Source organism: Galleria mellonella, unplaced genomic scaffold, assembly GCF_026898425.1.
Source record: "Galleria mellonella isolate WM207_F2 unplaced genomic scaffold, CSIRO_AGI_GalMel_v1 utg65, whole genome shotgun sequence".
NCBI lineage: Eukaryota > Metazoa > Arthropoda > Insecta > Lepidoptera > Pyralidae > Galleria > Galleria mellonella.
Genome location: NW_026442138.1, coordinates 6,935,619 through 6,994,150, shown reverse-complemented (window position 1 = coordinate 6,994,150; position 58,532 = coordinate 6,935,619). Strand labels below are relative to the sequence as shown.

General features: G+C 30.2%; 1 protein-coding gene across 1 annotated transcript; it reads right to left on the bottom strand.

Annotated features, from left to right (window-relative positions):
- Positions 1–4,331: 4,331 nt before the first annotated feature.
- LOC113519738 (zinc transporter ZIP1-like) lies at positions 4,332–48,599 on the bottom strand. Its single transcript, XM_026904920.3, has 5 exons — positions 48,122–48,599; positions 6,752–7,005; positions 6,066–6,244; positions 5,470–5,804; positions 4,332–4,839 (listed from the first exon to the last, which is right to left on the bottom strand). The coding sequence occupies exons 1-5, from the start codon at positions 48,420–48,422 to the stop codon at positions 4,772–4,774; spliced, it is 1,137 nt and encodes a 378-aa protein (XP_026760721.2). The 5' UTR covers positions 48,423–48,599; the 3' UTR covers positions 4,332–4,771.
- Positions 48,600–58,532: the final 9,933 nt, after the last annotated feature.

The following is a 58,532-nucleotide window of genomic DNA, read 5'->3' as shown; positions in this document are numbered from 1 at the left end:
AATAGTAAGGCACTGATTATCAATAATTCGAGTCGCCCGTCTTTAAATGCGGTTCAGTAGAAGAAGCTAATACTGTAGCGCTCCTGTCCATAGATGAGAACAGTATTCACTTAGATTATATATATAGATAGTGTCTCCATACAAATGCTTCAGGAAAAGTGGATCAAATTTTTCATACAATTTTGCTTGATAAATAATTATGAGTGATTCCTTTATAACTTCTATATTTATTTTGTCTTATATGTTCTGGGCCTTTTTAATGCGCAAAAAATTGGTTTTATTTATGAAATAATTAAATATAAATAGGTCAAGATACATTGTGTGCGTAAGTGTATAGAAATTTAATAAAAAAAAACGAGTTAGCTAAATTGACAATTAGCTGACTAAAAGTTGACTCGTCTTTGAGTCTCGATGCTCTATCTATGTATATAATCTAAAAGTGTTTCATTCCAACTGATATTTATATACACATCAATTAAAGCTTTTAAAAGTAATTTTAACGTACTTGTATAGGGGTAAAAACTCTTTTATATCTTAAAATATAATTTAATTGGCGGAATCAGGAAGGGTAGATACTACTCTTTTTTTACACAGCTTAGAATGGCAAACAAACTGACGGCCCACCTGATGGAAAGTGGTAACCGTCGCTTATAGACATGAGCAGTACCATGGACATAACAGAGTATACTGTTTCGCCCATGATACCCCTCATGCGTTGCCATTCCTGAGGACTCAGGTGTTATTCCTCTGTACCCAGTAAATTCACGCCATATCCAACCCTTCAAACCGAAACACAGCCATGCAAACACAAGTGCTTCACCGTTGAAACACGAATGGGACAGAGGTGCCCAAGCAATCGACTTTTGTACAAAGTCTCCCTCCTCTCCCTCTTTTGTAATTCTTCTTTCATTCATCCTCTCCAAATGGCCAAACCAACGCAAAATTTCCTTTTCGATTTTTGTCACTACTTGTTTTATTTCTTACAAGGACAAAAACTATCAAGATCGAATAAGCAATAGATTTGTAAAAATCATTAAAATCGGTTGATTGTTTTTGAAGGGTCGCATTAACGAACCTTAAAAATGATTATAGTTATTAAGATAATCTCTAATGGTAGTAACTATAAGTAATCTTTAATAAATTATACACATTTAGTTAAATAGGTAGTATAACCGTTTATTTACAATAAAATTATTACAAACATGAATATTATTATTATATTTTTATAGATAAGTCACATAAAATAGGTAATATCCCATATTTTTAAGGTTATTGCCCAAATAGAAAAGTACTATGGAAAAAATGTATATGGTATGCATATATTACAATTATTATCAAATCAAATAACTTCATATTTTTTTTGTCTTATACTATCTTCACATTAGTATCTAAATAAGTAAGTAATTATTAAAAAAAATTGCAACAATTTTGTACTTTTCAGCAATCATCGCATTACTTATATACCTAAACATTAGATACATTTTTTTTATATATTATCACAGACAATAACACTATAAGTCGATTTAATCTTAAAAGAATAGTTTCTTATATTTACATGTGGTGTTTAAAAACGCATATTATTCCAAATACTGGTATGTCTTACTGTATGTAACTAATAGAAATATTATTAATTACTTAAATTCTTATTGCAAAGTCCAAATTCATTAGCATTCCTTACGTATGTAAACGTAAAATCTTACTTAATGGACAAAGCTGCTGGTATCAAAAATATAATTAAGCTGTTTGCGAGTTTTCGGAGTGTGTTGTTCGGGTGATATATATTTTTAACGAATAAGTATCTTTGATATATATTTTTTTGTAAATATAAAAGTTTAAAGTAAAATAGTTTTCGTAATATACCTAAAGATTTTCCTAATATCCCGAGAAAATAATAAAAGTATATTTTTAAACACCTTATTTAGAACAAGTTAAATTAATGTATTTACATAACAAAATTTTATTTAACACTATAAAATGTTAGAATTTATCGTATATGCATTACAGCACGTGTACTATTTACATAGTATTAAGTACCTATAATTTTTTTTTGCTAAAAATGCCCCGTGGATTTATAGTAAAATACTTTTTTTACAGGCTGAAATTGAAGTTATCTAGTTACCAGTATGTAAAAAAAATATATGGTACGCCTTAAAAATATATACATTAAGATCAAATTTATGTCAAATCAATACACAAGTATAGATAAAGTTAAAAAAAAAGAAATAACATCTTAATGTATTCTATAAAGACGCGTACATGTTCAGTTTTGAAGCCACAGCTTACAGCTAATAACATCAATTTCATCCTGTATTTAAATAAAAAGTTAGAAAAATACTTAGTAAATAGTAGGTAAATAATCACACAATATACGTGCAACGGAACGCAAATTCGAAATACTTAAGTAGTATTTATAAAATTGAACAACTAAGAAATCAAGGAATACAGATTAATGGAAAATAATTTTGAAATTTTTTTGCTAATCACTTAATATCACGTGATTAATTTAGTATCTAGATATAAAATATTTTTTTATATATATATTAACCTATGTTCCTGGAAAAAGTTATAAAGTTGGTCGACTTGTTACACTTATATATAGATACCCGTTTCATTACACACTTAAATCAAAAATCTATATACACTACACAGGTGCATTTGTTTTTTTTTTCTACCATTAATTAGATATAACAATTACATATATAGTATGTTTAATGTAATATTTTATATATTATTGTCAATTCTCACCTACTATTTACTCTTAAAATGGATGACTAGATTGTTACAATCTTCATCTTCAACAGAGTAAAATAATTTCTTATAAAATAATGTCAATATACAACGAAAACAACAAGTAGAATCTAAGTAGGCTAGAACTTGAATTTATGTAGATGATGTTATAAAAATAGTTTTTTCTCAAACATGCTTGGAAATGTGAGCATTATTTTGACAATCTTCTTTGAGATAAAACAAAATTGCCGTACTGGCTAGATACATGCGGGCAGCGGCCGCCAAAAGTTGTATGAAAATCCATATTTGTCGTATTTTGCGGCCAGATAAATTACTATGTAAACTCATATCTGTCCTGTAATTTAAAAATAGAATGACCTTTTATTTCGAAACATGGCTACCAAGGATGTAACTAATACAAGGTTTTAATTAAATTTCGAACTAGCTTGCAAATAGAAAGCTGTTTATTGAAAAAAAAGGAACATTATGGCGCGTGAAAAATTATTATTGTTCGTTATTCGTCATTGAACTTAAAAAGTAAAATTGTGTTTTTGATTTCCGCGCATTGTTTGAGAAAAGTACTATACAAGCCTTGGCCACAACTAGGCATTGATGGACTCACGTATGTGTGCCTCGGCGACGCCTCGGCCCACATTTGCACGTTCGTCTATCAATGCCTCAGTTGCTGGCCACTGCAGTAATGTACTATAATTAATGTTACATAATTAGATATGTTAGAATTACAGGGTGAAATTGAGGATGAAGAAGTTATTTAATTTAGAATACCATAAACAATTTAGTATATTATCGGTCTGTAATATCTATGATATTATTAATGTTTATGGCTATTTGTTGTTTTCTGTTAATTGTAACATTTAAAAAAATATATTTATAGCAAATAATAGATACCGATTTCACTTTCTGTGGACTGAACCATCAACTTTTTTATCACTTGCAATTTTAACTACTTACTAATAAAAACTTCTACGCCCCCAGGTCAATGTGCTGAAAGCGCATTGACTTTGCGATTGTGACTTATGACCTTGAACTTGTAAATAATAGACGCTAGACGGTTTTCACCCTGAAATCATAATATCTATACGTATAAAAGTAAATTCCTTTTCGTTAGTCTCGCTAAAACTCAAAACTTGACCTGGCTTGACCGATTTGTTTTTTTTTTTTGTTTCATTCGCTATAATACAGGGGTGGTTTGAAAGAAAAAAAGTTGAAAAACTCCTAAAGTTTAGCTCAAAAGTTAAAAATAGGTAATTTTATATGGAAATCTCTACTTGGATTATTTTTAATAGATGGTGTTGTAATACTTAGGTTCTTTTGAAAGGGCGAAAAGAAAGAAACTTTAATTTTCATAATACTCACTCTTTGAGCTTGAACTCGGTTTTCCATTATAACCAGTCTATGACGTATCTATACGTATGTTATACTCCTAATATACTCCTAGTATGTTAGACTCCTTTATTGTATTATTTCCACTTTTTAAGCGACATGTATTATTGTGTGTTAAGCGATATTTTGGCCAATTCTAAAACGACTTTAATAATGCTTTTTGTATTAGACAGAAGTCTACTAATTAATTTTAAAAAGGAAAAATTTACGAATGTCTAGGTATGTGCATAAGGAATGCACCTACTTGTAAATAAGTAGGTACCTCTTTTGTTCTGTTCTCAATCAATATCGCTTTTGAAAATATGGCACGCTTATTCTTTTTATGCTGACGCATTTGGGTCGCCTATCTTATATATGCCTTTCTATTATTAATTGTGAATTCAAGTGGCTTAATATTACACTATGGTAATTAAATATCACAAGGTACTTAATTATAATTTGGTCTTTATATAAAAAAATATAAATTTAATGTACACGAGTGAAATCGCAATTCTCAGTATTATTTTGTCATTTCTGACCCGTCTTTCTTTGTGTAAAATGTTCAATTTCAGTAGTAGAACACTCCCTTAAATAATAATCATTTCGATTTCACTCTGTAAATTTTTTATAAAATTTAGGTCGAGAAAATATCCTCAAAATTTCATTTATCGTGAGAATGTCCATGATGATGGTCGTCTTCTCCATGCGAATGACTGTGGGAGTGGCCCGCTGTGGAAATAAATAAAAAATAAACATTAAGTACCTTTTTTATTATCAAAAATTTGGTTAACGGGTTAACGTTAAAGCCCGTACAAATTGTTTATTGAAGTCAAGTTTCCATTATCGTACTCTTAAGATAGATAAAATTATATATAATATTTCGTTTTCTATTGTTTAGGCTTAGGTTTGTACTGAAATATTCTTAGTATTTTGTCATGATGATGGATGGCATACCATGGAAGTAAAAACGACTATAGACTAATATATCTATTTTTTTTTATTCCTGTTTATTAATATTTCATCAATTAAGTCGTTATGTATATATAATTTTTTTAGCAATGCTTTTTACTGTATAAAGTACTTAAGTACAACATGTTTTCTTTATATAATTTATAATTTAACATTGTTTGCCAATTGTTTTAACCATGCTGTGTGTACACCTGTTTGGGTCTCAATCTAGTTCAAACTATTATCTTTATATAAATGTTTATAATGTTATTGATTGTAACCTGTTGTGTATACCTTTTAATAAATTAAAAAAAAAAAAAAACAAATATGAAATGTCTGTAAAATGTTCCTATGGTTAATACTAAGTAGATACAATACGAATATTGAATATATTGAAGCAAAAATACTCACTTAATAACATTAGTCCGAACATGAGGAAAAATCCAACAATAGATGCAATGTACTGGAGTATGCCGGTTCTGTCTCCTTTCCATATCTCGAAGAATATCACATAGAGAAGGGTGCCCGAAGCTAGCCCCTGTAGTACGACTGAGTAGACCCCAGCAGCAGTGGCTCCCTCTCCTCCGACCAGAACCAAACCAATGCCAATACCCAGGGGTGAAACCACGGCGAAAGTAGTTATGTACACTACTGCCAACCAGGTCTTGGTACCAGTGGCAATGAGTTCCACACCAATACAAAAAGCTATCACAAGTTTATGCGCGGAAACTGCGCCCAGCATGTACCTGTAAATAATCAAATAAAATATTTTTATTATTGTTTGAATCAGAAGTTAAAATATATTTAAAACATTTTTTTTTTTAATAATTATGTGAAATTGCTTATGAAATTTACCCTTCAATAAATTGCCATCTATTATTAAATATTTGCGCTGATGTTGACAGAATTTATTTCACACTATCTAATAAGAAAAAATTTTGATAGTTTTACTACTCAATAACAGATGGCGTATTTTACATTTACATAGAAAAACAGCTAGAGCGTACCAAACATGCGAAGTGCTAGATTCTAAGCCAACAGCTAGGCCTTCAAAAAGCTCATGAATGGAAAGGGCCAATACTATGAGCAAGCCACGTAGAGCTGACGTCACATCGTCGCCATCGACGACAGGAGCATGACTGTGGTGGTGATGTGAATGATCGTGCCGAATGTTTACTTCTGGATCCTGTAATATAAAATCAAATTATTAAATTTATTTATAATCTAATACTTGGCACTTATTATTTGCAAATTGTTACAGATATTGTTATTATTATAAATATAAAAGTAAGTTTGTTCGATTGTACCTACTACATGGTATCTTAATGGCTCTACCAATGGTCATGGTATTTGGAATAATACGCGTAGTATTTGGGAAATAAGCTACTTTTTATTCCTATACCGACACAGTCACGTGGACGAAGTCGCGGATAAAAAGTAATATGTACTATTAAAATTAAAAAATGACATTTTATTAGTACACAAGTAGGTGATGAAATTGAGAAAAATTTTAGGATACCAAGGCGAAGTGGCTTTTATTTTCTGATCGGACAAATGTTCTTTTCCGAGTTTCCCGGCAATTGTTACAATCTAGCCGATCTCAAATGATACGCTTACCAACGAAACAATTTGATTTGTCTAGATTACGATTAGATTAATATATAGGAAGACGATAATTTTGATGTATTATTACCTTATGTCGCTTTAATGATTCGGGTTCAATTAGATCAGCGGTGGAATTAGTGACGCTCTTCTCGCCATTCCCAGTAGGGGACGGTACACTTCTTCGTAAACTTAAGTTGCGGACTAGTTTCTGGTTACCGTTGTTCCTTTCTCGGTGATGTATGTATACATGTACCAGTTCCTCCACCAGGTACATAATGAAGAAACCGCAACACGTCAGAAATGGCGTCAGTGAGAAACTCAACTCCTTCAATCGGCCAGTATCTGAAAAAATAAATTATATTTTTCATTGCGCTTGAAAAAAAAAACATACAGCAATTGTTGAATGTGGAGGAAGCGAAAGAGGTCTATATGAATCGAAACATTTTGAAATCCATTGTTTTAGCCGACCCTAATAAGAGACAGGCGTGACAGATGTATATTTATGTACAATTCAAGATTTTTTTTTAATGGGTGATAATGGAATAGTTATCCCGCCTGTGCTATCGGTATATACTAGCGAGGTACTAGTGATGGATGATAAATGAGGATGAAGAAGGTCAGTTAGCCTATCGTGACGAATTCTACAAGAATTGTTCACGATGGTTTCCAGGGGGAACCACGTGGAGGTCGACTTAATAGGGCATAGTAATATGCCCTATTAAGTCGACCTCCAGCAATGGGGCTGTCAAACTCCATTGCTAACAATCCCTTTCCCCCACAATTCAAGATCAAGACAGTCTGTTTTGGGTAGATAAAATTTTAGTTTAAAAAACGAGTTAACTTCTGTTATAGTCATTTTATTTGTTCTCGGAACTAACAATATTGGATAATATATATATATACAATTCTTAATTTATTTATTCATGAATTCCTAAGAGCACGAATAAGTATTATTTAAAAATGTGAAACCGTCGAGTTGATTTTTAATAATTACAACATCATATCAATACGAACCGCCTTGGCAGGCAACAATATAAATTACAAGTGACATTCAGAATTATAGGTGTGTGTAGTAATCAATATATTGTATGTGTACTGTGAAGTAATCACAGATGCTGTGACTTCACATTGACCGGCGCGACATGTCGAAATCACTATCATTATCAGCCACTTTACATGCATGTAAGCTGTATAGGTATCATTAAATGCTTACACTTTAAATTAGACCTCTAAATTTTAATGGACAATATTATAAACAAATGAGTAGATTTTGCTTCGAAAATAAAACAGCGACTTCAATAATGCCGGAACTAGTATGAGAATAAGAATTGCAAAAAAATATTATCAAAATCGATTCAACTTTGACGTAAATATTGTGTATTGCACACAGAATATGTAGACGAATTAAGAATATTTAGGATAATGCGACAAAGTAAAGCTTTGACACTTGATTCTCTCTGTTTACCCCGCAAGACACTTGACGTGAAAGAAGGAAGGTAATTATGCAAATATATTGCCTATATATATATATATATATATATATATATATATATATATAAAAATAAATATAAATAAATTACCAGACTTTGTACAAAAGTCGATTGCTTGGGTACCTCTGTCCCATTCGTGTTTCTACCGTGAACCAGTTGCATGGCTGTGTTTCGATTTGAAGTCCTGAGTCCTCAGGAATAGTAGTAGAAACGCATAGGGGGTATCATGCGCGATACAGTATACTTTGTCATGTCCATGCTACTGCTCATGTCTATAGGCGACGGTTACCACTTTCCATCAGGTGGGCCGTCAGTCTGTTTGCCATTCTAAGTTGTATAAAAAAAATATGTCTGTATATTAATTTTATGAAATGACTATGTTTGTTATTTCCGAAAATTGTTTTCCGACAAATTACCCGTTATACATATATAGATATCATTAAAAAATTAACATATGTTAACAAAATAAATAAATAAAAATAGTACGTAAACACAAATAAAATAGTTAAGTAATTTATATACGTGACCTTAAAATCGAACCATAAATGTTATTTCCAACTAAAGGGCACGGTGACTAAGGAAAAGAGCAACGTTTATTTATAGAGAAAGCTTGCACTTGTAAAGTTATACTTCAACTACGTGCATTGAATTTATATTTGTTTATTATTTTTCATTAGACTAGCACAGTCACTACTTTTTTGTGAGACTTCTATGTGCTGCCGTCTTATTTATTTTTGCAGTTTAACATTAATGCCAGCGTTGTATAGGTAATTCCCAAGTTCAGTTCCCAAGGTTATACAGGAAACTATTGTAAAGAGTTCGCATCAAAAAAAAAATTTTTTTTGCCAAACAGAATATGTGTGGGTCAAAGTTTTTTACAAAATTAAGATGTTAGTGTTAGTGATCAACTATCTAGATATAGTTTAACATTGTAGAGAAAGACATGATGAGCAAATAATAGGCAATTTTCCACAAGTTAAATTTTTTCGGAAAAGCTGATTTTTCAACCGACTTCTAAAAAAGGAGAATCTGAATTCGGCGGTATATTTTTTGTGTTTGTTACCAAGTATCTCCCGTCAGATATAAACCTATTTTGAAAATTTTTTTTTCATCTGAAAAGATGTACTTTCAGACTGGTCTTAATCGATACAGTAGTTTAGTTTTTAAATCATAATAACTGGTTTTTGTTACAATTGAAATTGGTTTTCATTCTGGAAAACTATTTTAATTATTTTCGTATAAATAATTAAGGCAATACATATTGTATTGCTTTAATTCTTCTGTTAAGTATAATAATACACCGTATATCCAAACTAAACTAAAGACTAACAAAACTTAATAAATAACCAAAAATGAATCATAATTAAATTTTTTTTTTGAGGTTGTAGGTCTCTTAATATTCCTAGGAGATAAAGAACCTTGTTTCTGGATAACATCAAATTATTCCTATTTTATTCCTGAGAGAAATTAAAAGCAAAATCTGAAATTAGACAAGTATTATATTGAATATTGTTGCTCGCGTTTTTAACGCGTGGTGACGTGATTTCTCTTTTCAAAAATGTTTTCTTAATGAATGCTTCTGTTATAAAATCAATCTATGTTCCAAAATTTAACTATCTATACTTAGTAATTTTGACTGGACATTAATTGATGATTTTATAAGTATAAATAAAAATTGCAGTACGACGACTTAAAAATATAATAAATATCATCGCTGAAAGACCATCAGATATAGACAAAAATTACTGTAATATCCAAATATCACACTTTTTTTACATCTTCATATAAATCCAGTTTCTGTCATCGAATTGACCTACATATCTATCTAATATAATTATCATTATTAAACATGTAAAACAGCACAGTTCCTAAACACGCACATGCAAATTTTCGAAACAGCCTCTTTGTTTATTGAGCTGACGTTTGCTATTGCTGATATCCTCACGTGAGTCATGAATGCAATATTTCATTCACATTTATCTTGGTTTATAAATAAAACACGTTTTTTTTTGTGATTTACTGAAATAGATTTAATGGATCACATTTATGTTTGGAATGCCATAATCACAAAATAAAGTCACGTATGGAATATAAAATGCCAAAGGTGTAATCTTAGTAGTATACGATGGTCTGAGAAAACCTATACATTATCTATGAATAGCTACTAGACTTCATACAGATACAGATGCAGTTATGTATCTAATCAAGGAGAAAATAGTTTTACTGAGGGATTTCAATTTAATTAGTAGCATGGCCGTACTTAAGGGGGAGCATTGAGAGATAATAAAAGGTCTTACCTTAAAAGGCCTAATGCCCTACCTTAAAATAAAAGACCCCAAGAAATTTTGACATTCGCTTTTTCGAAGTCACTTAATTATTATTTCTGTCCTACCAAAATTTCTTTTGTCCTACCTTAAACTTGGGTCTAGTTACGAGCTTGGTTAGCAGGTACTATGAACACAGATAATATAATATTAGATCCGAGTAATATCATAAATGTGAAAGTGAGTTTGTTTGTTTATTACCTCTTGGGGCATTAAAGGCTTTGCTATTTATATTTGTTATACACGTATTATATGGGATGGAGTAGGACACAGATTTTTATCTCGGTCAGTGAACATATCCCGGTTACACGGATGGAGTCACAGGTATAAGCTAGTTATATTATAATTAGGTATCTGCGGTAAAGACAAAAATGCGGAGGCTTTATTTACTCAAATTTTGAACATATTTTGTGGTTATATCAGATGATATAATAATCTAAGTAAGTACCAAGATCTCGAAAGCGTCTATTACATGCTCTAACAAACAGAATAAATTGTCGACACCTCAAAGTGAGAACTGTGGTAAAGGTAAAACAATTCTATTTTTCTTTTTTACACTTTACAGAGTAAAAAAATTAACTGAGTGACATAATCATTATTTTTCTCGAAAAATATGGTCATAACCAAAACGACACGCCGTGGGCGTCTACGAACATAAATTTTCTAATTATATTAAAACATACTTAAACTTTACACAGATTTTTTATTATAATATGAATAATAATTCAATTTAATTTATGAACATTTTCACAAAAAATATGTATGCACAACGAAAGTGAATTAAAATGTTCGGACTGACCTATCATCATAAACTATACGATTCATGAATTAAATTCCTGACCTTGGAGTCCGATTATAAATATATATATATATATATATATATATATATATATATATATATATATATATATATATATATATATATATATATATATATATATATTATGTTTATAATTACTCTTTTCCATCCAAAGGTTGCCTGAAAGAGATCGTTCTTAGCGGTAAGGCCGCCCATTGTTTTCTTAGTGTAATATTTTCTTGTAATTGTTTGTATTTATAATAAGTTTACTATTGTAATCTTATGGAGGAAACAATAAAGAGTATCCATCTATTTATCTATAAAGCCACGACTTTTACTTGTTCTAATATTTGGTTTTATAGAAATCCTAGAAAAAAATCTTTATCACGTACCTAAGGTGGATAATATAAGTTTTTGTTGTGGGTTTTGCTACAGTGTAGACAAAGAACTGTCTAAAGATGATGGCCATTATGAAAAAATCTGCGGTTTTGCAATATGCGGTATCGCGTAGATCACGATTTATTTGTCCTAAAATGTTAAAAATTCTTTGGAAATACCCAGGCACATTTTTAATTAGTAGATATCACAGATAAAAAGCCAATAGATATAAATACCTAACAACACCTTTAGGTACGTACTTACTTCCTGATTCGATTAAAGCGGTGATAATGTAATCATCAAGGCGAGTTACTCTAAATTCTTTTAATAGAAGAAATAATTATGTAATGTTATTAAATTATTCGTACCTTAAAAATAAGTAAACAAAATATAATGTTTATATTTTTTTTGTCAAACGTTGAATTTAGGTACAGTATTATTGAAGTTAGATACATGGCACATTTTTAGAAAAAAGTTTGTGATGATACGATCAACCAATTATGACAAATCCTTAAGTAAAAATCGTGTAAAATTTTAATTGTTCTCCTTAGTCTTTGCAGTTTACTTTGCTATTTAAAAAAATAAGATAACTTTATTCATAATCGACAGAACAAACAAACTTAAACATTAAAATAACCGTTTAATAAAATCTAATAATCTGTGACACTTTTGTTAGCCATTATTTTCTTTATTTTAGTATCGATATACCGAACCATAGACAAAACAATATTCTGTTTATTTTTTTTTTTCTATGACCAGACCTTCAGAGCACTAGTCCGGCTAGAACTTAGCCGGTTTTTTTCCGCGGTTGTTATTTCACTTCCATTCATTATTTTGCAATAGTTCATTGACGTGTATGCAACGCCTCGTGTCAAACGAAAAAGCTGTACTAATGCAAACATTTTTCACGGATATTTCCTGTGGATTTTATTGTTTTTCTAAAGCATAAATATCTTGAATTAATACCTGCAGTTAAATATAAAGATATAAATCATCTGTATAAATATGTTGAGCTGGTTTAAAAACAATGCTTAAAACTACTTATTTATGATGGTATTATCCATATATGCAAATAAAGCATGTTTGCGATAATAAAATATAATGTGCCTTGCGCACTGAATACGGTAATTAATTACAATTCTTTGTTATCATTGTAACGTCTCATAATACGTATAGAAACAAAGCACAAATGCTAGTTTACACAGAAAGTTTACTTTTAATATTATCGAAAGAAGACTATTTGGCTACTTGAATATATACCTATTATTATAAAATATGGTAATACTAACTGTAACCTGTGTATTCAATTGCGTATACATTAAAAGGTATTATATTTTATTTTAATTTATTACAATTACTACGAGTATGTATAAAATTTTGCTCAAGTCCGTTTAAGAGTGACAAAGTAGTAAATATTGATAAGATAATGAATAATAATTTCTTTCTATTTTTGTCTATCTCTACACCTGTGTATAATATATCGTTAATCCTGTTAAATTTGCATAAAAATGAGATACAGTGTTTGCTGTAATTAAATCTCTTTCTGTTTAATTTTTAACCGTCTTCAAAACGAAGACGTTCTCAAATTGGTTGTTCCTTTTTACGTTTTTTACCTCATAACTCCGTCAGTTGTTAACAGATTTGAAAAATTCTTATTTATCTGAAAGTAAATACTTATAAATTGGTTTCACAGAAATTTTATTAAAATTGGTACAGTACTTTAGTTTTTAAACAATTGAAATCAGTTCATTTGTAGAACACAATCTTAATTATATAAAATGAGTGTGAAGACAAATATTATCCCTTTATTTAAATTATTTTCTTATGGTTTTATAAATACTATAATTTCCAATATTATGCCGGTAGTATGTCAATGTCTGCGAGTTTATAACGAAATTATTCTTTAAGTGTTTTAGGGTTTGTAAATGCTACTTGGGTAAAATCTGATATAACTCCTGGTTAATATCCAATTATTTTTTTTTCTTTTATTATAAGTATTACAATAATAATTTATAATAATAATTAAATATTAAAAATATTTAATTATTATCATCTATCTAATTATTTATTTTCACGCCAAGTCTTTACAGGGTAGGGAAAGAAAATCGAGTGCCAAAGTCTTTTATCCTTACACTCTCTGCTCTTTCAAAACTCGTCGTATGTAAGTACGACGATTCCAAATACTCAACAATTCTTTTAGATTTTTTTATACTACTTAGAATGGCTATAATGGAACAAGCTGACGGCCCACCTGATAGAAAGTGGTAACCATCGCCTATAGACATGAGCAGTACCATAGACTAACAGAGTATACTCTTTCGTCCATGATACCCCCAATGCGTTGCTATTACTGAAGACTCAGGTGTTATTGCTCTGTACCCTGTAAATTCACTGCTATATCGCACCATTCAAACCGAAACATATTATTATATTATAATAGGTTAGGTCGTTTACTTCGGTGCCGATTTATATCAAACCACTTTCCCAATGTAACTATATTGTATACCTATAGATGATATGCTCAAGCGAAATTTGAGCGGATTTAAGAACCATGACAGTTGATAAAATACCTCTGATTGCCACATTTGTGATGACAGTTACGAACATAAGAGCACGAATATAATATACAAAGTGTAGAGAACCTCCAAATAAAAAATTGGCACACTCCAATATATAGGTACATACTTATACAAAACGACATTGCCCTACTTGGGCCGACCAACAAGATACAGACGCCGGACGGATGGCCTTGAGATATCAGCACGCTATTTGGTGGTCTCCATGGCTACATATATAATTACAACCTTGGCAAACACATGAATCCGTCTCGGCTTTATTGTTTTGTATTTTTTTTAAGAGGGAAATTGTGAATGAGGAATGTATAGAGGTCACCGTAACTGGAGTGTGAACTTAAAATAAATTTAACTTTAACAAAGACATCATATCAAATAGGGAGTAAGATATCCTTTGATATTTGGTCTATTTTATTATGATTATAAACAACTTGAAGTTTATAAACGAACTTACTATGCTATCTCTCTATGTCGTAAATAACAAATACACAAATATTACTCTGATCTTCCACCTTGCGTTTTTTAAGGCACTTTCTTCCACGCACAACCATTCTTTGGAATCAATCTCTAGCAGCAGTATTTCCGAACCGATACGACAACATAACCTTCAAGAAAAGAGTATATTCCTTTTTAAAAGGCTGGCAGCACACCTGCTATGCCGCTGGTGTTGTGCGTGATCATGGGCGGCGGTACTCACTTACAGGTGAGCCGCATGCTCGTTTGCCCCCTGTGTTGTAAAAAAAAAAAAAAGGTTGGGGAAGTTTATAATCTGCTTTGGAATACATGAAAGTCAGTGATGTAGCTTATCAGTTGACAGTTCAAATAGATTTCAAAAAATAAGAGACAGTATTTTTTACAATTCTCTAAAAACTAATTAGACAAACTCATAAGATTTGGCCTAGAAATTAGTAGTTCCATCAACTAAGCTAGTTAACGCTGTTTGTAGTCGTAAGAAATTCGTAACTAAACGTGAAATAAGAGAAAAATCCAGGATTCACTTCGCATTAAAATTTACTATATGTGTTATATATGTATGGTGCAATAAAGTGTAAATAAAGAAACATTATTAAAAATGAACATACGTTATGGTACAATTATAAGAAAGAGGAATCTTAGTTCTTATGCTACAATCTCACAACATTACGAAAATACTAATCGCGGGAGAAGTCGAGAACACTCGCTCAGCTGTCGTGCATCAACGGATTTATTGTCGCAGTAGAATATTCACGATGATACAAACTCATTTCTAATGCAGATGGAGAAACACATTCGCCGTTCGCCAGAGCTGAGATAGACAACGCACGAATTCCTTCGAGATTGTGATTAGTAAGGCTGCAGTATTAGATATAGATAGAATCAAAGCATTCTATAGGAAATTTCGTGTTTATCTGTTCATACAAGATTATAACAATTTCTAATGACACTTCATAATGAAGACTTTTATGTGCAGAAATCCATTGATGAAATAAGTACATGTATGTGATGTTTCTTCTTCCTTTCCCATAAGTGTCATAAGAGTAACTAAGGGAACTTAATGGTCAAGGGATGGCCATATCAGCGTTCCTCTTAATACATCACCAAAGCCTACCTGCGTTTACCAACTCGCCTGCCGAGCGTGGCAATGATTGGCAAAATCCCCTCTTATGGGGGAGGACTATATTCAGCAGTAGAGAGTTAACTGTTCATATGATGATGATTAGATTTTTCACATTTTTAATTATTTTGATTTTTGATTCTCGTAAGCGTTGTGTCTGTGTAGATTTTTTTATTGTGTATATTTTAAGATTTATTCATGTCCTCCATTCCCTAATTGTTTTTTCCATAACATAGATAAGTATATTTTTATTGGTTGTTGAGAATTAAATAATTAACATTCTGTTCAATACCGACACACAATCAAAGGACCAACTATAGAATTTTAAGATGCAGACAGCTTCATTTCTATGTCTAACTCGTACGTGTATTTACCTAAGCGACACATCATTACATAACCCCATAATATTTCCTCTGTTTGTGGCATATAAATTTAAGGCACCGTGAAGAAAAGACTAGAAACCTGTTATTAGATGTATATAAACGTTATATAGTGAACACGAGTAAGATGTGAGAGGTGCGTGACACCGCGGAAGTGGGTCACAGCAATTGCTCAATCGAATATTAGGAAATAATTGAATATCGATCAACAAACAAAAACTGAACGAAACGGAAGTATGTACGTAATTTATTTATAATGAGATGAACATATAAAAACATTTTTGGTGCAGAACTTAACGATTTTGTTTGTATTGAATTAGATGATAACTACGAAAAGTTTTTGATGACTTTAAACAAGAGGTCGATTCTAAGATGCCATTTCTCTAAATTTTAAATTGATAATTTCGCAAAATTATTGTTTTATGGAAACTAAAATTATAATAATTTGACTTACTTTCTATTAGAAAATTAGTTCATATTGGTCCTTACGATAAATATTATGCTGTAATACTAAATCGAAATTTTAACTTCCGAGATAGGTTCAGAGACATGACGCCTCAGAATTGATTCCAATATCCCTGCTAATGTTCATCAAAATCGATGCTTCAATTTAACTACGCAAATATTAAAGTCAGGCTGAGTTACATATATGTAATATTGCAAATTAGAGAGAATGGGTAGCCAGTAATAGCGATCATAATTCCCACTATTAGCAAAACATACTCTGTCAGGTCAACCGCTACGCGGATCTTCCTAATATTTTTTTCGGAATGAATCTTCCATAATGGACCGAATTACCTAACTTTGTCTTTAGAATGGAGGGTGGGGGGGGGGAGGATTGTTAGTAATGCAGTCTACCAGTCCCATTTCTAGCAATATGCACTGGTTGACCACGTTGTCCCTCCCGAAAAGCATCATACTGAATGTGATGGGCTAACTGTCCCGCTTTTTCATTCTTATCTATCATCCCTCACTTGAACCCCGCCAGCATAGGCCGTTAGCGCAGATGGGGCTAGTATTCCATTCCCATCACCCATTAAAAAAACTTCATCTTCATCATTTCATACTGTATTGGTAGTCCGATATTTATATAATTAGTATCATTATCATTAGCTACACATATATACGAGTACCTACAGTATTTAATAAAAAAAATGGCAGTAAAAAATTCACATACGCTAGACAGTGTTTGTTGTAATTCTGTGTCATCGCTAGACTCGCATAAATTTTGTAAGATCTGTTAAAAAGGTCGACGAACGACATAATTATCAGTAGATTAGTGGATCTGTTTTCATATTATATAACAAAGTGACCAACTTGTTTATTGACATGCCAATTTGTAAGGTAGGCCTACTGATAGACTATATCGAATTGTATAATTCGCTCGTTTAGGAAAATTTGTAAAGATGTTCGTAATTAAATTACGCTTAAAAGGCTGAACAGTTTTAAATTAAATTTGATATACGGGTAGAATTTGTTCTAACCAAACATAAACTTGGTTGAAAAGGGATTGTTTATAATGGGGAATAACAAACTTATTACTAGCAATATACCTTATCAGGTAGATTCTCGTTATTTCCCCTAAAAACTATCGTGATTGATTTATTGGTAAATTTGTCACGATGGGCGAACTGGCTGATACTTAATATTACAGTTATAAAATTGATTTACGGCGCTATAAATAGGCGCGATTGAAGAAGATTCCTATTTTAATATTAATATCCGCCTAATTGCCTGTGTCAATTTAAAAAATAATTTAATACTTAGTTTATTTTATATTCCTCCACGTAATTACATTGACGTTTTTACTCTTGATAACATGAGTTGCCATTAGAAATGCCAGATTGCGTGTTCCGCAATTTTGAGTAAAGATTTTTAAATCACGAAATATTGGAAAAATTAAATTCTTTTAGGAATTTTTGTAGAAAAGTAAAATAGGCTTGCGAAAATTGGGTAATTTTTTGGCAGTTATTTTTACTTGTAAACCGTATAGTGGTATATAAATTTTATGAATGAACGTATCAAAACGGACAAGGAAGCTAAAAGTAGAAACATACAGAAAGGCGGTTTTTGTTTTCGTCGCTTGCTTTGTGATTCATAGCAATATGTAGTGAAAATCGGTAAGTTTGAGATTGGGTAAAAATAGAAAAAAAAAACATCTAGTAAACTTAGCTGGCAACCCTGTGAATCTGGAGAGTAAGGGATTATTTGTAATGGAGATTAAGGGCTCGTGATCCACCCTGGAAATTATGGTGCTGAAGGTATTGTGTGGTGTATTTACCACGATGGGCTAACTAACCTGCTTTCATTCCCATCCATCATCCCTCACTGGTGCCCCGCTGGCGTATACTATTAGCGTGGACAGGGTTACCATTTCACTGTCATCCATTAAAAAACCCTATAAATCTCACATCATAAAAAGGTTTCGTAGTTGCATCTGTACCTGCCAATTATAAATAATACAATATTTCCGTATTCCATTCTCTTAAGTTTTTTGTGAATGTAATCGATGTGGACTAGTTTTTTATATTTGTTTACATAAATTTTGTTGCAATTCCAGTATGCAAATTCATACTATAGTGCTCGTATTATATTTTTTTTAATTTTTGTATGAACTTATGTCGTGCAATTTAAATTATTGATTTTTTCCAATTTAAGTATATTAAGTATTTATTTATGATTTCGTTATTATACTTGTAGCTCACTATTATAGGTTTTGGTATTTAATTTCAGATTTAAGTGAAATAGATTTAAGAGTCATATCTGTGACTTCCTATTTTCTTCTATATGTAATGACATTATTTTTCGATCTCAATTTCAGAAAACTGTATGTATATATATATATATATATATATATATATATATATATATATATATATATATATATATATATATATATATATATAAATTATACATAGGTAAGACCTATGTATAAAATTTTTAGCTTCAGTATTCTCGTAAAATTGTAGTGGATATATTTAGTAAATATTTAAAATATGTTAGACGGTTATTAATGGTTACGATATTTTTCATTATAAATAACGATAATATTAATTTACTTAGTATGTTTTTACTTGATTTGTCTCGTCTACGCTTTTAACACTGCTTATGTTATATTATAAAACATTCATTTGCTTACATAATTCAATCGTGACTGAATCATTGCAATGCCTACCTATTATTTCCTTAAAAATATCTTTTTTTTACTAAACATCAAGAGGACTAGTTGTTTTTCGCACTGAGGTACATAATATATTATTTCAATTTATTTTCGAGTTACACTATACTATTTTGGGTAAACAGTACAAATACAATAATAACAAAATTTGTTTGATTCTATTTATTTTTAATCGCATCATGTTAAGTTCCAGTAATAAATGTATATACATAAATTAAATAGTAAATTGCGATATTTTAAAATTAACGATTTTAATTTTACCTATAACTGGTAATCTTTCTATTGGATTATTAATTCTTATTGCGTTCCTTGTAATTAGTATTGTTACTGAGTGGGCAGTTGTTGAAAGAAAAATATTGTAATATTTACTTACAGACGATCATTACGGTAGAATAACTTCATACAATCAATTGATTATAAAATTTATATAGTAGATAAACCACTTGTATTCATTTTGAAGTGTTATAATTAAAAATATTATTTTTTTATTGTTAGGGAGGCAAACGAGCACACGGTCTACCTGATGAAAAGCAACTACCATTGCCCATGTACACCTACAACACGAAAGGAGTTGCTTGTGCGTTGCCGATCTTTTACATATGGCATACATATGAGGAAATGCAAAACATTTCAACCGATACTTGTAGAGCGGTCATGGAAAATTTCCGGTCTAGGTTGCATCAGAGCCAAAGTGAACAAAGATGTAATTTTCAAAAAATAAAACCCTATTTCATTTACTTTCATAATAAATAAACAGTTTTATAAACACGTGGCTATTTGTTTTTTATTGATCATTTCAAATATTAAGAGACTTATGATCCACTCTGTATTTTGTTGTTAAGCTACAATATGTTCTTATAGTCATATATTATCATTATAATAGATACTTAAACTTGGTGAATAAATGAAAGTTTATTATGAACTGCTATTTTTATTACAAATAAGTGTGTGAAAAGACCTCAACAACCATTAAAACTTTTTTCCCTTTTCTTCGTTTGCATTTTAATGGCGTGCGAAAATTCCTTAAAAAAACTTCTTTAAACTTTTGTAACGTTTTCCGACTTTGGTTTTTATAAAATTTTCATCACATTTTCAGGGTAACTTATTTTATTTGGCATTTCTGGTCCTGTAAAGACAAATATTTTTAGCAAATATGGGAACTATGGGAACCTTAAATAATAGGATTATCATACGTAACTTTTACTTCGAAAGTAATGTCGGACTAGCTTACTCATTCATTATTCCATGTTCATTAATACAAAAATAATTAATACTGACTAGTTACTTGAAGTAAAATTAATCTGGCTTTACTTTATGTTTATTAATAAGAGTTTTATTCAGAGTCAGGGTTTTATTTTTTAAGCAAACAAGTGCAAGCCTTGCTTGGTGACAAATGATTAGTCCTTAAATTATAGAGTGTCTCCATAGAAATGTTTAAAGAAAAACGGGTTAACTATTTAATATAATTTTGCGTGATAAATATATATGAGTGCTTCCTTTTGACAATTAGCTGCCAAAAATTTACCCGTTTTTGAGGCTCGAGGCTCTAAAAAGACTATTCCTTAGATTGTAGATAGGTACAATGTAAGGATTAGCCTTTTTTTGATATACTAGGAATTTATTCTATAAATATCGTTGTAAGATAAATAGATTCTTTTGTAATGTACCTAATATTTAAATAGTTTCCTCAACTTGACATAGGTATTAATGAAGTAAAAAACTTAAGATATAATAAGACATAAAAAAAGACTTTTCCTCTTATTAAATATTCAAGGAAAACCAGAAATAACTGAAAGAAAAAAAAATATCATAGGGTCTAACAGTCCCATTGCTAGCAATATAACCTATCAAGCTGACCTCCATGTGATTCCACTTTTAATGCTTATGTAATTCGTCACGATGGGCTAACTCACCTACTTTCAGTCTCAGCTATCACCTCTCACTGGTGATCTGCCGGTGCATACCAATAGCGCGGACGGTATTACCATTCCATTTTCATTCATGAAAAAAATCAGATGCACCTATCTGTATCTATGTGGTTTTAATCATGATTAACTAATTGCCATAGCTATCATATAACATATATCTCAAAACACAAATATGCAATTGAATCAACTATCTCTTCGCTTCTGAAGTCGAAAACCCATTTTGCAACTAATTTCAGAATTTTTTTAAACACCAAAATGAGGTTGTAATGTTAATGATAAAATAACTCAATTTTTTTTTAAGAATCTACTAATCTATGGTAATTGATGTATATATAAATTCATATAATAATCATATTGCTAATTTTTATATATGTATACCTGATTTGTGAGATTGCTCAATAATGGAAACTACTAATATACATATCAGTATAAAAACATCAATTTTTTTTTATTATTTTAATTGTACTGAATATCTCTTTCGGTATACAGCTTAAATTTTTCCTCAAGGAATTATCTTAATGATGTAGTTTACTATATTATTTTATTTATGTGGTTTACCGCAATATTTTATCGCGGTTTCATCAAGTAATTTCGAGTTGTAGGCAAATAGAGAGACGAACGTGGTCGTAATTTTGTTTTTAAGCGTCACGCGTCACCGCAAGAAAGGAGTGTTGTTTCAAATCTTTGTATGAATATCTGTGACATCATATCAGATGTTAACAGCCCACTGTTGAATATAGGCTTCCCCCTTGGGGGGTTTTGCTAGTTGTTGCCACGTTTGGCAGGCGGGTTGGCAACCGCAGATCGGCTTTGGTGATGTTTTAAGAGGGACACTGCTGCCCATCCCTTAACCGTTAAATTCCTTTAATCGCCTCTTACGACAACCACGGAAAAGGCAGGGAAGACTCATTCTATGCCTGTGTTTCGTTGTCCACACAGTGTCTGTGACAACGAAACTTTTTAATAGATGGACTCATTCCAACACTTTTTAGGGTTCTATACCAAAATGGTAAAACATTATGGTAAGACTTAGTAACATCAGTCGAAAAAAATATTAAGGTCACTTGAAAATTTTGTACTTTCATACATAAGTAGGTACCTACTATGAGTTCTAGGGAGGAAAGGGATTGTTAGTAATGGAAACTGAGAATCCCATTGTTAGCAATATACCCAACCAGGTCGACCTCCACGCGGTTCCCTCTGGAAACTATCATGGTTAATTCCTGATGAAATCATCATGATGGGCTAACTAACCTGTTTTCATTCTCATCTATCACCCTTCACGGGTGCTCCGCCAGCGTATCTCGTTAGCCTGCGCTAACCATACCATTTTCGCCCATAAAAAAAAAACTATGAGTTCTATAGACTGCGCAATTACTATTTAAAAATCGGATATTAAAATCGCATTTTCACTAATTATTTAAATATAAAATGTCAAATGCTATCCTTTCTATATTATAAATGTGAAAGTAAGTTTGTATTGTATATATTATAAATTTGTTCAAACTTTAACAGCATACGTATATTATATTATATATTAAAAGTTAATAAAAATATAAAATTAATAAAACTTATAATTAAAACTCTTATTACCTCTACACGTGTAGGTTACTGAAACCAAAGATAAATCTGTGTAAATGACTTACTGTCCTAGTTTTATATCTCTATATCTCAATCGATAATATTGCATTGTGGTTGACATTACTTAGAAAGTGATTGTATATAAGTAATTAGTATACTGCAATATATAATTAAAAATTGACGTAACAACAAAACATAAAATTTGCACATAAATTATTATTATTTTATTCTCTATCTGAATTTCTAAAGTTATTATACAATAAATAGTTTTAAAATATTAATATACTAGCTTTTACTAGAGACTGTCCACGTGACTGGATATGTTAATTAACAAGTTTTTTTTAATAATGGATGATAATGGGACAGTAACCTCGCCTGCGCTAATGGTATAAGCTGGCGGGGCACTACTAAGGGATGATAGGTGAGGATGAAAAGGCAGGTCAGTTAATCCATCGTGATGAATACACTTGGAATTCAGCATGATGGTTTCCAGGGGGACCTGTTAGGGTATATTGTTAGCAATGGGATTGATAATCCGCATTACTAACAATCCCGTTCCTCCCTGATTAACAGGTTATCCCTATCTTATCTCTTATTATTTATATAGTAGCGTATGTTCTTCTGTCATATAGTACGTATGTAAAACAAACAAAATCAATTTCATATTTATAATATAAGTAAGGATTATACTAAATGCATAATATATTAGTCACGAATATTTTACCAAGTATTTTTGCCTATGCAATTACATAGCGTTGCCACAGATAATATAATATGGCGTTGCTAAATCAGTTTTTATTTTTGTCCAAATACGAGTACCAAACCTGTCAAAAATATTACTCAAATTTATCTATATTAAATTATTTTACAAAAACTTTTTACTTTAAATTACGAAAACATACCCTATCTGCCAATGAAAATACTATGTCATAGCAAAGAGTACGTGTAAAGGGTATCGTATAGTGTATCCGCGATATCCATGGTGCTGTTCATGTTTATAGGCAACGGTTACCAGTTCCTATCAGGAGAGCTGTTAGTTTGTTGAGTATTCTAAGTGTCAAAATTAATCATTCTTTGAAGGGAACAATGAAGAGTTCATTCATTCATTCATTAAAAAAAATCAGAAAAGAAGTTTATCTGAAAATGTTTGTTATATTGTGTTTTAACTAAATTATGCGATAACATAGCCAATCCTAATCTGGTTTTGATAATATTTTTTGCAATCGATAGAGTTTCTTTTAGTCTGATATTATGATAATTAAAGTCGTCATTTTATTTTGTTGCTAAACCAGATTATTGGAATGCAAAATTAACTTAAAAACTACTTGACGCTTTAAATTAAAATAGTTTAACGTAATGTATGTACGAAACATTTTATCATGCATAGGTGTGTTTTATTACAATAAACAAGTGGCTTTTTTGCGAAGCAAAATGTATGAGACCGCAATACACTATTTATCTATATTTAGAAAATCATTTGTCCCGGCAGACTAACAACGTAACATATTTGGAACATAAGTTGGGGAATTGTGATCTTTGTCCAACTTCGGTGGACGTTTGATTTGTATTTTCTGCTTTTAGTCCTCAGAAAAGTCGATGATCCGAAATATAGAAGGAATCATTTCATAAATTACTTTCTAGGGGCATCAACTTAAAATCTCAGAATATCTCAGAGTTTTAGATCTCAGAAGATTTGAAACCAAAAATAGACAGATTGCTGAAAATTACCCATTTTATTTTGTAAACGACAATACCGTTTATTAAAGTAATATCTTATGAGGTGATATGAGCGACACAGTATGAGTACTACTATCATTTTCGTAGTGCTATTGATATTTACTTATTACGATCAAAATAGTAATAAAAAAAATCTTGCACAGCACGACACGTCACGACACGGCACGGATTTATAGTTACGACAATAAAATTATACCGTGCCGTGCTATCATAAAGGCGTTCATTAAAGATCGCATTTTTTATTTGCATACTTAAAGTACGATGAATATAATTCAAGGCCGTTCTTTGTGGCAAACTATTTGGGCCATCAATAGCTGCGAAGCGCCTAATACTATTATGTTAATGCTATTTAAAATACAATGGTATAACGTATAAAAAGTTAATGCAATCAATTTTCCAAGGTTCAACAAATTAAAACAACAAAGTTTACATTAAAATTAATACATTATATGCATTGATTGATCTGAACTGGATGTTCTACTATACTCTATACTAGTTTATTTATTGTCGTTATAATCTTTTTTTAGCACTTTTATAAAATTATATTTGGATGTACTTAAAATTATTTTCTTCAATAGGTTCATTTTTCCGATGATTCGATCGATCGCAGCTATAATTAACGTATCCTATATCCTCCATCATAGAGACAGCCTATCTCTTCCCCTAAACTCCATTAAAAAAAACTTTTAAACCCACTCAAAAATCCTTCCAATAATTACAGCCACCAACCTGCTTGCCCAGCGTGATTTCTTATGGACATAAACTCCCCGATTAAAAGGACCAATAATATGTGGCTCTCACTGCGAAAAGCAGAGGATAGCATAAATTGAAATTAATTGGGGAAAGCCTATATCCAACAGTGGATAGATACGGGCTGAAATGATGATAATGCTGACGAAAATTAAGTTATATCTAAGTTACAAATTCGTAAAATGTGAAGTGACTTTGCTCGTTGATAACCTTTTGAGAACTTCACAAATAATTCCGCATTCTGCACACCGATTCCGGAAATTCTTGACTTTCCCCTCAGACAAACTATAATTAATTTTATCAACTTTGAACTCTAATTTTAATCTATTAACAATGATAACAGAACTATTTAAATTATTAACAATATAATACTGTAATAAGGTTTATGATAGTAATAGTTTATAATATTTTGTTCAACGGTATTAATAGAAATGATAGGTAGAGTGATTAGATTATAATTGATTTCCTCCGTATTTGTCCAATGATAAAATATATTTTATTTTTGTTTATTGTAATATTTCTAACTAATGGAATTTTCCATTGTATATTAATTATATAAGAAGCAAATAGTAATAAATTGATACAATAATAGATTCCTTATGTCAGAAAGATTTTGTTGTCACGTACTCGTATTATATTTATGGTGGATTAATTATTACTGCGGCCTCGTTTGCACATAACCTAATTTTAGGGAAAATTCTTAAATATAAAGATCCCTGTTTAGTTCCTGCTTGCGTTATATAAGACACTAGCTCCAAATTTCATGAGTCTAGATCTAGCAGTTACCGTAGTACCTTAATCTAATAGACATTTTCTTCTTTTATATACATTTACATAGATTATTTATTTATTTCTCGTTATGAGAATTATAATATACTTATTACACGTATATAAAGAACCTGTTTATAAATATAATTAGTTATCACAATGTTGATAAAATTTCTTCAGTTTTCATTAGTTACAGACTGAAAATTATTACAAAATATTGGAATTGTTTTTAAATGTTATTTTTTATAATAATTAAAGACATTTCTCGGGTGCAAAACAAGTGTCTACCATATGTAAATAACTTTTGTACAAAGTTTTCCTCAAACAGAAAAAAATATTAATTTTGAATACTCATATGATTTTGGGCATTCGAATATCTTCAAAGCTCAAATAAACCTTTGATGCATTCAACGATTTCTGTAAATACAAATACGGAACGTATATATATGTACGTAATATGCTTAATAAAAAGTATGGAGACAATAATATAGTTAAGTAGCTTTCTAAAAAAATATGAATAAGTACACAAACTCATTTTGATTAAGCAAAGTAACAATTTATTGTTTGCTCACGACTACGAATTATAATATCCCGTATACACGGAAACAATGATCATTTGTTGTTGATTTTTTTACATTTTTTATTCATTCTATTGTTGTAAGAGAAACGATTATATCTATATGATATTACCATTTAAATTGGACTCCATTTTTCAAACAGCCTTCCATTTGGGTCGTTGTACTTAGGTATACTTATACACAAGTATCATTAAATATCTTATTAATACAATATAACTATAACTAGGCCACGTTTGTACAAGAAGAATTTAATAAATGTAATATAAGTCAAAACAATAATTAAAAAAAAAATGTTTTATCTTGATACGCCATCTATTTTTTAATATTTATATTAAATCCCAAGCAGAAAGTTACAAGTATGTAAAAAATGAAAATTCAATCCTTAATACTTCTGGTGCACATTGTGTTTAAAGTTCGTAATTGATTCTTATTTATAGACTTTCGTATGCGCCGAAATAGTACAAAGGAGCCCCTATGCAACAATTTTATTTGTCTGTCCGTCTATTATAGTACTATATCTCAGCGAGTACATAATGAATCGATTTGAAATTTATATTATTTTAGATATTCTTTAAAATAAAGATAAAGAAATAAAAATAGTTAACTATGATCGCTATGTCAATGTGTAATAAGTATTTTAATCATATTTAAACTGTAACATTTAGCACGCGATCTAAAATTCAATAGGTCATTTAGTGCAATAATTATCAAATGCAGATTCATAAGAAAACTAGCTTTTTGTCTCAATTTCAATGCAGCTGTATAATTACAAAATTTCATCACGCAAAACCTTGACTTCGCGGTTTCACTAAGACAGGTCTTCTATGACATTATTAGTATTAAGGTAGTTTATTGTGATCTAAGTTGGCCTCTAAAAAGTTGAACTTATAGAAATAGTTAATTTTTATTCAAATAGACTTGTTTACAAGCTCTTCTAAATCTTAATTTTTTTAAGATTATACTGCTGAGTTTAAATTGTTACTGAGAAAGATCCGCAAGAAATTGAATAGTTATTCTTTTCAATTCGTTTATGTACAAGACACTTTTATATTTGTATAAAAATAGAATAAAATAGTTAAATTTTCTTTAGCTTAGTCATATTTCGTCGTTTACTGGTGTGTCTTTTCAATTGAAGTAGCTGAAGTACAGGTATATCCAAAGATGATGTTTTATGTATGTATATGTATGTGAATGAGAATATGCGAACTATTCTGTCACCATTAGAGAAAACTGTAAAAAGTTTTTTATGTGCTAACATAGTAAAAATACAATTATGTCACCTATTCTTTTGATCTTGAAAGTGTTATGAGTCGATTTCTTTTTTCATTATTTTTTTATTATAAAATAATAACTATCGTGAAACATAATGTACAATACTATAATTATTTAAATTTATTTATGATTAATGGCAATTTCATTATTAATTTAATTTTTTTGTACGTATATTGTTGACTTATACAATAAATTCACATAATTTGTTTATTTTTAAACACGTTCAATAAAGGATAAAGCCCATATATTCAGTCGATCATTTTTCTACTGAGAAATAATGTATTAATTTTTTTATTACATAAATTATAAAAATATAGTATGTAAACTCTCCAAATGACAGCGTGATTTTAAATACCGTGTCTAATCATATCCCATAATAATTAAAGCGTAAATTCAAACAACTTTGTTATTTTAAACACAGTGCTTCTTGCAAGTACCATATTACCTACATCGCACATCGTCTTAGTAATTAATTTTAATAACAGTTTTTGAGTGTTCAATAGTTATTATTTATTATGTAGACCTGTAAACAGGAAACAAAAACAAAAAAAAAAGAAACAAAGAAACACCAATTATTATAATAAAATTAAAATAATTATACGTGATGTAATTTATTATTTAAAAATCAAGCTAATCGACAATGTAATCATGCTAATCCATATCCCCATGATGAAAATTTATTTCTTTTTTATGCCACAAAGGTGGTAAACAAAGGCTATCAATGCGCGTTGCCGACCCTGAAGTAACAAACATATTACAGGTTTGATCTATTGGTCTAAGGGGCTAATGAGAAATACATTGGGAACTCGTGAACTAGCAAGTGGAGTTCGTTTTATTTTTCTTGCCTTTGGTATATCATAAAGTATTTTGTATACTACTTATAATAAATATATATATTACTGCATAAAAGTTGTTGTGGTTTCGTAGCGGATACGTCGAACCATTTTGGAATAAAATTGAGTTAAGATCCATTACTCCCCATTACCACTACTCATCCTCTTCCTCCGTTCATATCTTGTAAGCTTAGAAATCAGTTAACCACTTTTAATTTTTATGAATTTTTAATCAGAACTTTAAAATAAAATTTTGTATACCTAAATGCACGTCAAATCACAGTCAATTTCCCCACTACTATATCCATCCATCCTGTGGAGTTATCCTAATGATTGTTTATAGTGAATGCATTTTTAAAGTATAATAAAGAGTAAATACACTGAATAAATAATTAGATATTATTTTGGTCCTATATTTTGATAGCACAGGTATTACGTTCTTAAGATATGGGCATGGTCACAATATATGACGTCATTAGAAATATAGTATTGCAGATGAAGTATTGCGTAATAAGACATCACTGATGCATACAAATTAGAATTCATTGAATTGTTTATTATTATTGGGTATTTTTTATTGTTTGCGAAAAAAAAAATGTTATAAGAGCATGTTCTCACCAATGTAGTATTTGTATATTTTAAATTAAGTGAAACCTTTACTAGTGGGTAACTGGGCGATTGAGGGAAATGCCTACATTTTTTTTTCAGTAGGTACATACACATTTCATATAAATATTTTATTAAGTAGCCAAATATCGAAAAAAGAACATTAATTTCCTACCATCTTCGCCTAATTTTTTTTTATTATTATATAATAATTAGTTTTTTTTGTCAACTCATTAAATAAAAATAAAACAAGTAGATACATTATGCATACATAAACACTGAAACATAGTTCTATATTATATGTATCTATTGTAAACTGTATACTTTAAAGTTTTCTTTGCTAATAATGACTAGACAATGTTCATAAATTGTCATGCATTTTTCATTTGTTGGTACTAGACACCCATTGTTCCAGGACCTAGACGTAGTGATGCATAACCAATTACAGGTAATTGCATTTTGGTTACTTGCCATTGCGATTGTCTTTTTATTGTACCTATAGATACCATATATTTTCTATATAAATAAGGCTGCTATACTGTAATGAGAGTGTTGGAGTTTTTTGGTTTATAACTTTTTTGTTGTTACCTTTAAAATGAAATTATGAATAAATAAAAAGAATAAAAATTCAAAAAGAGAACTCGCTGCTTTTTCGATGCAACTGAGAATATCTTTCTCTAGTACTAAACTGTAATGTATAATAAAATATACAAGATATTTAATTCCTTGATACAATTTAGAACCTCATTTGTAGAAAAAAAAAAAATAAAGGCAATCAATTTTGTATTAAATTAGATTTAATTAAATTTTATTATATTTATTCAAAAACATTGACCCATTCACAGAAAAGGTGAGATAAACAATTTATTGAAGATAAGAATCTTCAAACAGCATTGGCCAGTTTGTATGAATACATAATCTTCGTCTGTTTTTATATAGATTCGACGTAATATGTTTTTCTCTTCTATTAATCTCTATTATAATCATTCAGTCATTTTACACACAATCATTCCATCTTCTTCAGGTCTCCCTCTATACTTACGACTGTCCACAATTATACACTTACAACATTATATATATCTATATGCTTCATATGCATATGATATGCATCACATTCTGCATACATGCTTCTATAATTGGATTGATGAAATATACCTATATTTTTCATTAGAAATAATATAGTTTTTCATCACAGAATGGAACACGCTTCAAACTCTATCAACTGCTTAGAGGTAAAAAAAAGTTTGATTAACTGCTCGAAATAAATATAAAAGTAATATAATAGTAATAATATGTAAAAGTGTCTAATGTTAGTGTTTGCTACCGCATTATAAATCTTAAGTAGCTTTTAAAATATAAAAATAGCTACACAACAATTTTATGCCTGTTTTACATGTTCTCGATTTTTTTGTTTTTGGCACATATGCGCAGTTTCCTTGCGAAGGCTGTTTGACTTGCAAAAAAAAACATAGTAATAAAATAAAATGTACTAACAGTTCTAAAAAAATATATTTATTTTTAGGCTTTATACTGCCTGATTTTCGACATAGTCGTCCACATTTATATACAATTTTATTTGAAAAGTACTTTACAAACCTTTACGGCATGTTTTATAGCCACAAGAAAGTACAGTTCCGTTAAACGTCCCAATAATATATATACATACAAACGTGCGTCAGAAATATACGTGTCATAAGTACATGGTAAGTGTACGCGAGCCGCATCACTAAACTATAACTATAGAGTCAACCCTATCCTTACTAATACTAGCTAAGTACGGTACTATTACATATTCTATACTAATACTGAAGAGTATTACGAGTATATCCTATTTCATATTATAAATGCGAAAGTTTGTAAGGAAGGATGGATGAGTGTTTGTTATTCTTTCACGCAAAAACTACTCAACGGATTTAAATAAAATTTGTGTATGGTGTATGGGTAGATTTTATCCTACCTTAGAATATAGGGTACTTACTGTATTGGTTCCCGCGGGAAATGCCGCAAGATACAGATAATTAATTAATAAAACATAATACTCTAAATTATGATTTTTTTAATAAGAAACTAAATAGAAATCTTCTACCTATATCCCCATACGAAACCGGGACGGGTCTCTAGTTGTATTTTTTTTATACAACTTAGAATGGCAAACAAGCTGATGGTCCACCTGATGGAAAGTGGTAACCGTCGCCTGTAGACATGAGCAGTACCATGGACATAACAGAGGATACTGTTTCACCCATGGTACCCCCCAGGCGTTGTCATTCCTGAGGACTCAGGTGTTATTCCTCTGTACCCTGTAAATTCACGCCATATCCCACCCTTCAAACCGAAACACAGCCATGCAAACACAGCTGCTTAACGGTTGAAACACGAATAGGACAGAGGTACCCAAGCAATCGACTTTTGTACAAAGTCTCCCTCTGGTAAAATCCCTCTGTCTATAATCAACTAACTAAAGCTAGTAGTTGTAACTAAAAGCATAAAAAAATAACGACGATATAATAACAGTATCTGGGTAGTAATTCTCCAATAGTAAGGTTCTGTAAAATTATAAATAGCTGCAGTGACCAGGTCGATATTAATTTTGATACTCCAATTGTTTTTGTACGAAATATCTATAAATATATAAAATGAGTCGTGCTGCTGGATCTGCTTATGGATATGGTGGCTTTAGTTATTAGTTGTTAAGCATTTAATAATAGTTGTAAGCTATATATATTTCTCCGTGCTATTAGCTATATTAGCTATATATATTTATTGTTATACATGTATCAATATATGTTGTTTGCCTATAAAAAAAAATTTACACTTAGTTCTAAGCTCCATAATTGTATATATATTTACATTATTTTGTGGAAACAATTGTTGGTAAACCTAAATAAATATATGCTCAATTTCCATATTGAGCATATATACTCCATATGAACATATCTCAAACAATACGTAATTAATTTTATCAATTGCTCGATGTAGCTAATTGAATTAGCAATCATTATTACGTTCCAAGCGTGACTATAAAATCCGTAATAGAAAGGGTTCACGTAACGTAAGAACTTTCCACAAAATAGGTCAAAGGTCGGAGATTAAACTGGATTGATCTTTTATACAAACTGTTAAGTCATGGCGTGACTTATTTAATGTGAAAGGCTCGAATATTATTTTTCATTTATATTTCAACCCATTTTCCGTAACAAAAGTTATTCAGTTTTCCTTAACAGTTGGAAGCAACCGCAGTGAAGATTTATTGGAAAAATACACAATTTCTCAAAGTGTTTTCTTTAGATAAATATTCAGTCACACATTATTTAGAATAGATACAAGTTACGTAAGTTACATTTAGATTTTAAAAAAGAAAGTGAATTTGACAAAACAAGCTAAATACTTTAAAACTAAAGATTGGATAAACATAGGCTACGTGATATCCCTAGTATTGCAGGCGTCCACAGGCTACAGTGCCCATTTATCATCAGACGGGCTGTATGCTTGTTTGCCATCTTTGTGGTATAAAAAAAAAACATTATTTTTTTCCTTTAAATTATTTTACAGCCAGTTTTATAATAAACGTGAATGTTTATAAACATGTTTGGATATTTGTTATTTTTAAAGGGCTGAATAAATTTAAATGGATAATGGATTTAATTTTAATGAATTAATAAATAATAAAGACAGAACATATTCTAGCTTAAAATAGTATGCTTTTTTATTTTAATTCGCGTAGGTAAAGCCACGGGTTGCTATTAGTTCTAAATAATAACAAATATTATTATTCCAGTAGCAGCGTAAATAAAGTATTCGGGGCACGCATTGTAAGTCAAGTTGCATTATATATTTTCTATATTCATCGTTCTAAGCTATAAACGGGCATTGAACTGCATTTATGGAGTAAGTACTTCTCTATTGTAAATAGTTATTTATCTATTATGTTTTTATAGAATTAATTGTATCTAGTTATCTGTAAAAAGTCTATTATATATATAATTATTTGGTAATGTAATGTGGTTGTTCTTTGAATAATAAGCTCCAATTATAATATCTGCTCATAAACAATTCGCAATTATTGTTTTCATAATTAATCTTATTTTAATTATTATTCCGAATGTTTTTACATTTGTAATTGACTAAAACAAATACCAAGTTTATATGCTGACGTGACGTATTTCAGGAAAACATAAAGGTATTCTACGTAATTCTCCACTATGGTTTATATTACTTTGCAATTCACTAATCGCTTTGATGCTATATTTATTAATATTTATTATAACAATGAAAAGTAAAATACAATGTCAAATTTTAAAACAATATAGCTAGTAGTTAATTAACACATTTCTAAGTTAATTTAAACAAAGCTTGCAACTGACGGGCTATTAACAATATCACTGACTGCACCGATATTTCGTCCTTATCGGAAGAGTCAGTCAAATGCAGGGCAAACATGTTTGTTTACCTTCTTTTTCCGTAGTTTATATTCATCAGGAACAACACTAACGGAATTCACTCGAAAGTCACCTTGACAGTACACAGACAGACAGTTTTTATGTATTTTTTATGCAACTCAGAATGGTAAACATTCTGACGGCCTGATGGAAAGTGTAAAACGTCGCCCGTATATAAGAACAGCACTACGGACATTTCAAAATACACGGTGACGCATATAATACCAGAGAGAAACTTTGTACAAAAGTCGTTTGCTTGGGTTGTGTTTTAGCTTAAAGGGTGGGATATGGCAGTGTATTTACAGGGTACAAAAGCATAACACCTTATTCCTCAGGAATGACAATTCATGAGAGATATTATGGCGAAACAGTATACTCTGTTATGCCCATAGCTGACGGTTAACACTTTCCATCAGGTGAGCCATCAGATTGTTTGACATTCTTAGTTGCATAAATACATAAGGTATTTCCATTCTTTCTGTGGCTTTGTATTCTGTAATTTTAGTTTATTATTCCACCTTCCAAACCGGAACAAAGTCGTACTGCGCTATCGTAAATGTTGCACATAATTTCCTCCTTTAAACATTAGTGTCGTAGGTATATATTGGGTTTTGGGGATTTTTAATCTGACCTCTGTATTATTACTTTTTGTTTGTGAACAGATTATCATGATGGCTTTTCCCTTATCCTTTTATTTCTGCACGGCAAATATGTTTTCCTCGTCCATACTTTTCTTATTATTCGTCATTTCTATATTCAATTTCCTTTTTCTCAATTTTAATTATACACTCCTTTTTTTAAAATTTATTGCAACTTTTTTTGTAATATGCTCATTCCAAATTACAATTAATTGACATTATTTTATAACTTTTTATAAATTATATATTTAAAACCGCTATAAACCGCCTATTAACAAGAATAGATTGTATCTTTTTAATTTGCCTTTTAATATATTTGTATGAAAGAGTATATGTATATAACTCTGTTATGTTCATAGTACTTCTCTTGTCTATAGGCGACGGTTACCACTTTCCATCAGGTAGACCGTCAGCTTGTTTGCCATTCTAAGTTGTATAAAAAAAATATAAAATACTTATTGGATTTGCTACGTTAGAATATAATCTATTCGTATATCAAATATCATACAAATCCGTTAAGCCATTTAAATAGGCTTAAGTAACAAACATATAAACATCCGAATATCTTTACAGAATATCACATTCGTAATAACATTGTAATTATCTGAGGGATAAATTAAATGTTTTTATTAAAAAAAGTATGTATGTCTATTAATTTTGTGATATCTACAGTAGGTATGATTATTTATTGTAATCTTGTGTGAGAGATTACAATAGCTATCTTACCCATTTTATCGAAACAACTACAAACGTATTGCTGCTTCCTGGTCTTCCCGGTGGAGGCAGTTATTATTCAGACGATTTATATAAAGCAACCAGCAATAATTTAATTTTATGTACGTATATTTCCGTGACTGTTTATCATCAGACGATCTGTATGCTTGGTATAAAAAAGAAATTATTTTTTATTGTAGCACGACATGTGACCACACTATGCGGAAGGAAAAAAAGAGACAATAATATAGTGCTTGAATGCTATCAACCTAAAAGAGTAGGTTCTACACTCGACAGTAAATTAAAAAGGGTAAAAAGTAAACAGATATGTTCAAGATGAATATATATCCCCTTTTTGTTTGTATATACTAATATTTAAGATATACATACATACATTTATATCTATTTAAGATATCTGCAGATATCCGATTACCAGAACTGAAGCTGTATTTATGAAATTCAGATTGTATCCTTTTTTTTTTGTATCCTTATAGTTCTATAAGTTAGTTCTATTAGTAGAACAAAAATAACTAAAAAATCCGTTCTGTCTATATGTAAATATTGTAAATCAGTAATGTAAAAATGATACATTCATTTATAATTCTAATATTAAATACTCTTTGTCTGCATATAAATAAATAATAATAAGTTAAATAAACAATTACTTTTAATAAAGACAGAACAATAAATATAATAAGCATTTGCAATATATTATATACCTACTTCCAGGTTTCACCTTTCACAAGCTTCTATCGGCAACTTTCAACATTATGTGATTATAAAACGGACAATTACTATAGGAAATACTGCAATAGGAAATTTATTGACTATAATAATAAAAAACATTATTTTTTTAGAAGAACATTAAAAGCTTTAAATTATTTTTTACATGTTTAATAAATATAATAATTCTCCTGTAATTTAAAAGAGTAAAGGTATAATATGTATAATTTTTAATAACAAAATATTATAATGACTTCTTTTATATTTCAATTTAACATTGATCGTTGAACAATTTGATTGATTAATTATATCCTCCTAAAATTAGAAACTCTAAAAGTAACTAATAGGTACCTAAATTACGTAAATACTTATGCGAAGAATGTGCCAATCTTTTAATAACTCGCATAATTGTACCTATTATAAAAGTATTATTTAATAATATTCACACTATACTGAGACCGGAAATAAATCATTGACGTATTTTACACTTAAAAGATGAGGTGTTAACAAGTGTATCCTAATCCTAAGAGATTTTAAAAGAACAAGGCACAAATCTATTCATTAAAATCCATTTTAATTTGTTGTTCGCTCTTTAAGTAGTTTTTCTAACTCGCGGGGAAACCATTAACTAATTCAGGAAACATACAATTGAAAGTAAATTAATATTAGGAAAGATATAAACTGTTTATTATGTTATGGAACTAGCTGTTCCATCTAGGTAAGATAAGTATAACTTTTAATATTACCACCAAAAAATAAAGGAAAAAAACCTAAAAATTAATTAAGTATCTACGACATATTCAGTGTGATCAAAAATAAAACAAACCTAAGTTTTTCTCCATATTAAATAGTACACGTATATCAAATACAAAAATAAATAATTAAACAAATAACTAGAGTAGAATATAAATAATTTTTATTTAAATAGGTTTATTTACATTTTCTCTTTTAAAGAGTCATTTGTTTATAATAGCATAAGACATTGGATTATCTTTAAACCTGTTTACGTGGTTATGTAAAAGAAGTATGACTACAGAGGAAGCAAGGAAGTGTATCAAGAAAGCAAGTGGCATTCGGTAGTCGTTTCCTACACCTAAAAAAGGAGAAAAGCGAAAGTTTATAATGTTGTCTTGGAAGGTTTATCTTATTTAAATAAATATTACATACACCTATGGAATAAATTAGCAAGCAATGCACTTGGATTTTTACGTTAAGGAAAGAAACACCCAGTAAATAAATATGCTTACGTTTTTAAAGCAAAAATAAATAATTAAAAAATAAACAGTCAGATTTCTTCCTATAATAAATTTCAAAATCTTACTGTTGACGCAAAATATACTTTACTTATTTATTTACACCAAGTAAGAAAATAATAAGTACAGTATATTAATGAGAAGTGAAACAAACGGCGGCCTTATCGCTAAGCAATCCATTCCAGACAACGTTAGGGAAAATAAATATCCCTAACCTAACTTTATAAAATACTGTTTCTCGTGATTTTGAGTATGTAAATAAGTGTATAAGATATCCTTTATATTAAGTAAAGATATAATCTAACCGTGCGCCAAATTTTTTTTAAATTAGTCCAGCCGTTTCTGATTGAGTAACAAACATACAAAGAACCAAATATCTTTAAAAACTTTCACATTTACATTATTAGTAGTATTTTGTTATATTTTTTTACTGAAATTCTTGTACAGCAAAATATGTTTAACAAAAAAATATATTATTCTAATTCATACGGTTAACCTTATGGGAAATGCTAACTACCGCATAATGTATATCATAGTTACTATATATCGTGCCGTCCTTGACCTTCCGACCAAAACAACAACACAAACACGCATTGCTGCTTCACTGCAAAACTGCCCACGCATGTCGCATAAAACTGAATCACGATCAGCAAATAATGTTTCTTGTGATTCCAAACACAAATATATGAACTATGAACAAATCTAATGTTACATCACAACTTTGTACTTATGCTGTAATAGTGATGTGCCAGTCAGGTTGTCTCAAGTATTGACTCGAATATATAAATGGTCAAACACACAATTTTTACATATATTACCCGATTTCATAATAACGTCCATCATTTATATATTTATAAACCGATTAGTAAAATAATATTCTTTTTTATCTGAAATGATATATATAGAATACTTTCAGAAATTTCATCAAAATCGGTTCAGTAGCTTAGTTTTTGAATCAAAATAATTAGCCACGATCGAAGTCGATATTTTTTGTGGAAAATAATTTAAAATATTATCATAAAGATCAATAAATAATTAAATAATTATATATCCACTAGATTGTACTCTTGTCGGATACAAAACTGTACTAGACTGTGCCCATGACTTCATACGCGTGATCGTAATAAAAAGAAGTTTATACCTTATTAGCAGTAGTGTATACCAAGTTTTATAGTGATTACTTAAGCCATAAGGTAACAAATAAACAAATGCACTTTCACATTTTCAATATAAGTAAAGATTAGTTTTCCGTACCGAGAGTAAGTTTCACTGCTTTGCTCAATCCAAATTTATACTCTAGTTCTTTGAAGTAATCGATTATTTGTCAAGAATTCGAGTAAGTATAATTTGTGTTCGCATCTCCAATCATCATTTCTTTATCTTTATAATAAAGTACTTGAACACCAATACAGATATACAGTTAAGCTATAAATGTTATATATTATTTTTAAAACTTATATTAATTTTTTAATGGTGTTATATAGATTCGTGTTTTAAACGTAAAGCAGTTGTGTTTGCATAGCTGTTTCGGTTTGAAGGGTGGGATATGGCGTGAATTGTCTCATGTCTATAGGCGACGGTTACCACTTTGCATCAGGTGGACCGTCAGGTTGTTTGCCATTCTAAGTTGTACAAAAAAAAAGAATTTACTGGGTACAGAGGAATAACACCTGAGTCCTCAGGAGTGGCAACGCATGGGTGGTATCATGGGCGAAACAGTATACTCTGTTATGTCCATGGTACTGCTCATGTTTATAGGCGACGGTTACCACTTTCCATCAAGTGGGCCGTCAGCTTGTTTGCCATTCTAAGTTGTATAAAAAAAGTATATATAAATACACATGTATGGGTAATATCGGTACCACTTCGATATCTATATATTCGGTATTCCACTGGACAGTAATAGAGGAAAAAAAGTCATCAACCATTTCGACATCGCTCATACCAGTCGGATAGCTATATTCATTTCAACTTGGTGCCTCATTTCGATATTGAATAACCCCTATTTAGTATGTATGTTATTAGCCCAATATACAGATATTTTAACTACACTATATATTTCCATATATTACCCACTGTTAAATGCAATAGAGAGTGGTTAACTGTCCATTGCTGAACATAGGCCTTCGCCACACGGGGGGTTTTTCTAAAAGTTGCCACGATTAGCAAACAGGTTGGCAACCGTAGTTAAGCTTTTAACTCATTAACAATATTTTCTTCTAATTGCTACAAAAACCAGCAGTAACCATTACTGATCCCGGATTTATATCCAACAGATGACAAGTTTTAATTGATCTATCATATCTAGGATTAAACTTGAACTTGTGACGGTACAAATCTATATTAATCGTAAAATAATTACAATTCTTTTAAGATTATTTCAGTTAATATAGTCTCGACGTGTATGTTTTAATCTTTATAACAGCATAATAAAAAGTGGATAATCAGTCAACCATCCACGTCTGTCGACCTCGGAAATTCAATAGTGTTCTCAGATAAAGACGCGTTCGAAATAGTTAAAGATATCATTTCATTGATATTTTATTACAAAACTAATCTTTAGTTGCCACTTCGTCCGCATGACCGGGACAAATTTAGAATCCGAGATTGACTTTAAAGTAGTAGTAATAGAGTATTGGATGTAAAGTAGTTTATCCCAAGTATCCCATCCCAAATAGTAAGTGTATGTGAAATTTCGTAACGATTGGTTGAGCCGTTAAAGTGCCAAGAGATAATAAAACAAATATACATTTTTATCCGCAGCTTCGGCCGCGGGTCCAGTGGGTCTACCATGGAATAAAATTCCGAATTTTTTGTATCAATTTCGTATTTTCGTTCATGCTGAAATTGGTCCAGTAAATGGCGATTAATATTTATAATATTTTTAAATGATATATAATATTTAATTTTAACTTCACATTTGTTTTTCATTCTTGAAAAGATTTCATGATAGACCATCAGAATATGTTTATTAATAGGGATAAATGTAGCATATTTCCTTCACCTTCCTATAGATTATATATATAACAAATTTCATAATAATTTGTTAAGTTGTTAAAGCACGAAGAAATAATAAACAAACACACTTTCACATTCATAATATTTGTAGGGATAATGAGATATAATCCTTACTAATATAAATGTGAAAGTGAATTTGTATGTTTGTTACTTTACAGCGACTTAACGGCCAATCACTATGAAATTTTGTATACACGTACTATATGAAATGTAGAAAAATATAGGCTAGTTTTTATCCCGGCCAGTAAATATATATCACTGTCAGGTAAACGAAATCCCAGCTAAGAAATTATAGGATATAAGGAAATAATTGCTATTCGATAATATGTGTTGAATAAAATACTTAAAAAAAATGTTGGCATCGTAAGAAAGGAAGTAGGAAGACGAATTTGTATAAAAGCATTTACATTGACGAAATTTAAAACTGTCTTTGCATCAAATGTTTGCAGGGTATGTAGAAAATATTTTTAATGTCCATTTTTGCAATTTCAATAACATTATATTATGTTAACTAAGATTTATTGTTTCTTAAATCCTTAATAAATATCGTTTTAAAAATAACGTGCAAAAATAAAATTAACATAATAATATAGTTATTTATTTCAAGTAATACCACTTTGTCACAAAGTTATTTTTAAATTGTACGTGACTGTATCTGTACTAAATTACTTGGCGTTTGAAACGTTGAATATCTCACGCTTGTTCTCTATTAATTACACTGATTTATCGGCCCAGGTGCAACATAAGCGCTTTACGTACTTACAGCTGTGGTATATAGTGTAATCAAACACATAATACAAATACTCTTCTTGGTGTTTTACATATACATAAGTAAATATTTGTAGATAATATTTTACGTACTTGACTGTGACTGAAAGTAAAATCTATCTTTTATACTTTTTTTTATACATAAATTACTATTATTTTATTGTAATTTCTTATTAAACGTTCGATATACGTTTAATTTATAAGTTTGGGCAACCAAACTAATCCAAAATATGGTAGGTTTTTGAAAAGTAGAGTTTTGTCGCAATTTTTTCCTTAAAGTTGTCTATGATCGTTAGTTGCGATTTATATTCGAATTATTCGTTGGTATAACCTCAAAAAAAGTTGCCAGCATCTATGTTCAATAATCAATAAAGCTCTAAATTAAACAGGATATTATATAGTCGCGGTTAGAATAAAAATTCACTACTTTTATATAAAATAGCTATGGAGAATACAATTTCACCTATTAAAGATACGTAAATCGATAAATGTCATCATAGTATGAGTCACTAAGGGAATAAATTGCACTTGCGATGCAACTCGCGTGCCGTGCTCCGTTTGTGGTGTTTCCCTTCATTGAATTGGTAATAGGTTAATTGTTTGGCGTCCGGTGCGACGCTGTGACGTTTTTGGGAAAGCGTGAATATGTACGTCACTTTTGTAGCCTAAACAGATTTCAAATTCCAATATTTGTAATTACTAATTCTATTGTAAAATTAAAGATTTATAATAAATATACTGATCGTACTGGTTTATAAACAAGTTGATTTTTTAAACATGTTGAAATTTGTTTTCAGGACTTAATGAGACGTAATTACAGGTAATAGTGATATGTGGCTTGCCACCTTTTTCATTTCGCCAACTGACTCGATTCACCAACTTCAGCTATTTGCCAATAGCACTGTAGATATACACGATGTATGCTTATCATGATTGAAAAAAAAAGTGAAAAAAAAATTAAAAACAAGCTGTTATTAAAAAAAAGAACTGACTAAATAAAAAATAAATATAATTAAAATCCTCTATTATTGTCTATGTTTACCTACCTTAAATTTAGATATAAAATTTTTGGTAACATGTTTCGTACTTCTTTTCCACTTTCGTATTTTTTTACATGCGTAATCTGAATTCTATTATTAATTTTTATTCCAAACGATCGACTTGAAAACACTCAATGGAAGGTTGAAGGTGCTCAATTCGGTTGTATTTATATATATATATATATATATATATATATATATATATATATATATATATATATATTTTAACTCTTAATTCCGTCAGTTATAAACTGATTTGGAAAATTCTTTTTTTTACCTGAAAAGATATATTTACAGATTGGTCCTAAAGAAATTAAATCAAAATAGATTAAATAGTTCAGTTTCTAAATCGAAGTAACTGGTTTTGCCACATGTGAAGTAGGTTTTTTCTTTGTGAAACACAATATTAAATTATTGTGCATCGTGTACATGACATCTTCATGAACATTAATGAACTTTATTGATTCTTTTTACAATCGTATCAAATACAATACAAATTTTATTACTATTTACAATTAATTAACCGTGATGGTAAGAAAAATCTTAAATAACTACTTCAATATTAATTATTCAAGAAGTTTTTTTTTTATGATTATATCCTCTCAAATAACAATTATGTTATAATAGTCATTAAAATTATCAAATTTATATGGACACCTAACATTCATTAGTAGTACCTAGTCATATTATGAAAACAAAACGTGACAGTTTATGAATTTACGCCGTCTTTATTAAGACGTGAGTTATAAAACCACTCCGTAATGCGTTGTTTATTTGATTGTAACTAAGCATAACAGGAATTTAATTGTTACAATCAAAATTCTGACGCATTAAATGAATGATTTTGTTAAAATAAGATTTGTGGATAACAATATTTCAATATAAATATATTTGTTCCACAAAACAACATGAAATTTTTCCCGACTCTCCAAAAGACCAGTTCTTTTGATTTAGAAACCAAATTACTGAATTAATTTTGATAAAATATTTATGAGTCCAATCTGAAAGTATCTTCTTATTCATATGTTTAATAAAAAAGAATTTTATAAAACAGTCAGTAATGAGAGTTCCGAGGTATCAAAAAATACAACTGAACTCCTTCGTTTTTTGAAGTTGGTTAAAAAGCATATATTTTCTTTCATATATTTTTTATTTATTAATATAATCGACTCCATCTTAAAGCATTATCAAAAGTACATATCAAATTCATTACTATATAATTAATTTATGTGATGACTTTAAAAGTGTTATTTTTAAAATTTATGTTTAAAAGTCTCATTGTTATTACTGTATGTTTTAGTATATATATATATATATATTAAACAAGTTGTTGAATTGTTTAAAATTATAATTTTAAACAACTCGAAATAAATTTTTAATATAAAATCACTTTTAATCGTTTTAAGTTATTTCTTCATGTTAAACTCTAAACATAACAAATGTATTATTATTATTTAACAGCTTTACAGCCAGTGCAAAAACAATATTTTCTCTTTCTAATCATTTGTTATTGGAATATTTGGAGTACGATCTTTAAGATTAACAAGAAAATCGTATAAAGAAGTGTTAAATAGTTTCAAATGGATGTCACCCAGAGACGTCTCGCTGTGGAACTTATATTGCATGGCTGTGTTTCGGTTTGAAGGGTGGGATATGGCAGTAAATTTACAGGGTACAGAGGAATAACACCTGAATCCTCAGAGATGGCAATGTATGGGGGGAACAGTATACTCTGTTATGTCCATGGTTCTGTTCATGTCTATAAGTGACGGTTACCACTTTCAATCAGGTGAGCTGTCAGATTGTTTGCCATTCTAAGTTGCATAAAAAAAATTATAATTCTTCGTTGTATCTTCTGTTGGTAGTCCTATAAATAATGTTTATTTTTACGTTTGATTTTTATGAATAAGGGATTGTGTATAAGTAACTTTAGTGTTTTTCATAAATTGAACGTACAAATGTAAATTTTTAAAGTTAATAAATGCAACTCATTTGTTTGGCTACCGATTGCGTAAACTGGTCGTAAACAGAATATTGACTCAAATATAATATTCTATTAGATGTGATAATTGGTATTTATGTACTTGTTATTTATTTTTACCATTACAAATTTTCATAGCATGCCGAGATATAAATACATACAAGTATATGAGTATTTATATATAGGTGTGTGTCGTGTGACTTGCGTGCAGTCATTATGTAAACATCTTAGTACCTTATCGCATTTACGATTAATTTGTTTAACTAGTGAAAAAAATGTAATTTGCAGGAATACTGTTGTGACAAATTAGTGCGTGTATGAACTCGTCGCTACATTATTAAGATGAAGCGGCGATACATTGAGATTTTAATCGGTAGCAGTCCACCAGGATAAAACTCTCTCGGAACGAATGGGTCCAGGCAATTTCCACGTAAAAAAAGGTAAAGAGGTAGAGCTAATCAAGTACATAGATAGATATATAAACACCTTATTTGAACTATTTATGACACATCTAAATTAACAAATGAGTTCATATAATACAATTAATTACATTTTTTTTTTAATATAAAACAAAAGATAAAATATTAAAATATACTTTCGTCATGCATGTCACAATGACCCAAATAGCTCAGTTAAACTCAAATAGTTACAGCTCAGTGATAGTTTTACTTAAAAGTAAAGCACAGATTTCCAGCTGCAGCCTGAAGTTAAGGTACACGGACACATATAACGAACCCAGATACGTAGATATTGTACTGTAACCAGTATGACTTAAAGGCATCCAAATTATGAATGCCAGGATTGGACGATTTGGATTTCTGCAATATTTTTTTTAATTTCCCCAAGGAAGGTCGGAATTGAATAAATTATTCTTTGTGCAAATCAAAGAGTGCCGTCACGTGATCAATTTAGTATGAAGGGTTCATAAATTGAAATAAGTTATTCAACCCGTATCCCTCGGAGTAAATATCTCGGAGGGTTAAAGTTATTTTTGTTGCTGGTGTATGAATATATGTATACAATTGTTATATATGTTAAGTCTTACATAATACTAGCTAATATAGTAAACGTGTGATTAGGGTATAAAAAAAATATTTATATGGCAGAATAACTGCCGTATAAATATTTTATAGATTTAAAAATGTACTGGAAACTACAAATAAATATGAAGTAAAAAATTATCGAAAGTTAAGCCCATTGCACGATAACAAAGAAAATATTTTTACCAGTTTGAAATTTATTAATAGAAAAAGAATAAAGAAAAATTGTAAAAAAAATATTGATAATTTTATCAAAACACTCGTCGGGACATATTTATCATTTTACATTTACCTAAATTAAGCCAATCTGTGTCGCAATTTACAAGGGTTCGTAGAGGCTGATGAGATGAATAATTCAAGAGATATTACAAAGTTCACATACTGGTTTAATAACTTGTTCCTATTAGCAAACTCGGAAAATTCGCCAGATGTTTCCGAATCAAATGAAATGAGAGATTATCTCCTTGCTTTTAAACTGTGTCTATAAATTATAAGCTTATGTTGATAGCCCTGAAACTTAGCGGCTCTTTTGAATATACTCGTTTATTATTATATGTAAATAATGTAAATGGGTGTAAAAACATGTATAAATACACGTCTTAAAAAAAGTATGATTTAAGTATCACACGTTTTTATCACGTGTATTCTATTTCTAAATAGCTAATTCTCTAATAATATTATAATACAATAACCAGTTTTTGGTATAGTTTATTTGTTTGGAATTCTTTATTATATCTATTCTGTATTTAATTAGAATTAAATAATTATTTATTTCTATATGTGATGAAACTTATATACATAGAAGAAATATACAGCACACGAATGCAAGAACATTCAATCCTAATTGCGGAGAGAGGATGAAAAGGATTATTAATAATGGAGTCTAACTGCTCCATTGCTAGCAATATACCCAATGAGATCGACCTCCATACGGTTCCCCCTGGAAACCATTGTGGTTAATTATTGCTGAATTCATCACAGTGGGTCAATTGACCTGCTTTATCTTTACCTATTATCATTCTTTGATGCCCCGCCAGTAGATACTGATGGCGCAGGCGGGGTCACTATTTAATTTTCAGGCTTAAAAATAATAAAATATCCACCAAGCAAATATTCGAAAAATTGGACTAGAGAATAAACAATTTATGCTTCAACGATCAAAACTAATTTAGTATTGTATAAAGTGTTTATATATGTATGTATAATGTAAAAGTACATGCATATTATAACTTCCATATTATTCAAACAATTTTTCGATTAATTATATTTATATTGTACTTATCTACACGATTGCGAATATAAATTAAACCACTTATTCACATTTTGAAATGTTTTTGTCAATTGTACTTAATATAACACCAAGTTGAACTAAAAATTATGTTTTTTTTTTCGTTTCTCAGTAGTATTCAAATACATTTTTTTTATGTTTGGTTTCGTAGTTTAAAATTTTTACTTATAGTCCAATTAAATATTCATTCGTTTAGATGACTTGAAGACTTAAGATAATGAAACGGTGAAATAATGAGTTATTATAATGTAATCTAGACGAACAAACCGACATAAATTATTATACACTTATTGTTATGTTAGATTTTTAAAAAGCTATAGTGGTCATTTGTATTAATTTAAATTTAGAGATCGAATGTTTGATCGAAATTTATAAATTATAAAAATATTATCATGTAGATATGAGACTCTTATTACTGGAACTATGTAAGTAACTACTTAACCAAGTTTATTGTAAAAAAAAAAATTGTAAAAAAAAATACAAAAATCAGCAATAAAAACAAGAACTCAAATTATAAAAAGTATGATATATGATTTCTTAAAAACTTTATTAGAGTCCCCAGTGTAAGGTAAAATATACTTAGTAACCTACAATTTTAAAAAGAATAATTTACATTAAAACTTGGGCTGTGGATGGTTATGGAAACTCCATACAATGTAAACGCAATAGTGAAGTACCTTTATACACTTTACATGAGTCTTAGTTCACAAATCAATCATACTTCGCTGTCAAAGAAAACCTCATGTATTGACTCGGAGTTCATTGATATTATTCCAATAGTACTGAGTTGTTACGACATGTATTCATATTTCTACTTTAAAATGTTTGTAAGTTCGTACCTATTCGTATGTTATTGTGAATGCTGATTAAGAAGTTACTCAATAAAAGTATCTGAATCGTTAGAAAAAAAAAATAAGCACACAAATCAGAAAAATAAAAAATACTAATAGAATTATTATTAGTTAATAAACTTCAAAATATTATAAGTACAGTTCACATTATCGATCCCATTTCATCATTTGACTGGTATTTCATTTATTTCATTCTATCATTAAGGAGTTGTTACAACATATGTTTCTGCTTTAAAATCTTCGTAAGTTCGTACGTGATCGTAAAATGTACGAGAGGTCGAATGGCTTAATACCGCAATAGCATCAAGGTAATCGAGATTTCAATGCACACAATTAGATAAGTACATGCAATACTTTAAATTCTTCTAATATTTATTCCGCAACTCCAGATATCGAATGCAGGTAATATTATCAATCATATTATTTATACATATGTATAAATCAAAATTGATTTCCGTAATATATCAGATATAATTGTTATAATAATATACTTCTTTTTTACAATATTTGTATTTGACGATAGTTTTTTTTTTTTTTTATAACACGCATAGTTTAGTTATATTGTAAATAAAAACAGACCCTAACTTTTTGTTTTCTTTTAAGGAAACTAATTAATAAAAGATAATCAATTTTGTTTATTTCTAAAATTAGTTTTTTTTACGAGAGATAAATCTAAATGCAAATAAAAAAAATTGTTATAATTTTAAATTAAAAACTAATATATTTTTTGTCATTTTTGTTTTAATATTTGGTGACCGAAATTATAAATACATATTTTTACTTAATTGGATTAAACATATTTTTTCTAACAAATCTTTTTTCTTCTTTATAAACTCTTTAATAAATAGAATAACCATAAAACACTTTACCTACAATAATTTAAAGAATTAATTAACACTATTAAATCCATTTTAAAGATTTAAAAATATCACGTACCTTGTAAATAATGTACATTCTCATCCACTTCGGGCATCAGGTGCAGAAACGTGGTCGATAAAAGGACGCCTCCGCCGAAAGATAGGAGGGTCATCACCACTCTATTAGTAGACTTCAACGAGCCCGCTTCATCAGCAGATATCCAGTGGAACTTCTTCGACAATACAAGAGGAATCAGGCCACAGATCATGGAGGCGGTAAATAACACCAGCATAGATATTCCTTTGGCCAGCACCACGCCTTCGGTATCATCATCGTGATCATCATGACGGATGTCTACGAGTAAATTTTCTGCTGACATTTTCACACTTTTTTATAATAACTTATAGGACCTTCTTTGAGAAGTAGGACAGGTAAAGTGAACCAGGCGAAGGGTGCATGCCCTTATATACAATACGCGTATCAGCGATGTGCGCGTGCGCCGGCAAAGAGCGACGCGCGTGTACTATGCGCCGCTGCCGGCCGGCATTCTATGGCTCTATGGTTTGGCCCACTCCAGCGCAGCCTGCACAAGGTGCAAAGCCTTAAAACCCGTACGATAGTCTCAGGTGCGTTTTTCCTAATTAGTTACTACAAACAATTTTTTTTTTTATTTATTAAAACAGTGGTGGTGATAAGGACTGTAAAACCAAACGAGTCGTATTATTTTTTATAGAAGTTTAACTGAATATAAAATAGCCTATGACCTTCTTTATACCAAATTCTGCATGTCTACTAAATTTTATCCTAATTGGTCCTTAAAATATTAAAAGAACAAACAATCATTCATACAAATTAATAATTTTAGTGTAGTGTGCAGATAAATAAAAGTATAAAATAATTCTATTTTGATCTATAATACATTGAGACACGTATCTATACAGGTATGCATTACAAATAAAAGAAAATCAAAATAAATATATATTAATTTTATAGAACTAGAATGGACATTATCACGTTTCAGGTATACGGTCGAGTTACAATTAATGGGATTTTAACGACAGTTAGATAAGTAATGGGTTTTACCAGTGTCAATATCTTATATAGGTATATTTTTTTAATCTACGTTTAATTTGGGATTTTTTTTAACATGTCAATCCCATAAAATCTAAACAAGTTATCTACTATTATAATTATGACTAAACAATACTACTTACTAATTCACTTAAACACAAAGCAAAGGTATAATTATATTGTTAGTTGTTCATCAGTTTATATGAAAATGCCATTATCTATTACCATTACCAGTACAAATTAAATAAATTGTTAAAATTAAAATATTTACCCATTTTATCCATAATTCCTTCTTAAAAAAGTGAAGAAACGTATAACAGAGTAAGGTTACACATTTTGAGTTTATTCCCTGCATTTTTTATATGAAAAAGTATACGTTATATTCATCCGAAAAAAAATGGGCATGGACCTTTATATCTTTTGATATGAAAGAATTAAATTTATTTTTTATAATTCAGGCGGTGAACAAGCATGCAGCTTACCTGATGGTACGTGACTTTTTTCTCTTTATGTTGGTATCTCGACCTCTATGTATTTCAATAGTTGTATAATTGTGTTTCTTTAAACATTTATTAAATATCAAGAAATAACCAGAAATCTACCATTCTTCACCATCAAAAGGATGCACCTGTTTTAAATTTAATTAACTTGATGTTTATAAATATGACAAAACGTCAAAGTGAAATCCATTAAAAAACAACAACCTTGATTGGCGAAAATGAAATGACAATTATTTGTAAATGTAAGATTGCAAATAGGCACGACTAGTGCCAATTTAAAGTAAAGAAATTAAATAAACAGAATTAGAGACAGGTGTTTGTGATTTCAGCAATTGATTAATGTTATTTTTTTCATAATTGATAATCTTATCTTTTTAACTGCATAAATTTTTACTTACAAAGTTATAAGTTATCAGTATATTGATATATACATATATATATTAATATATATAATAGTCATTATTTTAACATCGTTGACCTTCATAGTATGTATAACTACTCACAATGTGTCGTCTTCTAGTGTCAAGAGTTTTTAGGCTACATTTGTTAATTATTTACCTAACACGCGTCTTTCGAAGCATGAAAAATTACTTTTAGATGATCCAAATATGTATTTGAAAATTTATAGGTTTGATACCGGAATTTCTGGGTTGCACTCAATCGTACAAGTGTGAAATATCTGGCTGGTGATAGAAAAAAACATATCGCTGAATCCCTGATTGGTACTTAGAAAAGACCGAGTGTGGTGATTATATTTTTTTCAAAAACTATTTTTTTTTTATATTATGAATATTAAATGTTTCTTCAAAAATAACATTGTGGCTACTTATACAGGAAACAGCCCGCACAACTACCTTCAATTATTGATTTTGTAATTAAATAAGTACTATCACAGAAAGAGTTTGTACAAAAGTCGTCTGCATGGATCAGTGTGTCACTCGTGTTTCCGCTGCAAAGCAACTGCTTGCATGGCTGTGTTTCTGTTTGAAGGGTTGGATATAACAATGAAATTACAGGGCACAGAGGCATAGCATTATAGTACTCAGGAATGGTAACGCAAGTATTCTGTGATGTTCGTGTTATGTCTATAGGTGACAGTTACCTCTTTCAATCAGATGGCCCCATAAACTTAATTGCTGTTCTAAGCACAAGTATAAAAAATAAGTACGTACTTTGTCCTTTGTGATTAATTGAATGATTGATTGTCTGAATTCTTACTATATCTATCATATTTATTTTACTATTGTTTATTACATTTATTTTACAGTCTTTCTGTCCCGTTGGTGTTGTAAAAGGCGACTAAGGGAATTTAATGATCGAGGAATGGGCAGCAGCGTCCCTTTTAAAAAATCACCAAAGCCTAACTGCGATTGCCAACCCGCCTGGCAAACGTGGAAATTACTAGCAAATACCCTCCCCATGGGGGAGGTCCATGTCCAGCAGAAGACGGTTAACGGCTGATATAATAATAATAAATTTATTTTAGCAGATTGTCTTGCCTGTTTGTTGTGGAGAATCTCTTTTATATACGAGTACAATGATATCGTCTTCTCTTTAAACTAACATTCAAAGAAAATGTCCAAATGTTTTTCACATGTCAATTATTAAAATGAGATTTCTTGCTATTCAAAATAAAAGATATGAAGACAGAACAGGATTGACAGCCTTAGAAAACATTTACAATATAAAGAGCTGCCAATAATGACCATAATTGTGTACACGTAATGAACGCGGTTTATTTTGCGAAGTTGTTTGTTGTTTGATTTCGACACAGTTTACTGTATGTATTTTTAGGGTTCCAAACCTCTTAAGGAAAAACTGCAACCGTTATAGGATTACTGGTGTGCCTGTCGGTCCATTTGCCGCTCACAGCCAATTTGCTTTAAAACTATTGGACAGATTGAATTGAAATATAGTACACATAATCAAATGTAAGTTAGTAACTCAAACACGGGCGTGTAATGTAAATAAATGAATTTTAAACAAGGCAGCCAGATTTGAGGGGTAAATGAGAACATTAAAAAAGTTGGAAAACTATATCGTCTGAAATATGAAAAGACGAAAGGAATTGATGTGAGAATCTCAAATATATATTTTATTTTGTATAATTTTTAAAAAATAGGCGAAAATTGGCATTACCCCCACCGAACCAACCAATATGACAGGGAGTCATGGAAAACATACTCAGCCGAAAATATGAAAAAAAAATTCAGAAAATAAATCTTTGCCTATAGATTACAATAAAATTTATGAAAAGTCTATGATATTTAAAGTAACAGAAAATTTCTTAATATTAGTGCGTATGAATTTCATTTGCAGTTGTGATGTTACAAATGCATACATACTTTTTTTAGTTACTTACCACAAACATATTCTAGTCAGATTTAAAACGACTTCTGTGATATACGTAATCCACGTACGGAACCCTCTCCACGTAAGTTTAACTCGCACTTGTCCCGTTTTTTTATGATGACAGGACTATTAGTTTTAAAATTTATGATGATTATCGTAATATAAGAAATTGTGTCCGTTTAAAACGTTATCTCTTCATATACAAGGAAAGTTTCATATTAAAACTTGTTATACCATGTAACAAGTAGTGGATCTGTACATCCGGATTGTAAACCTTACATATCTGGATATTGCACACGTTTTTAATGTATTACATAGCGTAACATTGTACCGGAATTATAAAAATTACGTTATTCAGGTTTTCGTTATTCAAGAAAATATCTAAGTAGGAAGTACTGAGTGACTAGCATGAATTGCACAAAGGCTTATGAGAATGCGTTCGTTCGTTCAACTTTTTTTATACACAAATTATTGATAGATTCATTAACAACATAATTATAAATTTATAACTGAGCAAATTATCTTACAAATATTATAAACTAACTTTATCCTGCGGTTTTACTCGCGTGATCAGTATATAAAGTATCTTAAGTTCTAAATTAGGGTATAACTTACCATTGTACCAAAATTTTTACTAAATAGTATTATAATTATTATTTAGTAAAAGAGATTTTTTTACTAAATAATAATAAATAGAGTAACAAACATCCATCCATTCTTACAAACTTTTGTAATTATAATATTTATCATCATCATCATCACATCAGCCTTTAACTGACCACTGCTGAACATAAGCCTCTCCCTTGGAGACTTTGTACAAAAGTCGATTGCTTGGGTACCTCTGTCCCATTTGTGTTTCTACCGTGAAGTAATTGTATTTGCATGGCTGTGTTTCGATTTGAAGGGTGGGATATGGTGTGAATTTACAAGGTACAGAGGAATAACACCTGAGTCCTCAGGAATGGCAACGCATGGGGGGTATCATAGGTGAAACAGTATACTCTGTAATGTCCATGGTACTGCTTATGTCTACAAGCGACGGTTACCACTTTTCATCAGGTGGACCGTCAGCTTGTTTGCCATTCTAAGTTGTATAAAAAAAAATTGCCACTCTTGGCAGACAGATTGGCAACCGCAGTTAGGTTTTGGAGATATTTTAAAAGTGACGCCTCTGTCCATATCTCACCGTCTCTTAGTTGCCTTTTACACACCCACGGGAACGGAAGAGGTGGCGTATTCTATGCCAAAACCACAGGGCAGAATATATTCTTAGGCTGTGAAAATTTGTAAAGCTGTTTTTATGTCTAGATGTTTGTTTCTCAATAACGTTTTAACGGCTGAACGAATTTGAATAAATGCATATATTGGAATAACACAGTATTCTTTTTATTGTAATTCTTGTAGATAAAATCAAGGACAACAGTTCTTCATAATTTAAAATTTCTCTTGTTATTCCAAAAACAAATATATATATATATATATATATATATATATATATATATATATATATATATAATATATATATAAATAATTCGCACACGGTGAGTATGAGTATAACTCGTATTCATTTATTCATTTTGAAGTCTTTTCAACCGACTTCAAATTGATGGGGGCTCTAAATTTTTTTGTTTGTTTGGAAAATTCTTTCTTTTTATTTTAAAAAAACTAAAAAAGTATACTTATACGTGTTTTATAGAAATTTTATCATAATCGATTCCCTAGTTTAGTTTTTAAATCAAAATAACTACTTTCGCCACAATTGAAGTAGTTTTTTTGGTGGAAAACAAACATGAATTATATTTTCATGCTTTTTGTAAGCAACCATTAAAAAAGAAGTTTTGAAATCAACAGAATTTTTTGTCGCTGTGTTACGAGACCACATCCCTAAATCTGAACCCATTTTGATGATTCTTTTTGTAATTGATAAGGTTTACTTACTTTAATATATTCATATACATAATACCGCTACCTAAATTCAAATTGAGGATCCTGTTGTTTGCTATATTGATTTTCAATAATAACACTATAGTAGACTATTAAACTACCGCTCTCATATTTTTGACATTAAGCAGCTAACACTTTACGTGGCTGTTTTTTTGGTTTAATGAGTGATATAATGGTACAGAGTAGTGAGAGAGAGAAAGAGTACGCAGTTATAATATCTTAGTGCTCAAAATAGGCAACGCGCTATGGTATTCTATGATGTTCCTGATGCTGGTCATGTCTATAGACGACGATCAACACTTTCTATCCGGCAGGCCACCGGTTTGTTTGCCATTCCAAGTTGAAAATAATACCTCTGAATTACTTAAAAATGTTCAATATTTAAAAAAAAAATGTCACATCACAAAGTTCAGTAATATAAAGGTGTCACCCCTGGTGAACCTTCGTAGTGCAGTGGTTTATCAAACTACCTCACCATCCGATGGTTATGGGTTCGAGCCGTTCACAATATAAACATCAGGACGTTTTCACGTTACAAAAAGTGTTTACAAGAAAATAATTTAAATATGTCTCTCTAGTACCTGTACTGTGGGTCAATCAATCAATAAATCAGTTTAATTCGCAACTAGATGGCGCTATGTGCTCATCACTTTTATATCACCCTTTAACTGTCTACTGCTGAACATAAGCCTCACATTGTGAGGTTTTGCCAGTAGTTGTCACACTTGGCAGGCGGATAAGCAACCGCAGCTAGGCTTTGCTGCTCAGCTGCTGCCCATCCCTCGCCCTCTTAGTCGCCTCTTACGACACCCACGGGAAAGGAAGGGGTGGCCTATTCTATGGAACCACACGAACTTTACCTTACCTTACCTTATACTTACCTTATACTTTAAACTCTTAAAAAATCAAATAACGTGAAGATTATGTACATTAATTACTGTCTACCGTGATTAGTCGAGTAATTATCCGTGTTTGCATAAAGTAAAGATAAACAAGTCACGCTTAAATCATTACAAGCTGATTTTCGCATGTTACAATACTTAAAAATAGGTAACATGATTTAATTATATATATATATATATATATATATATATATATATATATATATATATATATATATATATATATATATATATACTTTTAATTATATTGATGATATAACTTTACTAAAATAAACCAAGATAACTAATTGCCACGTTACTTTGCAAGAACGAGATTGGCAGATTTGTCGAATGGACTAATTTAGGAAACGAACCCAGTTATTCTGGTTTGGAGTATTCTCTACCCAGTTGTTCGTGGACTTGTTTCTTATAAGTTCATTCCTCAGTGAGTAATAACTCTGAAATTAGAGAGCACAGAGCCATGCCTTATGTATTGCCAGTCATTAGGTATGACAATGTAAGAAGGGTGCAACACGAAATATAGAAGCAGTAGTATTAAAGTTTTATCAATTTTATGGTTTAACCTTTCACAAGAAGGGTAGTAGCAAACGTAGTCTATTCTGAGATGACCATGATACCATACAATTATATATAATACAATACAAGTATACAATTATATTTAGGCAATAGTTATAATTTTCCATTAATTTTTAATGCAATTGCATGAAAAAGTTCAGACTAAGTTAATAGGTACTTTTAATTAATATGTTTATATAGAACTATTAGTTCGTTATTTCTTCACTTGATTAAAATAGGAAGATAGTTTCTCGTTTGAAAATTGGAATTGTCCAGTTAAATTAAACCGCATTAAAATAATCGGTAATACCTACATCAATACAGTTACGTGTTTATATTAAAAAGAATATAACACAACAAAAATTGCTATGTGATCCCAGAATTGAAAGCGCTACCCCTTCCTTTCCAGTGGGTGCTGTAAATGGTGACTAAGAGAACTTAGTGATCGAGAGATGGGCAACAGCATCTCTCTTAAAACATCACCAAAGTCTAACTGCGATTATCAATCCGTCTGCCAAGCATGGCAACTACTGGCAAAACTCCTCTTAGAAAGGTCTATGTTCAGCATTGAACAGTTAACGATTAATAAAAATAATAAAAAAGACTTTGTACAAAAGTCGATTGCGTGGGTACCTCTGTCCCATTCATGTTTCAACCGTAAAGCAGTTGTGTTTGCATGGCTGTGTTTCGGTTTGAAGGATGGGATATGGCGTGAATTTACTGGGTACGAAGGAATAACACCTGAGTCCTCAGAAATGGCAACGCATGGGGGGTATCATGGGCGAAACAGTATACTCTGTTATATCCATGGTACTGCTCATGTCTATAGGCAACGGTTACCACTTTCCATCAGGTGGGCCATCAGTCTGGTTGCTATTCTAAGTTTTATTAAAAAAAAATTTAAACCGTGATTATTACTTACATAATTGAATTGAAAAATGTTGACACCTGAGTATCGTAGCTAGTTGATTGACTTAAGTAATTCATATTCATTGTAATGCCTAGACAGACAGCAAAATAACAGATAGAAATGGGCGAATTAAGCGTAAAATATACCATATCCTTCTATCACATTGGTATATTTTGCTTTGTTTCTTTATTCACGTTTTACGACATCCTGGGGATGATGATACACAGTGACATATTGTATTTATATTTCACCAACACATGGAATAATATGACGGAAACTCACAATTCATTCAAATACAAAAATGGCCGACTCATATTCGTCAACAAGTGTTTGTAAAAGTGTTAAGACTAAGGTTTCAAGATTATTACGATTGATTTTTAAAGTTTTAAGCCTTTGTTAAATTGTATTCCAGAATCTATACTTGGAGCTTAAAATATTGACGAAGTAAGGAAACTGGGAGGACTAAGAGTGTTTTAAATATAAGGCGTTTTTGATAATTATAGTAAGTCATTTGAGGTCCACTTCAAATTACTTACTCTCTTGTAATTTAAACATAATACCTGCTGTCTTTTTTATCGAAACTTTTTCGTATACGTAAACGGTACAAACATTATCACCCATTTTGGTCCTTCGAGCCGGAACTTAAAATTGAGAAATAAAATTAATATGCTTAGTACTGTAAGGATTACAGTAAAAATGAAGTATTTTTTATGGAATAAAATGGGGCAATGGAATGAATATCGAATAAAAGTAGAAAAAACTCTATCGGCATAAGTTAACATGTTGACGTCAGGTCAAATGGTTTATGGGGACTAATTTATCAGAATATGACCACGAAGGTTTTCGGTAGAGACTGATCAATATACCTCATATTATTAGCTATAGAGTCGATATTCCATATTACTAATAACTCTTTCTTTCAACAAATTAATAGTTTCAATTTTTACACCCCAAAATCAATCAATGATTACATTTTTATGCGTTTTCTAAGAATGATATACCTAAATGTTTTATATCTTACGTTCCCTTGTCTACCCCACAAAAGACTTGACGTAAAATTGACGACAATAGTTTAATAACAACTTCAAATATCTAAAACAATTCAATTCACCATACAATTTATTTTCTCGTGTCCATATCCTGGTAGGTAACTGGTAACCTTTACTAACCTTTGGTTACGTCAGCTTTAATAGGCATACACAACTACGACATATAATCCTTATTACTACGTACAAGATACGAGTATATAGTTTCGGTTTACCTTGGTGCAATTGAGTATTAACTGTAACCGAATTTTCTAGCATAGACTAAGGATAGTACCTACAGACCCCTTTTAATAATCATACACAGTACAAATCGGCTATTTTTAAAATTCATATTTGTTTAGTTTTAATGAAAAAAATGCTGAACAAATTTCAACAAAATTTATAACTGAGAAGGTAGTTATTCACTATTCCCGTATAACTTAACAACTAATTTATATTTTGTGAACTAATTTCCAAATTTTATGTTTAAAATAATACAAATAAAAGTTTGATTCGCAGTCGGGGTAATTTTTAAAAACTATTTTTTTAATTGTCGAGGGTTTAAGTGTTTAATAATTATAGGGTATTTCAAATTAAGAACATTTTTTTATAATGTGACAAAAACTTTAATAAGATTACTATTTATCAGTTATTTTTATAACTACTAATAAAAAACATAATTTAAAATAATCTGATGTAAAATTTTTATATTTAATCTAAAACAAAAGTTTAAATAAGACTTAAAGGATTTCTATGGACTCCGTGGTCATACAAACGCTAAAGTTTATACAGAAAGACTTAAGTCCACCCTGTAGACATATTTTAATGTGCACAAAACTATAAATAAAAATAAAAAAGTAATGAATATTATTACTCTTATGCTATGTAAGTGATCGTGACTTAATCTCGCTTCAGCAATATTCTTTTATGCGCGTGGGTGGGTTGGGCCTGGGACAATCCCTGATCCTAGTTCGTTACTCCATCCTCAATACAGCTATTATATAAAAATGACGCTTCCTTACAGACGTATTACAACCTGATACTTACCTAATAGTTTGAGACGTCAACGTACGGAATACTACCCGGTAATGGACATATCATGGCTACAAAAAGTAAAAGTATTCTTGCTGGTATATTATGTATTGCTAACACTGACCCCGAAGTTCTGATTCATTTAAAAATGAAAGTTCGGTTTGGATCTAGATTTTATGATGCTCAGCTGAACGTTAT

Bases quoted from the DNA above. Each gene is read 5' to 3' on its own strand.
- LOC113519738 (XM_026904920.3), bottom strand. From the start codon at position 48,422: ATGTCAGCAGAAAATTTACTCGTAGACATCCGTCATGATGATCACGAT. The intron at 7,006-48,121 runs GTACGTGATATT...TTATTTTTTCAG, and splicing joins GAATGTACATTATTTACAAG to ATACTGGCCGATTGAAGGAG. The intron at 6,245-6,751 runs GTAATAATACAT...TTTATATTACAG, and splicing joins AATCATTAAAGCGACATAAG to GATCCAGAAGTAAACATTCG.